This window comes from Quercus robur, chromosome 1 (genome assembly GCF_932294415.1).
Source record: "Quercus robur chromosome 1, dhQueRobu3.1, whole genome shotgun sequence".
Lineage (NCBI taxonomy): Eukaryota > Viridiplantae > Streptophyta > Magnoliopsida > Fagales > Fagaceae > Quercus > Quercus robur.
In genome coordinates this window covers 29,364,307-29,425,254 of record NC_065534.1, presented here as the reverse complement: position 1 = coordinate 29,425,254, position 60,948 = coordinate 29,364,307, and the positions used below count along the sequence as shown (strand labels likewise).

Below are 60,948 nucleotides of genomic sequence, written 5' to 3'. Positions count from 1 at the left end.
TGGTTGCACTTTAACACTGTGACTGTGGTGGTGGCAAAATGAAATGAGCAGTGAAGAAAATGAAATGAGTGTGAGGTGGGTAGGCTTAACAGCTTTGCTCTAACCAAGTTATAGGATAGGGCCCACAAAAAGTTGAAAAATTTGAGTGATGACTAGCTAAGTGAAGTGTGACAAACGAGTGGGTATAAGAAATTTGGATATTTTAAATGATAAGTGACAAGTGGCGAAAATTGAACGAGGAGTGGTGAGTAATGAAAAAAAAAAGAAAAAGAAAAAACCAAACAGCCCCTTAGAATTTCCAACTAAACTTTACCCGTCGGACTTATTACGGTACGGCTGCCTGCTTGGAACTGGGTTGGCCGCTGCTGGAATGTCTCAGACTCTCATTCCACCTTCACTCTCTTCTTCTACTCTATCTGAAAAGTCTAATCTCCTAAACCCACCCTCTCCATTCTTCTCAAACCCCACCTTTCATCACCGGTGGCACTCGCGGAATCGGGTACATATTTTTACATACATAGATAAAAAGAAGTCTTGGAATTTATTTTCTTTTCCTCTTTGGTTTGTGAGAATTGAGAAATTAATTATATTGTGAACTGGGAATTGGGTTTTGGTTTTTCTACCTTTTAGGCATGCTATTGTGGAGGAATTGGTGGGGTTTGGAGCCAGAGTGCACACGCGCTATCGGAATGAGAGTGAGCTTGATGGGTGTCTGAGTGAACGGGATAATTTGGGTTTTGGGGTTACTGGGTCAGTCTGTTACGTGTGAGAGAGAAGAGCTTATGAGCACTGTGTCCACTTTGTTTGATGGGAAGCTCAACATCCTCGTAAGCTTCTTCATTTCCTCATTTTTTACATAAAAAACATTGAATTTTGTGTTTCCCTTATTGGGTTTCAAAATGTTATGTATTGTATCTGTTTATGTTCCCGTTTTGAGTTTTAACATGTTATAATTTAAAGTTTTGAACTGCTTTTCCTGTTTACTGAACTGGAAGACTGGCTTGTTTTTGATCCGTATATAAATATTGTTGGGAGAAACATACGGAAATCGGTAGTGGATTTCACAGATGCAGGATTTTCTACTCTCATGGCAGCCAATTTTGAATCTGTTTTCCATATTTCTCAACTTGCTTATCCACCTCTCAAAGCATCAGGAGTGGGAAGCATTGTATTCACCTCCTCTGTATCGGGTTTTGTTTCACTAAAGTCTATGCCTGTTCAGGGAGCTACCAAAGGTAATTTACCTATCAAATGAATGTATCCATGTTCCTATTAATTTTAAACTCAAGAAGCTTATAGAGAAATTTTGTTTATTTGTGATTCCAGGAGCAATTAATCAACTTACTAAAACTTTGGCTTGTGAGTGGGCAAAAGACAATATAAGAAGAAGCAGGTAACTCCAGATTGTTATGTGACCACTAATCGTGTGCAACATCATGTTTGAATTAAGGCTGTTGCCTTCATTCCTCTATGGAAGTTATCCCCCACCCTCCCACAGCCATCCACCGATTTTTAAATGAGACATTTCCATCTGTTCTCTTCTTTGCTGTGTGTTCTTGCTTTTGATTTTTAAATGAGACATTTCCATATGTTCTCTTCTTTGTTATGTGTTCTTGCTTCTGGTTTGTAAAAGTGGCATTTTAAATTCCATCCAATGTGAACTGGATGAGGACAAGAGGTAAATTTGTAGCGCTCCTGATCTATTCATCTTGCCAATGGGAAAAACAATAAAAAGGATAAAATGCAAAGTTTTCCTTCAATGTGGTTTTGTGAGTTTTAAAGGGTCCTCTAACATCACGTGTTAAAGTGAGCTTGGTTCAGCTTTTTGTAATTGTTATATTTGAAAGAAAAAAAAAGGCTGAACCAAATAGGCACTAACTCTGTATATCCTTCGGGCTTGGGCTTCATTAACAAGAACGGAACCAAAAACTTCTTCTGTGGACCTATAGTCCTAAAATGCAATTGGATGAATTTCAAAATCTAACACTCTCACACACACATATATATACATGTACGTGTAGGTTTATATGTGTTTGCTAAAAAATTTCGTACTTTGCGAAAGATGACTAAACTAATTTTATAGGGAAATTCTTGATTCAATTTGTTAGATTTTTTATACTATATTCCATATAAAAATGAGAATTCATAGTTGATCTCAAAATATATGGACTAAGATTTTGTTTAATTGACCCATGATCAACATCTTAGCTCAGGTTATATTAATAATGATCTTATGTATATGCATATTCCCTCTTATAGTATATGAGCTTTCTAATCATTTAAGACCTATACTCTTCGAGAGAGAGTACAAGATATTTGTATTTATAAATTTAAGAATACAAGATAACCATAACCATGTAGATGAATATACAATAATTTTAGAAAATGCCAAGGAGAGAGGTTTGTGCATCCCACTTACTACAATCCTTTCTTTTCTTTTATTTTTATTTTTAAAATTTTAATTTCGGAAAGCACTAATTGACTATATTTATTTATTTTTCCTTGCATAAAAATAGTTGTAGTCATGCGAATATTCATGGGTTTACAATCATGCCTTGTTGCAGTACCAAAAATATATTCCAACAATGTGTGTCTGAACATCATTTTCTGCTGCTCATGGTAAGCTGAAGCCATTTACAGTTATCCCTCCATCAACACAAATGGTCTGACCGGTTATGTAAGAAGCTGCAGGTAGGCATAGGAATGCCACCAAGGAAGAAACTTCCTTTGGCTCTCCACCACGTCCAAGAGGGGTTTGAGAGATAACAGCCTCCAAAAAATTTGCATTTCTCACCGAAAACTGCAAAAAGAAGAAAATATAAATTGTCATGGTTATCATGATTCATGTTAATTATTATTATTTTAAAATTTTAAGTTGGAACCTAACTTAGATAATGACCTCTTTGAAGGAGCCAAGGTATTATAGAATACTGCAGTAGGTTAAATTCAGTAAATTGTTCACATTTCTTAGCACATGAAAAATGCAAACTTACAATTGTTTGTTTATTGAGAGTGTGCATTGTACAACTCATTTGGGAGGGGAGAAAGGAATGAAATGGAAATGAATGAAAAAAATAATTTTAGAATGTTTTCCCTTTTCTTGTTTATGAGTTTTAATGAAGTCCATTTTCTTGTTTGAGATTTTAGGTGGAAGAGAATGGAATAAATAAGAGAGAACACTCATTCCTCTCTATTCTCTCAAACCTCAAATCTTCATTTCCCTCAAAACTGGGAGAAATTTGAGTAAATAAATTAGATTTAATAAATTTTTTACTAAAATTCTCAAAATACACATATATTTAGTCATTTATTTTAAAATAAGGATCTAATAGTAAGCTTAGCATAAAATAATTCAATTCATTTCCCGCTTTGTTACTCCCAAACAATATTAGTTAAACATGGTTAATTAACAATCTTCACAAGCACTAGCACACTTACACTTTCAGCCAGGGGAGTTTTGATATACCATGGCGCAACAGAGTTACTCCTTATGTTATCCTTTGCCCACTCACATGCCAAATTTTTTGTGAGTTGATTCATCGCTCCTTCAAATGAATATCAGACAAAAGCTGATCGCATTATTTGATGTCACAGCTGAAATTTATAACCCATAAGCTTGCAATAAAAAGTCAATTATAGTACAAAGAAATTAATTACCTTTAGCTGCACCATATATAGTTGCTCCCATATTTACGGCTACTACACCAGCAATCGAAGAAACGAAAACAATGCTTCCTGCTCCCGAAACTTTCAGAAGAGGATAAGCAAGTTGGCTCAAGTGATAAGCTGATTCAAGATTGGTAGACATGAGAAATGAGAAATCTTCAGCTGTGTACTCCAAGTTGGTTTCGCTCTGGCCGTTCCCACATTGTTTATCTAAAACCGGGTGACATTAACTATTAATTGATTGTATTAACTGCAAAAGCACTAATGAAGTGGCTCTGACCAAGTAATATTCCAATGCCATTTAAATTGTTGATCAAGATTGATCTTCAAAAACTGAAGCTGAACATATTTTAGCATAGAAAAGAAGGTAAAAGAAGATTGATCTTCATCAACTTTGGAGTATGCTCTAAAATATATGCCATGCAAACGCAGTGATGTAGAGGAAATAAAGGACTCACAAGGATGTCGAGTTTGCCATTAAACATAGACGAGACTGTGCTCATTAGCTCCTCTCGTTGCGTTCGAGACGCTACATCGCAGACTGAACCAGAGACTCGAAATCCCTTCATCTTCCACTCATGTAAACATTCATTGAGTTGAGCTTCGTTTCGAGAGCATGTATGTACGGTAGCCCCCAGGCCTGCCAATTCCTCAACAACAGCATACCTAGCTAGTCACAACACACAGTAGTAAATAACAACAAATAAAAAGAATAACTGAATAATGTGTATTCTATTGTATTCAGCGATTAAACTATACAAGGATATCATGAGTATTACTAAATCTAGGGTCTACTACAACATAGACATACTAATACGCTAATACTTTACCAAAAAAGAAAAGAGAGAAAGATATATATAGACACACACAATAGTGATAATAAGATAGAACTAAGATAGTGGTGGCTCTAGGATTATTTTTTAGGGGATCAAAAAGAAACATAAATTATACAAAATTTAAAACAAAAGAAAACTTAAATACATCAACATCATAAAAAAAAAAAAAAAAAAAAAAAAAAACCGAAATACATAAAGTTTTACAATTGCTTTCTATGATATTTCATATATTGAAATTGTTAAATGATTTCTTCATTATCAATCATATGAGTTACATTTTTTTAATGTACATAGTTAAGCAATCATTCATCCATTGAACTCTCATTGATCCATTGGATTTATTAATTTTTTCCCATATTTTAAATCAAATTAGTTAGTTTTTTTTTTTTTTTTTTGGTGTGTGTGTGTTTAAAAATGCTAAGATATTGTTAAGATGATTATATTCAAACTTATTTTAACTAGACTTCAAAAAAAAAAAATTCATGATCAAGGTGTTCAAAATTTTATTTTAAGTGGAGCCGCCCCTATGACCACTTGTATATGGATTTGGGTTGATATAACTCTGATAGCAGAATTTCACAAAACAAAAGTTAAAACAGGAGGTTATTTTATTTATTAAGTGTAGATACATGGATTAAACTCTGGATACAAACCTTAAAGAGGGATGAATGCTATTATGTCATTCAATTATTGGCAAAACAGAATGTTATATTTTATGATTATGATATCATGAGTAGAGTTTTAAATGATTATTTTATTTCTGTTAAGAAAATAAATAAATCTTTTTCGGGTTAAAGTCATACCGTAGAGATAAAATATAATCGATAGAAAGATACTTCCTAATAACGGGTTGGATATTTTAGCCAAATAAATAAACAGATTTTACAAAGGGCTACCCCCATCTAACATGGACGAGTAGTAACCATCTTTGATGTAAAAAAATAAATAAATAAACAAGCCGGCTTTAATTAAAGATATAAAACCATTTAAAGAATGGTGAAATAAGTTATATTACAAGGAGAGAGAAGGAGATACTAAGAACACATTTCAGAAGGAAAAAAAAATAAAGGGTTTTAGGCAGAGAAAGAACCCGATTCCTTTGGTTCCACCGGTAACAAGAGCGGTCATTCCTTGAAGGGACCACCTGCTTTCTCTGTTAGCCATTTCTTGTCCTGCCATTTATCTCTCTTTGTTGCTACAATGTTTGCTGTGTAAGTGGTAGTGTTTTGTACTTCTCCGAATGGGTTCTATACTTCTATTTATAGTTGCCGTAGATAAGGCGAAGAAAGTCAATAGATGATAAGGCGGCATTAGGATTGTCTCAACTACTGACATCACACATGACGTCTCTTTGTCCACAGTTATTTTCTTTTTTTTTCAAAGAAGTTCATTTTTACGAATTTTTATCGGGGCAAAGTTTAGAAATTAGTTTTAAAAGAAACTTTTCAAACTCTAGTAAAAAAAAAAAAAAAAAATTAATATAACTATGTATTTTAAAAATTGAACAATTTAATTGCACGTTTTTCATGTTTTTAAAACACATATTAAATTTTATTTAAATCGGATGTTATTTATTATTTATTTGTTATTTGACCCATAAATTTTTTTAAGCATAAGTTAAGATAACAAAAACTTAAAAATTAAAAATTTGATTAATAACCAAATTATTAATCTTTAATATTTTTAAAATTTTATAAACATGAAAGTTATATAGTAAAAAAATGTAATCTAATATTAGATTTATTAAAATTTACATTTAATTAAAAAAAAAAAAGTTTGAAAGTTTGCAGAAAACCTTGTCTTTTGATCCATGGGATCTTTCAAATGAATCATTCAAAATTGGAAATTAAATATTATGAAACATTGGACTTTTCTATCTCTGCTCAATGATGGTAAAGAAGTTGGATTTGGCTTTTACCAGAAAAAAGAAAAGAAATAAAGAAGTTGGGCCTTGGCTTGGGAACTGGACCTTTGTGATGGCACACATGACATGCTGCCATCACAATTCACAACGGTCCATTGCATGCATTTGACCAGTTTTGCCTAGAGTAGTTTAAGGCTGGGTTTGGATTCGGCTGAAATCCACGTTTTGAATTCTGCGTTGAACACTGTTTAGCACTGTTCACAGATTAAAAAAATATTAAAAATGGGTTTCACAGTACTATTCACATATTTAAAAATTATTTTGCTACAGTGTTTTCAGTTTTCAGTTTTCAGTTTCAGCAACAATAAGTTCAATCCAAACAGACCAAGACGCGATTGGGATCTCACATTCTTTCAGGGCTGTGACTTTTATATTTGTTCCATCCACAGCATGAAGGGGCCATGTATCGGAAGAATGCAGAAGACCAAACATATAATCTACAAATTTGAGTAATGCTAAAGGCAAGAATATTTATTTATTTTTTTTTATATATGGTCAATCATAATTGGAGTAACATTACTTTTAATTATTTGATGATTTATTGGATTATTATTTGATTAATTAATTTGCAGTTTCTACGTGCTTACTATTGTAATAGATTAGTGGTGGATTCAGGATTTTAGGTTAGGGAGCAAGATCAGAAGAGAGTAAAATTAATCCGAAAAGTATTAATTGATATTAATAACAAAATAAATAAATAACTATATGCAAATGTAATTGTCATACATAATTAAAATTTGGTTTTGTAAAAAAGACTTGGGTTTGAGATTGAAAAATGCTGGTAAGAAAAGAAAAAAAAATTGTTTTGCGAAATAGAGGTACTATGAGTAGTTTTAGACCATAAATTATTTCTTAACTTTTTTTTACCAAAACTTTGATATAGCAAACTGTGAGTAATTAACAAATACTAACACATAAACTCACAAATATTTTTCAACAATCACACTTTGGCACGCAACAATTGTAACAAAAAGTTGTGAAAAATTTTGTGGTTGTCAACTTTTTTGAGGTGCTATAATGACTAGTGAGTGAAAGTAGGGGTATTTTTTTTTTTTTCAGCAAAATAGTGGAGAAGTAGGTTGTACAAGAGGTTTTATTTTATTATAATACTATTATAAGGTGGGACCCATTATTTATTTTTTAAAGAGTTGCAATGGCCCCGAATGTGAAATGGTTTTTCCTGTGATGAGCTAATACAGCGTACAAGTACAATATGTATGTAAAAAAGCTGATTGTCCTTTGTGTATGCAAGTAAGCCCTTATACTACGTACAATAATATTACTTGAGAATTTTTGGGGCGTTAGAGCATTCCCATCAAACATTCTAAAAAATTTAGCATTTACCATCTCAAAATCCTACTTTATCAATTTTAACATACCACTTTACAATACACCCAATATCAAGCATTTTTTTTTTTTTTTTTACAACTTCATTTAAATAATAATATTTTTATTTTACCACTATGTCTCTCTCTTTCTTTGATGAAACCCACCACTTTCTTCTTAGTCCAAACAAACCTAGTCATAGCCACATCCACAACTAATCACTGCCATCCATCACCACCATAAAAAATAAAAAATAAAAATAAATAAATAAAAACCACCAACCGGTAGCCACCACAATCCCCAACCACCAAAATCACAAACCCAAACCCACAACCTCATCACCACCCAAACCTACATCCTTATACCACCATCAACAAGAAAAACAAAAACAAAAACAACCCAGATGCAAATCCAAACCACCAGTAATGCCAACCACAACTTGCAAATCAAAACCCCACCACTGCAGCCTAGCCTTACCCCAATACCAACAGCCACCACAAAACCCACCACCTAACCACCCACCACAAAACCCACCACCCACCCACCCCGATCTCAACCCCAACCAAAACCCACCACCACCTAACCACCCCGTTCTCAACCCCAACCAAAACCCACCACCCTGATCTCAACCCCAACCACAAAACCCACCAAAATCAGATCACATCCGCCAAAATCAAATCCCAAAATCAGCCACACTTGCTAAACCACTGTCGCCGATACATCGTAGTCGTTGATACACCCACAGTCGCCGATAAACCACAGTCGCTATTACACCCACACTTGCTGATACACCACTAAACCATGAAATCAACCCAGACCCACGAAATCACGAACAAGGACGATCCACCACCACCCACGAAATCAGCTCGTCCTACGGAGAGATGAGAAAGATCAACAGCTACACTAGCTCATAGAGAAAGAAAGGAAAGTAGAGAGTTTGAGACTGAGATTGAGAGCATATGGTGGTCTAAGAGCACTCATAGTAGTGGTGCTAAATAGGTATATTGCTAAAAATATAGCTGTTAATCACAAAAGGAGAGCTGCAGCAGTGGAGGTAAAGCTTCTCAGCTACAGTGCACATCTATTTTAGATGTGCACTGTAGCTCAAAGGCAAAAATATATATAAATATATATATATATATATTTAATTGGTTTCTCTCTCTTTTTATATTAAATTAATCTTTTCTCTCTCCTTCTTTCTTTTCTCTTTCTTTTTTACATTCACTCTGTCTTCTTCACCAAACCAAACCCAGCACTTCTCCCTTTCATTTTTTTTTTTTTTTTTGTTCCTTCCTCCAGCCATTTTTTCTCTATTTTTTCTTTCTACTTCACCTTTCTTCTTCACTGAACCCAACCCTTCTTTTCTCCACCTCCATTTTTTTTATTTCTTTCTTCCTCCAACTCCTCACCACTCCTTAGCCACTGCCCGCCAAGCCGCCAGCGACCCAAGTCCTAAGCCATTATTGACACAAATCCCAAGCCGCCGGTACCTAAGCTTGGTGGTGGTGGTGGTTTTTATTTTTTATTTTTTATTTTTTTAAATAATTTTTTATAATTTTTTTTATTATTAAATCAGAGTTGTGGGTGGTGGTCATTGAGGTGGATTTGTGGTGGTGGTGGTGGTGGGTTGTTGATTGGGTTGTGTTCGTGGGTTGTGTTTGTGGTTTGTGTTCATGGTGGTGGTGGGTTGTCCCAAGCCATTATTGTGGGTGGTTGTTGTTGGCTGTGTCGGTGGTGTAGGTTTTTTTTGTTGGTTGTCCCTGGGTTTTTTTGTTGCTGGATTTGTGGGTTTGTTGAATTTTGGTTGGTTTTTGAGATGATTTTGTTGCAAATTTGATGGATTTAGGTTGTGTTAATGGTGGCTTGTGGACAATGGAGGTGGTTGTGGGTTGTGGGTGGTAGTGGAGGTGGTTGGGGTTTTGGGTTTGCTTATTGTTCTTCAGAATCTTCAAATGATCTTTTTTTTTTTTTTTTTTTTTTTTTTTTTTTCAGTGGGGTGTATTATTTTATCGTAGTAGATATATTATTTTATTGTGATATTTATATTATTTTATTATGTTGAAAGGTAAAATAGATCCACTGCTACAGGATGTTTGTAAAATAAGTAGGTAAAATAAATAAAGTGACTTTTTGTGGTGCCAAATAGCTAAAAAAATAGCTCCACTGCTGTGGATGCTCTAAGAAGGAGAAAGAGAAAGACAGAGAGAGAAAAGGAAAAAAATATTAAAAAACTCTAGCATCTTGGTACAGTAGGGTCTCAAAAATGAGATTCTATTGTAGCTTGGAGTTAATTTTTTTAAGATTTAGAATGTTTGATGTAAGTGGGTTTTTATCATTTGAGGTGTTAAAAATGCTAAAATATAGCATTTAACATTTTTAGCACCTTTGTTGAGAATGCTCTTAAGAGGGCATTTGCCCCCTCTCGCCCATTCCCCCCCCCCCCCCCCCCTCCCCCTTCCCTTTGCCCCTGCAATTGATAATCGAATATATATATATAACTAACATTAAATCATGGTTTTAACTTTTAATTGAAAAAATAATGAATTGAAGGTATTTGTTTATTTCCCAAACATAAAAGAGAAAATTGGTTAGTTTCAAAGATAATGAGAAATTGTGAAATTTCTTATCCTTCCTTGAGCAAAGTATACAAAAAGAATAATGAAATTTTTTACGAAGTTTATTCTCTTTTATTGTTTTGTAAAATCAATATTGTGATATGATATGAACGATGAAAATCAATCAATAAAATATTTGAACGGAAATTCTCTACCAAAAAAAAAGATGCTGGGAAAAAAGTGTGAACATAGCTCATCTCCATTATCTAGTGGGATATAGAAAAAGGCAAATTTAGTAGAACCTACAACCCGGAGAGATAAACAACATTTCCATCACAATGTGTGGGTCAAAGTTGTAAGATTTATATATTGCAAGAAGAATGCTACATTTACCAAATGCATGAGATAATTATTGTTATAATTTGACTGTAGCACTAAATTTTCTTGTCATTGGTTGAGACCTTACAAACCAGTTTGTTTGTTTCGTCCGTTGTACAATAATTTTGCCTCATTGCCTACGGTTATTCTAGGCAATTTGTACCATTAATTAAACCACTCAGAGAAGTGGTAATATTAGTTACAACTTACAGCAAGCATTGTATAAAGAGAGAGAAATGAAAAGGGCAGAACTTAATAACAGAGAATGCACGTGGTCCCTTCAAGGAATGACCACTGTTGTTACTAGTGCAACCAAAGGAATCGGGTTATTTCTCTTCCTAATACTCATCCTTGTTTCTGGTTGTTGGGTTTAGACTCTGTCAAAAACAGTAATTAACCAGTTTTAAGACTAAAATTGATTATTACATCTATTATAAAAGCCATGGTTAATTAAACAATTACCAATATTGCACAAAATAGTAAAAGCAGTAGAAATAATATAACACACAGATATGGTGACTTACGAAAACCTGTGAAATAAATTAGTTACATAGTAAAGGTGAACACATCCACCATCAAATAGAAATTTACAGACTAAATAACCCTATTCTTTGTAAACTTAACTACAATTACCCAACTTAAGTCTAAGATTTACAGATGTCTCTGATATGGATGTGTTTCAAATGTGAACATCTAGTCCATGACTCCAAAACCACCCTTGAACGTTTAGATCTCCAACACCTTTGATGGCTGGTATGAGACAACAACTTCTATAACACTGGATCTTAAGTTCCTTCAAAGAATAACACCGATAGAAGGTACAAGAGTGTTTTGGGTATATAAACCCTAGATACAGAATAGGAGGCACATGAGACACTTCTCTCTCTTTGTTTTTTATGTTCTATAGAGTCTCTTTTATAGTGCAGAATAAATGGCAGGGAATCCTAGTAGCTTGGACGATAGGTGTAAGGTTGAATTTATTCAACCATCTAATTGGCTTTATTCCGTGTCAAATTTGCTTGTAATTCAGCATTTAGTAACCCTGTATTTAGGTGGGTTTGTTGTAAGGGTAGTGAGTGAGATAGAGTGAAGATTGCTCAAGAGTGTGCAAGAAAACAGAGACTCGCGGCTGGGACTCGCGGGTGACTCGCGGCTGCAAGCCGCTAGAAGCAGCACACGTGCCAAGCATGCTGGAAGATGAACAGTCATGCTAGCTGGAGCACTATAGGACAAAACAGGACAACTGGCCATACGGTTAACTCGCGACTGGATCTCGCGACTTAGTCAAGCTGCGAGGTCAAGCCGCGAGCCACCCCTGTTTTGTAAAACCTGACGTTTCACATTCCTCTCCCACTCCAGTATAAATACCCCTTTTACCCACGATTGAAAGAGAGCCTCCAGAGAAAATTTTGAGAGAGAAACCCTAGAAAAAAACAAGATTGATTCATCCACAATCTTCACCTAAGAGACTCTTCAAATTCCTCTACTCTCTTCCTTTCCATTGATACATCCTTGAGAGGTTCTTGGCCAAATCCTTTTCTCACCATACCCATATCTGTGAGAAGGTTTATTTGGTGCTTTGGGAAGCAGTTAGGAAGGAACCAATCTACATTGGTTGATGCTATGGTCTAGTAGCGGAATCCGGTAAGCTAGAAAAGAAAAAGGTTCGGCGCAACCTCGTTGGAGCAAGAAGCTTGGAGGGCTTAGGTACATCGGGTAGATTAGGCTTGGAGGGTCTATTGCTGTTCATGTATCCCAACTACATTTGCTAGTGGATTATTGACCGCTTGGAGGGCGGCGGAGAGGTTTTACGCCGAGGGCTTCAGTTTCCTCTTCGATAACACATCGTGTGTTGTCCTTGTGTTTGCATCTCTCTTCCCTTTATCTTTGCCTTTTATTTTCTGCTATGGATGTGATTTATAATTGGCTTAGATTGATTTCCAATTCTGTTTATAGCTTATGTTAAGTTTTCACACACTAGTTGTTTGACATAAAGCTTGAATTGGTTAAGTTGTAATTTGGGGGTCTAAACGTTCAAAGGTGTTTATACACGTTTTTGAACTTTCAATTGGTATCAGAGCAGGTACACTTGTTGTGGTTTAAATACCTAAGTGTGATCTTTGACCTCTCGTGTTTATTTGCCATGGATTGTGCTTTATTTGCCATGGATTGTGCTTTGTATGCCTCTTTGCATGATTTGGTTGGTGATGAATGTAACATGCCACGTGTTTGTGAAAATGCCTCTATGAGTGTTAATCCTCATAAGTGTGATGACATGTTATTTGAATCTATGAGTGTTGTTGACAAACTCTTGAAGAAAAATGCTAAGAAGTTTCAAAAGAATTTAAGCAAGTTATTTTGTGAAAAAGATGATTTGATTGCTAAGCTCAATGAATCCAACAAATTGGTTGTGAAATATAAAAAACTTGCTGAAGATTCTCTTGAAAAGCTAAAAGAGTTTGAATGTTTGAATATGGACTTGGATGCTAAACTTGTTTTGTCTAACAAACTTGTTGATGAGTTAAAATGTGAAAATGAATCTCTTAAGATGCATGCCAAGTGTTTGATTGCTGAACCCATTGATAAAATGGATGATAATATGTGTTGCAATCATGTTGTGGTACCCGATCTTGTGCCTAATGTGTATTCTACCTCTAAGGACAAATCGGTGTACGTTCCTCCACATAAAAGAAATCAAAATGTGGAGAGAAAGGCTGTTAAGTCAAAGCCTCTGTTTAGGTCTCAACCTAAGGCTTTGGATGGATCTAAGTTTGTTCCAACTTGCCACCATTGTGGTGTGATTGGTCATATAAGACCTCAATGTCATAAGTTGAAGAGGGAACAAAACCATATTGCTAGATCCCTTCCCAAAAGGCCTAGTGGACCTAAACACATTGTGTGTCACCATTGTGGTGCCTTTGGTCATCTAAGACCTCAATGCTCTAAGTTTCATGCTTTTAAAAGAATCAAAAGAAAAGAAAAACTTGAGCTTCTTGGAAGTTGTGCTAAAAAGGATAAACCGGATTTGAGTGATAATAGCATGTTGTTAAAGAAAGTGTTTAATGCTCTTAACTCCTTGTCTATGTGCATCTCCGGTTCTCATTCTTCCAACCCTCGTCTCACTTCTCATGAGACACTCATTCCAAACAATTGTTCTGTTTGGATGAGGAAGGATTCCTATGGTTGAGCTTTTGCTCCTTTGGTCCTTGATCTAATTCTTTCGATCTTTGTAGGACCCTTCATGTATTAGATGCTTCATTGTCATGCATTTGTGCATCATGCATATCTTTATATGCATTGTTTTGTTTTTATTTTGATCTTACTTTTATGTCTTTGGTTTGTGTGTGTAAAAATCCAAAACCACATAAAAAGTAGAAAATCAAAAAGTTTGATCGACGTTGTTGAGTTTTGTCTCAAAACTTGTTTTGCCTTGTACCTTTGTGCTAATGGCTTTGTGCATTTTCGAGCATTGCTTGTTTCTTTGCACTCATATCACTGTGGGAGAATTCTTGAAATCTATGTGATTGTTGTAAATAGATCTTCAAACTTGTCATGAATGATTAGTGAATGGTTATGTTGATCTTGAAACTTGCATAGACTTGTGTCTATATATCTTCCCACTCTTTATTTTTGTTTTTGCTAAGAAGAGCTCACCAAATGTAAATCTCCAAATGAAAAGAGATATTGAGCTGCAAAAGCCTGTCGCACATTCTAGCATTCGACTAGGAAAAAGGGTAAGCGACCTTATATTAAAGAGAATGTTTATTCAAAAAGCCAAAGGCTTGTTCATTAAAGTGAAATATCAAATATCACTCTCACAATGAGAGGTGATTGTCTCAAGAGATCAAAATGATCAAATGTTATGGAGTCAAATATAAAGCTCCAAGATATGTTATCAAGTTTTGTGGGAGGTCATATATATACATATTTCTATAATTGAGATGGATCACTTGATCTAGTGCTAATTGTGTATGCCTTGGTTGAATTGATCATTGAAGCTTCACATTAGACTAAGGACTATCTCATTGTTGATATCCACACACAACACACAAGTTTATGTTTAATAAATGCCATATTCATTTGTGTGATTGTACTTGATGAAATGTGTTTTCACATGCTCAATCTTTGTTAATTCAAGCGCAAAAAGATTTTTGAGTGTTTTAGGTGTTTTTGGAAAGTATTTTGTTAAAAAAAATCTGAAATTTTTCAAGAAACCCAGTTTTGCCCTGTTTTGGCGACTCAGTTGCGGGTAAGTCAAGTCGCGAGACTCAGTCGCGAAAATCGCGTGTTTTGCATATTGAGGGTTATTTTCAAAGTTGTTTTCAAAAAATTTTCATTTTTCCCCTCTTGCATCATTGGCATTATTCGTACCTTCATCTCTTGCCCTTGTTTCTTCTTGACCCTTTGTCTATTCCTGACAAAAAGGGGGAGAGTATACTCTAGAGAGTATACCGGAGTGTTTTGTCATTTCTATATGACTCTTGTACACATCCTTTGGGGGAGAAATTCTATTTCTCATGCACATTTGTAGGGGGAGAGATATTCCATAGGGGAGATGCATATACCAAGGGGGAGAAGGCATTGAGATCATAAGAAAACTTTGTTCTGTTTGTTTTCTTGTTGGCTTTATGGTGCTTTGAGTTATGCTTTGTTGTTCTCATTGCATCATGTTTGTGCTTTGGACATGCATATATCCCTATGCTATTGTGCTTCTTTGAATGCATGTTTAGATGATCATTTGCTTTGCTATGTGATCATTGTAGTCATTTCTATATGACTGTTTTGGTGTATGATCAAGTTGCTCACATGTTTCACATCATGTTTACTTGATCGCAATTTACTTGTTACATTATACTTGTTCTTTTATTACTTGTTTTACCTTGAGGGTCTAATGTGTTTTGTGCAAGTGTTTCAGGTTACAAGTATATATGTTCCAAGTGCATCACAGCTTCTCATCACTTTGAAGGGGAGAACCTTTATGCACTTTTAGCTTATATTGTTTAAGTTTTTATTTAGTAATTTTGTTTGTACCCCTGTGCTTTTGTAAGCTTTTAGGATTAATGTTTTATGCATAGTTTGTAGGCTTTATGGTATGTACCTTGCTTAATGCAGCCTTTATGCTATGTTGAAATCAGTACTTTAATCTAAAATGTTCTGCATTTTGGTTTATGTACTGTCACTCTTGTGCCCTTGTAGGATTGTTCCTAGATGCATATGCCTTGTGTGTTATGCATTGGTTGAGTGTTGAGCATACAAGTGTCTTGCCTTGTGCTTGTTAACTTGTATGTCCTTGTGTTCATTCCAAGTGTAAATGAGCACTATGATCACTACCTTGTGGTGTTCACTTGGTTGATCAAGTCATGGTTTGTTTCTTAACTCCATCTTTGCTTGATCACATATTGTCTGTTTCATATGCATTTATAATTTTCTGCTTACAATGATCATGGTGTATTGTTGTGTTTCAGGAGTATTATGTTCATATGATTCAAGTGCTTCACAGCTTCTAGAGTTAGGTGTGAGTGAGTTTTGTTCAACTGTTCCCAACTCACATGTTAAGTCTAGAGTCTGTTTTAAGGTTTTGTCACGGAATAGCCAAAGGGGGAGATTGTAAGGTTGAATTTATTCAACCATCTAATTGGCTTTATTCCGTGCCAAATTTGCTTGTAATTCAGCATTTAGTAACCCTGTATTTAGGTGGGTTTGTTGTAAGGGTAGTGAGTGAGATAGAGTGAAGATTGCTCAAGAGTGTGCAAGAAAACAGAGACTCGCGGCTGCAAGCCGCCAGAAGCAGCACACGTGCCAAGCATGCTGGAAGATGAACAGTCATGCTAGCTGGAGCACTACAGGACAAAACAGGACAACTGGCCATACGGTTAACTCGCGACTGGATCTCGCGACTTAGTCAAGCTGCGAGGTCAAGCCGCGAGCCACCCCTGTTTTGTAAAACCTGACGTTTCACATTCCTCTCCCACTCCAGTATAAATACCCCTTTTACCCACGATTGAAAGAGAGCCTCCAGAGAGAATTTTGAGAGAGAAACCCTAGAAAAAAACAAGATTGATTCATCCACAATCTTCACCTAAGAGACTCTTCAAATTCCTCTACTCTCTTCCTCTCCATTGATACATCCTTGAGAGGTTCTTGGCCAAATCCTTTTCTCACCATACCCATATTTGTGAGAAGGTTTATTTGGTGCTTTGGGAAGCAGTTAGGAAGGAACCAATCTACATTGGTTGATGCTATGGTCTAGTAGCGGAATCCGGTAAGCTAGAAAAGAAAAAGGTTCGGTGCAACCTTGTTGGAGCAAGAAGCTTGGAGGGCTTAGGTACATCGGGTAGATTAGGCTTGGAGGGTCTATTGCTGTTCATGTATCCCAACTACATTTTCTAGTGGATTATTGACCACTTGGAGGGCGGCGGAGAGGTTTTACGCCGAGGGCTTCGGTTTCCTCTTCGATAACACATCGTGTGTTGTCCTTGTGTTTGCATCTCTCTTCCCTTTATCTTTGCCTTTTATTTTCTGCTATGGATGTGATTTATAATTGGCTTAGATTGATTTCCAATTCTGTTTATAGCTTATGTTAAGTTTCCGCACACTAGTTGTTTGACATAAAGCTTGAATTGGTTAAGTTGTAATTTGGGGGTCTAAACGTTCAAAGGTGTTTATACACGTTTTTGAACTTTCAATAGGCTTGACTTTAAAATCTGTAAACTAATCTGATCTGTGATTTTCAATGGGTAAATGACACCATCCTTGAGCTAGGGGAAGTGTCATTTATACTGCAAATGTTTGAGAAAATGTCATTTCAATAAACCTCAAAGGAAGCATGGTGTCCACCCCCCCCCCCTCTTTTAACTCCAAAAATTATTTTTACTTTTTCGTCATAAAAAAAAAAAAAAAAAAACTCTTTTGGTGGTTGTTCTATAGAAGGAAATCATTTACACACTCTATTGTTGTTATAATCATTCTATGTTAGGAAATATTGTTTTGCAATGAAATATATCATTCTGCTTTTACTTTTGATCTATGAAATTCTGTTAATAATAATTTACTAGTAAATTACAACTATACATGTTGTGATCAGGTATGTTGTTGAGGACTTGGGAGACCTAGGGGCTACCGTGCATACAAGCTCTCGAAATGAGGCCCAGCTTAATGAATCGTTGTAGGGCAACAACTTGTATTGAGTTACTTCTTGAATTTGAGCAATTCATGTGTATGTATGTTACGGATTGCCAAATAGGGAGATTGTTAAGTTTTAAATATTTAGGAATAAATGTTTAGATTCTAATTTTATGTATGTTGGCAAATCAAGTACAAAAACATTTCCCTCTTCAAAAAAGTACAAAAACATTTCTACTTTAAGATATAAGTCTTATAATAGCTTTAGACATTGCTCAAGTTAATTTAAGTCAAGATTCAAAAACAATCAAGCTACAGAAAGATGAATTCAAAAACTACAAGGCTCAACCAATCAAGAAAGGTTCGACTGGTTGAGATGCATTTTTTGTAGATTTTAAATAAAGCCCAAAGGCCCGCAAAACGTTTAGGGTTTATGTCCAACACTACTAGGTATAAAAGGAAAATTGTAATTCCCTTTTCAGAAGTCTTGTGAAGTCTTATGAGTTACTCCTGTGAGATCTGAGAGATTTTGTAACCTTCTAACTCAACAAGCATCTGCAGGAAAGAAGATCCAATCATAAGAACTAGTGGAGATAAGTTGTTGCATACAAGATCAACTACTGCTTATGATCTAAAACTTTGAGTGGAATCTCAAAGTCACAAACGGGGGTGTTTGTGCGCAACACATTCAGATAGAAGACTTCGTGAATTCGAAGTTGCGTGTGGTCGCGTATGTACTACACAAGGTAGCATTAGATTTAGGGGAAAATCTGTTGTAAAACTTTCATTTTGTATAGTGAATTTTTTGCCTTTTGGATTGTTTAGGTTAAATCCTTCCCATGTTTTTTACCTTGAAACTGGACTGTTTCATTGGTTTTCCAGGACCATTATATTGCTTGCCTTATTTACTTTTCTGCACTTAGAGATATAATTGTTTGTGTTTAACCTAGATCTGAATAATAAACCTAAGTAACAACTTGGTTAATTAATTAGGTTAAATAATCTGAGTGTTCAGGGCTCTAAATAAACAAACAATAGGAATAATCAAACTCATGCCACATCTATTAAGAAATTAACACAAAGCACAAAAATAATTTTAAAATATAAAAATAGATAAACACAGATCTAAACTCTAAAAAATTAGAACTAAATGTAATTTTTTATTAAAATTATTTACTTATTTTATAATTTATTATTACTATTTATTTAATAATTTATTTTTAATTATTTTTAAAACTTAGCTTACATATGAATCTTCATCAAGCCCTACATTGCACAAAAATAATACTAGTGTGTGTGTGTATCACTTAGAACCTACCACTTATATATTTGTTCCACCTACATGCAATGCGAAAGGGACATAGAATTAGAATACAAGTGGCCAAACATATAGGTGGAACATCACTTTCAATTCAATCCACCATTAACATCAATTTTATTATATTATGTGATGAGAATGCAAATATGGGCCGTCCAATATCAGAGTTCAGATAAGGCTAGCAAGATCAGTAGCAAGAGCAGGGAAGATGCTAGCAAGATCAGAAGCTATAGCAGTAGTCACAACACAAATCAACCAATATCAAAGCATAGACAAACGACATTGTAACATAATCTCTATACTTCATGTAGCTTAGTGTTAATTAGATGTTCACTTAAGTGATAACATGTGAAAGAGTTTGTTATTCCTGTAGCTAGCACGTGTGATTGGTTGTTAGTTCTATTAGATAGTTATTTTGCTTTCACACCTATACACACTTGTATAAATGTAGTTTCTATAATCACTCTTGCTAATTAATGAGAATACACAGTTTTTCATCCCTTTGATTTTGTGATATGGTATCAGAGAAAATTCCCAAATTCCTGTAGGGTTTTGCATTTTCTTTCAGTTTCAATTTCTCAATTTTCCTGAGAAAATCTCTCTCTGTTCTTGAGAAAAATCTGTTCTTGGGAAATTTCTTGATTTGCCATCTATGGCTTCTGCTATGAATGCAAATGGTTCTATAGATGTTTCTACATCTGTGAATCCATATTCTTCTTCATAAGATTCTCCAATGGATGACCCTCTGTTCTTGTATCACGCAGAAAATTCAAGTCTGGTTCTTGTCACACAGCCTTTGATAGGTGGAGAAAATTATGCAACTTGGGCTTGTGCGGTGAGAAAAGCTTTACTCACCAAGAGTAAATTAGGGTTCATTGATGGCACTTTGACTCTCTCATCACCATTGGTTTCTACTCCTTCGAATGTGCAAGCTTGGATAAGGTGTGACAACATGGTTGGCACATGGCTAACCAATTCAGTTTCACCAAAGCTTCAAGCAAGTATCATTTATGAAGACACTGCCTTGGAAATTTGGAATGACTTGAAGAATCGTTTTGCTCAAACTAATGGACATAGAGTTTTCAATCTTCAAAAGGATATTGTAGAGCTTCATCATGGTAAGATGTCTGTCACTGATTTCTTTACTCAGTTGAAGGTTTTTTGGGATTAATTGCAAAACCTTAGTCCATTTCCTTCATGTACTTGTGGTAAATGTATCTGCAATATTAACAAGAGGCTTACTGATTTGCAAGTAAGAGAGTCTGTGATGAAATTTTTAATGGAATTGAATGATTCTTTCTCCCAAGTTAGATCTCAAGTCTTGTTTATGGATCCTATTCCATCTCTTAGTAAGGTTTACTCCTTGTTAATTCAAGAAGAGACACAAAGATTAGTGCCTAATGCCTCTATTGCTAAGGTTGATTCCACTGTTTTAGCTGCTAAATTGTCCAATGAACATCTTGGTACAAATCTTGGTAATTCTGGTGGCAAGGGGAAAGAGAGACCAACTTGTACCTATTGTGGCAAGACTAGTCATACAGTGGATAAATGTTATAAAAATTATGGATTTCGACCAAAGTTTAAGTTCAAGAACAAGCCCTCTATGGCTCATTAAGTCTCTTCAGATGTCTTGCCTATTGCTTTTTCAATTGCTTCTCTAGTGCATCACCAAAATTCTGCTTTTACTCCTGAACAATGTCAACAACTTCTTGCTTTATTTGGAGCTTCAACTTCATCTCTTGCAGCTTCAACTCCAGTCAAAGATGCTTCAATGGCTAGTATAGCATCATCTTCTGCTTCTGCTAGTGTTCCAATGTCAAGTATTGACTTATCTCATAGTGTTTTCTCTGCACGAGTGGTCAATAGAAGGTCTTATGATAAATGGACTTGGGTGTTGGATACTGGAGCTACTGACCATTTTGTTTGTTCAGTTGATTTGTTGACTTTAATTACTGCTACTATGCAGCCCTTGGTTCAATTGCCTAATGGGGAATCGACCCAAGTTACTCACATTGGCAGTGTTGTTCTTTCTTCTTCACTCACTCTCACTAATGTTCTTTCTGTTCCTTCCTTTAGCTTTAACTTGTTATTTGTTAGTACTCTCACACTATCTCAACCTTATTGTCTTGTTTTCCTCTCCACTTATTGTTTTATCTAGGACCTTTTATCTTGGAAAACAATTGGGGTGGGCAAGGCTGTTGATGGCTTGTACTTGTTACAGTGTGATATTCTCCAACACATTCCTCCTTCTTCATTTGCTGATTGCTTGATCAATCACAAGTTCAATGCTACATTTCTTCCTTTCTCTACAATAACCTCTACAAGTTCTTCATTTTCCTATCTTTGGCATCCCAGACTACGTCATCCTTCAAATCTCAAGCTTAGAGTTTTAGGTCATATGATTCCTTCTTTACAGTCTTCTTGTAATAAGAATTGTCAAGTTTGTCCTATGGCCAAGCTTAAACGATTACCTTTTCCTTTTAATAATAAAATCAGTGCTTGTGCTTTTGATTTGGTTCATATGGATGTTTGGGGTCCTTATTCCATTCCTACTTTAGATGGTTTCAAATATTTCTTGACAATTGTGGATGATGCAACCTGAGCCACTTGGCTATTCTTAATAAAGTCTAAATATGATGTTAGGCTTTTGTTTCAATCCTTTTATACTATGGTTACCACTCAATTTGGTCAAAATATCAATTCTATTAGAACTGATAATGCCAAAGAGTTTGACATGTCTGATTTCCTTAATTCCCATGGTATTATACACCAACATAGCTGTGTTTATACTCCACAACAAAATTCTATTGTGGAGAGGAAACACCAGCACCTTCTTTCCATTGCAAGGGCATTACAGATTCAGTCTCAAGTTCCTCTTCAATTTTGGGTGATTGTGTTTTGACTGCTGCCTGTCTCATTAATAGACTTCCCTCTCCTTTGTTGCTTGATAAAACACCTTTTGAGCTTTTGTTTCATAAGACTCCAGATTACAATCATCTCAAAGTTTTTGGCTGTTTATGCTTTGCTTTTACTATTGCTCAAACTAGGACCAAATTCTCACCAAGGGCTTGGAGATGTATTTTCCTTGGTTATCCTTGTAATGTCAAAGGTTATAAGCTCTTTGATCTTCACACTCATTCTGTTTTTGTCTCAAGGGATGTAGTGTTTCATGAGTCTATTTTTCCTTATTTCTCCTCGTTAAATGGTTCTATTTCTTCCAATCCTTTACCATTGCCTTGTGCTCCTTCTATTCCTTCTTTGCATGATGATCCTCTTTTGTCCAAGCCTACTACTTCTGTTCTTTCTCATGATTCCATCATTCAAGTTCATCATACCCTTGATGATGATTTTCTTGATGAAGTACCAGAAGCACCTCCTGATCCTATTGCAGACCTTATTCCCCTTAGAAGGTTTTCTAGGTCTGTTAAAAGACCCTCTTATTTGTACGAGTTCCATTGCAATCAAGTTGCTTCTATCCAGCCTGTGTCTTCTTCCCAATCAGGTACTTCTCATCCACTTTTTTCTCATGCTTCATATCACCACCTTTCTTCCTCTTATAAAACTTTTTGCTGTGCTATTTCTTCTATTGTTGAACCTTAATTTTATTACCAAGCTATGTCTGATCCCCAATGGCAAGCTGCCGTGACTGCTGAAATAGCAACTCTTGAAGCTAATAATACTTAGACTTTGACACCTTTTCCTGATGGTAAGAAGCCCATTGGTTGCAGGTGGGTTTACAAAATCTAATATAAAGCTGATGGTTCTATTGAGAAGTATAAAGCCAGGTTAGTGGCTAAGGGATTTACTCAAAATAAGGGTATTGATTACTTTGAAACTTTCTCTCCAGCAGCTAAAATGGTTTCTGTCAAGGTTCTTCTTGTTGTGGCTGGCATCAAGGGTTGGTTTCTTAGTCAATTAGATGTCAATAATGCCTTTCTCCATGGTGATTTGGATGAAGAGGTGTATATGGCTCTTCCACAGGGGTTTCACAGCCAGGGGGAGCTTGTTTGTAAGCTCAACAAGTCCCTTTATGGCCTTAAGCAAGCTTCTAGGCAATGGTTTGCCAAGTTTTCAAGCACTTTGATTCAGCTTGGTTTCATTTAGTCCAAAGTTGATTACTCCTTGTTTACCAGAAAGCATGGTGACATTTTCATGGTTCTTTTGGTTTATGTGGATGACGTCTTGATAGCTTGCAATGATAAGACTGAAGAAGACAGATTTAAGGTCATGTTAGATGATAAATTCAAGCTTAAAAATCTGGGTGATTTGAAATATTTCCTTGGCTTGGAGGTTGCTAGATTAGACAAAGGAATTGCCATTTGTCAAAGGAAATACACACTTGAGTTACTCAATGATGCTGGACTGCTTGGATGTAAATGTGCTAAAACACCTATGGAGTACAATCTGAAGCTAAGCAAATTTAGGGAGAGGAGCTCAAGGATCCCAGTCATTACAAAAGGCTTGTGGGCAGGCTCTTGTACTTAACAATTACAAGACCTGATATTACATTTGCTATCCATAAACTCAGTCAGTTTATGTCCAAGCCAAGAAGACCACACCTGGATGCAGCACATAGAATGTTGCAGTATCTGAAGGGTGAACCAAGAAAAGGGCTTATGTTCTCTTCTAGTACAGATTTGCACTTAAAAGGGTTTGCAGATGCAGATTGGGCTGCATGCCCTAACACTAGAAGATCTGTGACAGGTTATAGCATCTTTATTGGTGATTGTTTGGTGTCTTCAAAGTCTAAGAGGCAATCCACAATCTTAAGATCTTCAACAGAAGCTGAGTACAGATCCATGGCAATAGCAACATGTCAGATAGTGTGGATCTTGTATTTTCTCAAGGACATTGGAGTGAATCATGATAGAGAGGCCTTGTTGTTTTGTGACAGTCAAGCTGCACTGCACATTGGCTCCAATCCAGTCTTCCATGAAAGGACAAAGCACATAGAGATAGATTGTCATGTGGTTAGGGATAAAGTCTTGGAGAAGGTGATTAAACTGAATCATGTTAGAACAGATTGTCAATTGGCTAATCTGCTTACTAAGGCTTTGAGTTACAATCAATTTTCAAATCTTACTTGTAAGATGGGATGCTTAATATACATACACCAGCTGCTCTTGAGGGGGAGTATTAGAGTTCAGATGAGGCTAGCATGATTAGTAGCAAGAGCAAGGAAGAGACTAGCAAGATCAGAAGCTATAGCAGTAGTCACAAATCAACCAATATCAGAGCATAGACAAATGACATTGTAATATAATTTCTATATGGCATGTAGCTTAGTGTTAATTAGATGTTCAATTAAGTGGTAACACATGAAAGAGTTTGTTAGTCCTATAGCTAGCAAGTGTGATAGGTTGTTAGTTCTTGTTAGGTTCTAAAGACTTAGGAGCTAATGTATTTAGAACTCTAATATGTATTGTTGGCAAACCATGATCAAAAACAGGTTGTTTAGTCTAGTTTAGACTTGCTCAAAGTTGTGTCTTTTATGTAAAGTTGGATTCAAGCTGATGCAGAATTGATAGTGTGTTTCGACGTGGCTCGATCAATCGAAATTCGGGCAGAATGCTTTTTTCTCAAAATTCCAACTCAGCCCTAGTTCATTAAAATGTTTAGGGTTTTATGTTTTTGCCCTGGGTATAAAAGGAAAACCCTAGCCACGTTTTAGAAGTTGCTCATATTACGGTTTGTGTAAATCTTTTGTGAGATCTGTGAGGAGCTTTCCTTTACACAAGCTTAGGATTATCAAGATGGAGATTTCTTTAAGAGCTTGATGATCATTCAGTTGCTACCATAGAAGCTGAAAAATCCAAGAAAGAAGGAGTCCGTGGTCTCGGAATTTGCATGTGGTCGTGTCAGTAAGTTTTTACTAGGGGTAGCAATAGGATGTTAGCAGTCTAAGTCATATTGTAAAACTTCAATTCTTTCATAGTGGATTTAGGTTTATCTTGAGGATAGCTAGGTTAAATCCTCCCCAGGTTTTTATCGGTTTGGTTTCCTAGGTCATTATATCATTGTGTTATTTATATTTTCGTTGCTATGCATGATATGATTGTTTGGTTGTGATAACCTAGATTTGGAATTTGGACTAAGTAAATAATTTGACTAATTAACTAGGTTAATCCAATTTTGTTTTAAGGGGTCTAAAAACTCTCAAGTAGTATCAGAGATGGTAGCTCTCTTATTGTTGATCTTTTGATCACTGAGTTGATCCTTGACCCCTGTTGTCATGGAACATGGACATTCTCTTGTTATTCCTCCTCACTTTGATGGGAATAATTATGCTTATTGGAAAGTAAGGATGAAAGCATTCCTGAAATCAATTGATGAGAGAGTCTAGAACTCCGTCGAATACGGATGGGAGAAGCCCACTACTCCTGTTAGTGAGTGGCAAACTTCTCAAAAAGAAGTAGCCACGTTCAATAGCAAAGCTATGAATGCTATCTTTAACGCTGCTTCTATGGAGAAATTTAAGAGAATCTCTAATGTTGAGGTTGCTCATACTGCTTGGAATATCCTCCAGACTGTGCATGAAGGCACAAAGACAGTTAAAATCAATAAATTGTAGCAATTAACTTTTAAATTTGAAAGCATTAGGATGTTTGATGATGAATCTTTTGATGAATTCTATACTAAACTTAATGATATTGTTAATTCTGCATATAATTTGGGTGAAATCTATGATCAACCTAAAATTGTTATGAAGATTCTTAGATCCTTGACTAAATATTTTAGACCAAAAGTGATTGCCATCACTGAGAGCAAGGATGTGGACTCCATCCCTGTTGATGAACTTGTAGGATCTCTTCAATCCTATGAGTTGGACCTATCTAAGACTAGCAAATCTAAATCAATGGCTCTTAAGTCAGTTGATGATGTTGATGTTGGTAGATTTGATGATGAGCTCTCTACTACAGAAATTGCTTACCTTACCAAGAACTTTAGGAATTTCCTTATAAACAACAACAGAAGGGCAAGAGATAAGAACACTGCTGAACCTAGAGTCTTTAGGAAGAATGATCCCACTAAGGTTAACAGCATTGATAAACCTAGAGAAAAAGTAGGTCAATCTTCTAATAATTTTATGGGTCCTTAGTGTTTTGGATGTCAAAGGTATGGTCACATGAAATCTGAATGCCTTACTTACATGAAGTCTAAGGGTAAGGCTTTGGTTGTAACCCTTAGTTATGGTGAAGTTTCTGATGATGAGGCTGGTTATGACGAGGATGGAAACTTCATTGCTTTCATTGCTACAGCTATAGTCAATGAAAGTGTATCTGCTGAAGAGAACCCTTCTGATGGGGAACTCTCTGAGGATGCAGATCTTCAAGAAGCCTACAATAAACTTTGCAAAGTTGCTGCAAAGGATGCTATAAATGTTGAATTAGGCTTGAAGAAAATTGTATCTCTTGAGCTTGATAAGAAAAATTTGCTTGTTAAATTGTTTGATGCTACTGAACTTTTGAATAATGTGAAGATTGAGAACATGCTTTTGCTTGATAAAGTTAAGAATTTGGAACATGAGCTTTCTGTTGCTAGATAACAAACTAATAGGCCTGCTAGTTCCAAACTTGATCATATGCTTAGTGTTCAAAAGTCTCCTTCTGAAAAAACTGGGTTAGGTTTTGTAGAAAGCATCAATGTGTCTGCACCCAATTCCACTATCTTTGTTCCTTCATCTTCTTCTGAACCCCCTGTGAGTTAGGTTGTGAGTGAGGTTGTCAAACCCTTAGAAGTTACACCTCCTAGGAAGATTAGGGTTGATCTTAAAGAGTCCAAACCTAAGCAATCTACCCTTTCTAAGGACAAGTCACATGATAAGCCTGCATGGGTTTGTCATTTTTGTGGAAAGTCTGGACACATTCATCCAAACTGTTACAAGCTGCAAGCTACTAAGAGAGTAAACAAACCAAAAGTACCTGTGCCTCAAGCACAAGATCTTATGGTACTCATTGGTGAATTGGTAAAGGCTTTAAACCTTTATTCCAATCCTGGAGTTGGAAATCATTCCCATGTGAATAAGAACTCCAATGCTCGTGGTACATCTAAAAAGTTTTGGATGCAAAAGGCTCAATCTAATTGAGTCCTTCTGACATGGTCCTTGTGCTTCATTGCTATTCTTTGTGACCATTGTTCTTTGGTTTTTGTTTTCTTTGTTTCTACGATTTGCATTGCATAACATTCATGCATTTCATTCTAGGTTGTTTTTGTTTCTTTTTCAAATAAAAAAAAATGAAGAAAAATGGAGCAAATTGTGTTTTGCACTATTTTCTTGGTTTTGAAAACAAGGTTGGTCAATTTATTTTTACATAACATGTTTTTTGTACTTTGTTTAGCTTTGATAAGCTTACTTATTGCACTTTACTAATTGAAGCTTTGTAGTGCATGTTGTGTGAGAAAGATATTTATGGTTTTGATCATTTTGTCTTGATCTTGAAGTCACATGTCTTTGACTGTCGGACTTGAACCTTTTGAGAAATGCATAAATAACCATCTCACCACTGTTCACTAGCCAATCATGAACACCTTAGTGCATATCGTAAGATTTTGTGCTCGAGAAAGTGTAGCACATGCACAAAAAGATCATAAGGTGTTGTAGCCTCGGTTTAAATGCTAAAATTGGTGTATACATTATTGAACTTAAAGCTAAATCAAATAAATGCTAAAATTGGGTTGTACATTATCTCGGCTATTTTAATAAGTTTCTGAACAATTAAAATTTGTGTGTACATTATGAGGCAAAATCAAGAAACTTACATGATTGCAAACTTATGATCTACGAGATGTGGGAGTTATATGATGTAACTCTTTAAGTGATAGTCTCTTTCAAATTCTATGTGATGAATTTTGTAGATTTTGCGGTTGATTGCTATTCACATATCATCTCACATGTATCTCAAGTTTTTGCTAGTTGCACACACTACACAAGTTACTCTTTGCTAAACATTGTACATGTTATTGAGTGTGTTTTTGGTTTGACCAACCAAGTTTGCAAATACCTTAAGTTTTTATGCAAAATAGATTTGATGCTTAAGAATTTATGGAGAATGTTTGAAAATCTTAATTTTGGGAAAACTAGGTTTAAAACTTTTGTTTTTGAAAAACATTTCATCACATACTCATGCATTTTGTTCATCAATTTCAATGCTTTGAGGTGTTCCTAAAATGTGTTTTTGTTTTTTTTTTTCAAAACTGTGTTTTTCTCAAAAATTTTGTGAGTCTCTGTCTGTTTCGATTGATTGAGTTTGTTTTTCAATTAATCAAAATTGGTTCAAAAAATTTAGGTGAGCCTCTGTTTGTTTCGATCGATCGAATCTAAGATTTTGATCAATCGAAAATCATATGATATGTTTTTAAAAACTGATTTTCAATTCAGTCAAACACTTTTTCAAAATTTTTTTTAACTTTTCTCTCTCCATACGACTTGGTCAAGGCTCAATCTCAATTTTTTGTCGTTATAGTCCATTCTTTTTGCAAGGTTTTCCTCTCTCTAAGCCAGAAAGTCCATTATACCCTTCCTTTTACATTTATTTTCATGTTTTCATGCATAAACTCATGCATTTTGTTGGGATTTTTGGAACTTTTCAAATTTGGGGTTTTGATGATTCAAGCCATTTTTTCTAAAATTGATCATTGGGTTTTGTTCCTATAATGTTATAAACATGATCTTTGATGTTTAATTTGATCAATTTGGTGTTTTGTGAGAAATTGAAAATTCTAGGTCTTGTATTTATCCGAATTGGGGATTTTGTTCAATTAGGTCCAAATTGATAAAATTGGCTTGTTGGATTGATGTATTTGATCATTATAAACTGTATTCTATCTTGTGTGATGATCAATTGATCAATTTTTTCAAATTGAACAAGTGGTTCTCTATATTTTTTGGGGTTTTTGTTAGAAACTCTATGCTCAAGCCAATTTTGTGAATTTGAACTTCAAATTGAACTTAATTTCACTGCATTAGAGCATGCATCATGACATTTAACTATTCGTGCATCATATAGTTTTTTTTGTTCTATATTTGTTTTGTGCTAACTTGCAGTCTGCCCTTGGTTTTTCTTCTGTTCTGCTTTGTGTCTTTGTTCTTATCCTAATGCCATGCCTAGGAAGACTAGAGCCCATAGGACACCCTCCACTTCCTCTGAGTCTCCCTCTAGGAGTGAGTTGTTTTGGAATGACAAAAGCAGAGAGGTTTATAAGAAACTGAACTATAAGAGAAAGATTTTTGCTGAACGTTCTGTTGTGTTAGATGAGGTTGATCCTGCCATTAGGGAAAACTTTGAGAGTGGAGTCTGATTGTCTTTGTTGGAGGTAGATCATCCACCCCCGACCGCCCTGATTAGAGAGTTCTTCTTGAATCTCTCTTGCCGCGTCTATGATTCCAACACCCTTGTTAGGAGTTGGATACGAGGTGTTGAGTTCACCATTACCCCTAGGATAGTGGCTGAAGCTCTTGGGGTTCCGGTCGTTATGGAGCCTGTCTATCCTTATGAGGAGTCTCCACCCCTTGATGATGTTATGTCATACATCACTGGGTCTTCTATCCAGTGGGGTTTTGATCCTCGGATCACGTCTGCCGAACTTACTGAGACTACCTATCTTTTCTTTAGGATAGCGTGTCATTCTTTGTGGCCTATTTCTCATCTCCACACCATCCCTCTTGAGCGATGTGTGTTTTTGTACGCCTTTGTTTCTGGTGTGTCCATTAGTTTTCCACATCTGTTTCTTCGTTCTTTGAACGAATTTCATAGGAGTTCTGCCATCGCTCATGCTCTTATTCATCCTATTTTCATTCATAGGATTTTGTTGTTTCTCGGTTTAATTGATTTCCCTGCTAGTGAGCCCGTTCATGTTATAGCCCCCATAGGTGCCACCTTCCCTAGGCAGAGGGCTGCTCATTTAAGAGTTGGCTCTTCACGTCCTAGAAGTGAGTCTTCTGGTGCTGTACCCCCTCATCCCTTTTCTATAAGTGATGCTAAGGCATCTGGTGCTGCTGATGCTGATGTTCCTCCATTGACTACTTCGGATGATTTAGACATTTGACGTACGTTCGATCATGTCTTGACCGTTCAGGCGACTCATGGACAGATTTTGGTGGACGTGCTCAATGAGATCTGTGCCTTGCGAGCAAAGTTGGCACAGTTTTGACGATCCTTACTGCCACCTCCTTTTGATGATGGATTTTGATTGCCCTTTGGCATTCCGTCACAAAAAGGGGGAGTACATTTAGGTTTTGAGACACTTGTAGAGGTTTTTGTTTTCAGGGGGAGAGTTTTTTTTTTTTTTTTGTTGGAGCTTGTGGAGATTAGATTGTATCTAGGTGCTTCACTTTGTATTTACCTTTTTAGTTCTTGAGGTATTTTTGTTAGGCTATTCATGTTAGGGGGAGATATATTTTTTTGTTTTATATGTTTCTTGTTTCACTGCTTATTGATTTATATTTATGAGTTACTCATTGATATATGTCTTTATTTTGTGTTGAGTGAAATCAAGAACTTACTTTGTTTACTTGTATTTTCCATACATACGTTTATGTGTTTTGTTTAGTGTTTCAGGAAATATACAGGTTGATTCGATTGAGCTGTTGTCTACACTTGCAACTGATGGATAGTAGTTAGGATTGGATTTGTTATAATGAGCATTTTTTTGTAAAGGGCTTTTCTTTGTAAACTTTGAGCTTTTAGTTGTATTTTGTCACGGATTGCCAAAGGGGGAGTAGGCTCGATCAATCGAAATTCGGGTAGAATGCGTTTTTCTGCAAAATTCCAACTCAGCCCTAGTTCATTAAAACGTTTAGGGTTTTATGTTTTTGCCCTGAGTATAAAAGGCAAACCCTAGCCACGTTTTAGAAGTTGCTCATATTGCGGTTTGTGTAAATCTCTTGTGAGATCTGTGAGGAGCTTTCCTTTACACAAGCTTAGGATTATCAAGAAGGAGATTTCTTCAAGAGCTTAATGATCATCCAATTGTTGCCATAGAAGCTTAAAGAAACACAAGCGAGTGTGCTTGTACTTGTTGGAGAATCCAAGAAAGAAGGAGTTTGTGGTCTCGGAGCTTGCACGTGGTCGTGTTAGTAAGTTTCTACTAGTGGCAAGCAATAGGATGTTAGCGGTCTAAGTCCTATTGTAAAACTTCGATTCTTTCATAGTGGATTCAGGTTTACCTTGAGAATAGTTAGATTAAATCATTCCCAGGTTTTTACCAGTTTGGTTTCCTGGATCATCATATCATTGTGTTATTTATATTTCCACTGCTATGCAAGATATGATTGTTTGATTGTGATAACCTAGATTTGGAATTTGGACTAAGTAAATAACTTGGCTAATTAACTAGGTTAATCCAATTGTGTTTTAAGGGGTCTAAAAACTCACAGTTCTGTTAGGTAGTTATTTTGCTTTCACACCTGTATACACTTGTATAAATGTAGTTTCTGTAATCACTCTTGCTAATTAATGAGAATACACAGTTTTTCTTCCCTTTGATTTCGTGATATCCAATCCTGATCAAATGATCATGGTGCATTAAACAGACAGTTAATGCACAGCTATTACTAACGGGAACTAGCAGAGATAGGACCATTGACAACCTCATCAAAGACCTAATTAAGAGACCAAATACATTACTAGAGATATAGATATGGCCATTAAGTCCTTCTAACGGCTAGAAAGAGGCAGGTTATATAAACCACACAAGATTAAGAGAAAGCTACACACATACTGAGATACACATTTTTGCTTAATATTATCCTCTCTCTCTCTCTCTCTCTCTCTCTCTCTCTCTCTCTCTCATCCAAGTTGTTAGGACATATGTGGTTCACATGTTAAGAACATATGTCATGATTTTATGTAATTGGCTAATCCTTTGATAAAACGCACTTTACTTGTAATTGGGTAGTTCTAGGATGTGTTCAAATACTTCAAGAAACAGAGTTTCAAGATCAAGTGTTGAAGTCATCAAGTCTATCCAAGAAACAAGCTGAGAAGTGCAAAATCATTATAGCTCGACAGCTGTCTCAATAGCTGCATTTATCGAGGTTTAAGGAAGCTGTTTAGCCCGTGGCTCGACAACTGCTCGACAGCTTCTCGACAGCTTATCTATCGAGATTTAAGAAATTCAGAATTCTGATCTGGTTTCTTAGAATCTGTGATTATGTGTTTAGGTCTTCTTTTCTTCAAACCCTAGTTCATCTCTTTCTATTGAAGAAGTTGCTGTGTATGTGCACCGTAGGGTTTTGTGACCAAGCATCTTCTTGATCTTCATCGTGTGGATGAACTGAAGAACTTTGCAGCCAACAACCTTCTTAGTTGGTGATTGAAGTCGCATACTAGGATCCGTGCAATTGGTTAGTCGCGTACTTGGGAGCCGTGCATCAGAAAGGGGAATTGTCACTACAAAACAAGTCCAATTGGGTATTGGGGTAAGGGTTTAACTGTAGGTTGGTAAGGTACTTGGGATTCCTTTACTTGTAACCACTTGTTGTGATAATAGTGGAGTTTCGGGAGTGGTGACCTGAAAATCACTCGGTAGGGTTTTTGCCGTTAGGTTTTCCCCATTCGTAAACAAATCACCGAGTCTTTTATTTTTCGTTGCATATTTAGTTATTTAGTGATTTGTTTGTGCTACCACTTGCTTTGCATGCTAATTTGATTAATTAATAAACTTGGTTAGCTAATAAATTAATTCATCACAAGGGGTCAATTCGTTTTTGGCCTATCACAAGTATCTAACTTTATTATTGGAGACTCATTGGCTGGCACCATGCCTGTGTTCTTTGAGGGAGGAACATCTCATTATCATTTTGTAGGTCATAATTATGGTTAAGCACCATTCCATCTGGACAATCTTATCACTAACAATCTAGTGCACCATCATTATGCATTATTTATAACAAACAATACTAGTTTTTTTGAGAAAAATTGTAAAATGTATTATGTCGTTAACAAATTTTAGATCCATATTCTATTCTATTTTGGTTGTTTGCACCAAAAGTTGGTCAAGACTCAAGAGGCATGCTTGGTGTTAAAGAACATCACATCACAATCATTCATAAATCTAAGTGAGATTAGGAATCGTTTAAATTTAATTACTTTACTTATAATATATCAACTTATAGATATAACATAAAAAAAATTAATTAAGAAATTTATTTGCTATATTATAGATGTGACACTAAAGTGTGGGCTCACTACCCTAGACACGAGATGTTTCCACTAGGAGTACGTCATAGTCAAGCGAGCTAAAAGGCAAAGGGTTGAGAGTCGTCACTAGGTTTAGATCTAGAAACTAACTTGGGCCCTTTACAAAGGAATATGCACCAAATTCTACATTCAGAATTAGATTTATGATTTGGGAAGGTGTTATACACCCAAACCTACCTAGCCCATGGACCAACATTCATTCATTGTGTTCCATAGCCTAAGTCAATCGAGGAATCCTCTAATGGAAACAAATCATTGTGTCACAACTTCAACTTAATTACCAAGTCAAATTAGTTATCAAATTGAAAAAAAAAATCAAATCTGACCAAATCAAATATCATTAGTGAAAATCCTATTCTGAACATATTGACATCAAGTTATTATGGAAAAGTCAAAGACAGAATCATGGGAAATAATTTATTATTTATAAGCTTAATCCCAGAGGTTCACAATTAACAAAATCACATATCACATGGGAAAACATGATATCAAGCAAGTCTGATCACTAAAACATATATTCTGCCTAATCTAGTTTAGGCTGCATACCGAGGATGAAGTTACATACACGGGTTATCGGCTACGTACCAAGGAAGAAGTTACATACACAAGTTATCGGGCCCGCGTATGCACCCTTGATATTGAGTTTATAGCATATCACATAAACTCAATTACAAAACTATTTGATTGTTTAGACCCCTTAAAACCAGATTAGTTTAATCTAATGAATTAGCCAAGTGTTTACTTAGGTTAATTATGAGATCTAGGTTAAACAGCCAAATATCATATTATGCAGTGCGGAAAAATAAATAAGACAATGATATGATTACCTAGGAAAACCAATGAAACCAACCGTTTTGAGGTAAAAACTTGAAGAGGATTTGACCTAGTTATCCTTAAGGCAAAGAAATCCGTTAGAAAGAATTGAAGTTTACAAAAGATTTAACCATAAACTTGATGCTATCTCCAGTAGAGCTTACTAACATGACCACGTGCAGTTTCAACTCCACAGACTCTTCTCTCTTGGATTTATAGCTAGCACACAGGCTCCCACGCTTATGACTTTGAGATCCCGCATAAAGGTTTCAAATCACAGTCATTGTTGATCTTGTAGTAGCAATTAGATTCCACCAGCACTTAATTGTAAATCTCATTCTGGTAGACATTTATAATGATAGAAGGTTACAGAACTTTTTAGATCTCACAGGAGTAACTCACAAGTCTTCCAAGAGTCTTCAAAACGTAGTTAGGGTTTTCTTTTTATATATAGAAGTGTTGGATTGAAACCCTAAACATTTTCGAGGGCTTGGGCTTGATATAAATTCTGCAAAATTTGATTTACTGCAGTTTTTGGTTGGTCGAATCTAACTTTCAATCGATCAAGCTTCACTGAACTTGAACTCTCCTTTTTGCAGCTTGAATATTCTTGAATCTTGATTTATACAACCTAGAGCAATGTCTAACAACTAATGTAGACATGTTTTTGTTCTCGGTTTGCCAACATACACAAAATAGGAATCTAAACATTTAATCTTAAATCTTTAGAACCTAACAAAAACCTTTTCAACATTCACTTTGATTAACACATCTTTTAATTTATGATTCAAGTTTTTTATTAAAAAAATAATAAAATACTTCAAATTTAAACTAAAAAAATTCAAAAATATTCCAAAACCTGCATAGAATCGGTAATTTACTCAAGAACAACACATAATGATTCAAATGACAACTTCAACAATCAAGAAGGGTTGATTGTGTGAAATTAGTCACGAATTGGAGGTTAACTTGGAAGAGTAGTCCAACTGAGTTGGAATTGTATTTGGATAACGTTAACAGTGAAATTGAGTATATTCCTTGTACTTTGTAATCTCAATTTTTTATAGTGGATTCTTTAAGCTAGTGGTGACCTTCAAACCATCTGTGAGATTTTTCCCGTCATTAACACACACACACACATATAAGGATCGATAACCCCAAAAAGGTGCATTGCTATTAATTGGTATTGAATTTTTTTTTTTTTTTGGGCCAAACCAAAATGGCATCTGGTACGATATTGACTTAAAAAGTTTTTAGTTGGATTGATAATGGATGAAAAAGAGGAGGAAGAGTTGGAAGCCATGATGACCGAATGATTGATACCAAATAAAAATATTAGTAAATTGTCACTCAGGCTCTTGGAACATATATGCTTTGTATTTATAAATTTAAGAATACAAGATAAGAGTTTAGATGGAAATACCACACAATAATTTCAGAAAATGCCAAGGAGAGAAAAGTTTGTGCATCCCACTTAATTACAACATACCCTTCTTTTTTTCTTTTTCTTTTTTTCAATTATGAACACAACTAGTTAACTATATTAATTTATTTCTTTGCTTAACAATAGTTTGTAGCCGTGCATTTATTCATAGGTTTACAAACGTGCCTTGATGTAGTACACCAAAACATCTTCCAATGAGGTGTGTCTTAACATCATTTTCTATTGCTCATGGGAAGCTGAAGCCATTCACAGTAGCCCCTCCATCAACACAAATAGTCTGACCAGTTATGTAAGAAGATACCGGAAGGCAAAGGAATGCCACCAAGGAAGAAACCTCCTTTGGCTCTCCAATACGTCCAAGAGGGGTTTGAGAGATAACAGCCTCCAAAAATTTTTCATTGCATAGATACTACAAAAGAGAATATAATTTTGTTATGGTAATCATGATTCATGAACTTCAAATTTTCTTTTTCTTTTTTTTCCAGTTTTAGGTTGGCATTTAACTCAGATAATGACCTCTCTGAAGGAGCCAAGATATTAGAATGGTAGGGTTAATTTCAGTAACTTGTTCACATTTCTTAGCACATGAAAAAATTCAATCAGTATTTGTACAAATGTTTGTATATTGAGAGTGTGCATTCCAGTAAAGGTGTCTAATGTCTTAATCTCCCGATTAGTCTGAATCCTCCTGTACTGAACATGTACTTAATTGAAGAGTAAATAGCATTAATACTAATTCTGAAAGGTAAAAAATGTCCATCTTGTCTGCAAATGTGAGTATGAATGATTTATTCTTCAACTGAATATAAGCCATAAGGGTGAGTGCTTAATTATGTCCTAATTATTGGAGTATAGCATAGTTAGTGTCAAACCTATAGACTAAGGCGTTTTAGTAAGATGATGTCCAAATACGTAACATCATGACCTCACCCAAAAACTCCAAGTTAATATCTCCCTAAGACATTCAAAAATGACCAGATTTTAACAATCTTCAAGCACAATTGATCACATGCAAGGAAAGAGGAATCTTACCGTATCAGCAAGGGGGGTTTTGATAAACCATGGTGCAACAGAGTTAATCCTAATGTTGTCCTTTGCCCATTCACATGCCAAATTTTTTGCAAGTTGATTCATTGCTCCTTCAAATGAAAATTAGACAAAAGTCGATCGTATCATTTAGGAAAATTATGGTTTTATTTACATTCACTATTCATGTACACTATACATTGTAAACTAAACAAATGTGTACAACATTATATACTTTATATGAATGGTGAATGTAAACATATAATATATTGTTCTATCAGTTAATGTCACACTAAAATTTATAACATAAGCTTACCCAAAAAAAAAAAAAAAAATCAAATAGTACAAAGAAATTACCTTTAGTTGCACTATATATAGATAGTCCAATATTTAAGGAAACTACACCAGCAACTGAAGAAACGAAAACAACGCTTCCTGCTCCCGAAGCTTTCAGAAGAGGATAAGCAAGTTGGCTAAAGTGATAAGCAGATTCAAAATTGGTAGACATTAGAAATGAGAAATCTTCAACTGTGTACTCCGACGTTGGTTTCGATATGTTCGTTCCCACATTGTTAATCTAAAACCAAATAGCATTAACTATAAATTGAATGTTCACTATAAAAGCACAAATGAAGTGGCTCTGGACAAGTAAAATTCCAATGCCATTTAAGTTGTTTCAAGTAACTCAGGGCAGACAGGGTGGTTCTGTGACCATTCTGACTTGAAAGAAAAAAAAATTAATTATTATATATAAATTTTATAATTTTATAACTTTTTTACTCTTAAAAATGATTTGTGACCACCCTAAATAAGCAATTTTATTGGAAGTCAAAGATTTTAATACAGAAAAGAATGTAGGATATATGCTCTAAAATGCCATGCAATGTACAGGAAATAAATTAAGGACTTGAAATTACAAGGATGTTGAGTTTGCCATTAAAGATAGAGGAGACTCTGCTCATTAGCTCCTCTCGTTGGGTTCGAGATACTACATCACTGACTGAACCAGTGACTCCAAATCCCTTCATCTTCCACTCATGTAAACATTCATTGAGTTGGGTCTCATTTCGAGAGCATGTATGTACAGTAGCTCCCAGACTTGCCAATTCCTCGACAATAGCATACCTGGTCAAAAGACGTAGCACTAGTAAGTAATAGTAGATAAAAAACTTAGGGACTAAGAAAAAAACTGAATAATGTGCATTCTATTGTATTTAGGAATTTTTTTTTTTTTTTTTGGCTAAATTATTTAGGGATTAAACGGTACACAAAAGAACATATATCTATCTATATATATCCATCCACAGACAAGTATCAGCAAGGACAACTTTTTTCTCTGTCACTAAGGAGGCGTCGTTGGGGCACCAGTTGACTTCCCTTGGGCTGTATAAGCTGCTGTTCCTGGTAGGAGGATTCTGTGTAACTCAAGCAATTAATTGCTTGGAGATAGTTAGCTGTTAGTTTTTCTTTTGCTGGGGTTTTGGGAAACACGAGAGGCGAGTGCAATAGAAATATGGACACTCTTACAAACATTGGCAGAAAATGTGCTTGAACGCTAGGGAGGGTGAAGAGTTGGGTTTGGACAATAAGTTATCAACTAAGAACTTTACCATGGCAACAAAGTTTCTAACAAGGAGGGCACTAAATATTGAGGCGGTGACTAGAAACTTCAGTCCCCTGTGGAGGTCTATGAAAGGATTTGAGGTTAGGAGAAGTAGTGACCATGTGTTATTGTTTACGTTTGAAAAGAAGGAAGAGGTGGAGAGGATAATGAGCAACGCCCCGTGGAGCTTCGATAAACACCTCGTGGTATTGTAGTGGTATGATAAGGAAGTCCCTCTCAAGCATTTAGAGTTTGATAAGATTCCGATATGGGTTCAGATTCACGATGTTCCATTAAGGTTCATGAATAAAGCAGTAGCTAAAAAACTCTATGTAGTAGTTGGAACGGTTTGGAAAGAGATTGATGAGAGAGAGAAGGATGGGGGGGAATTTTTTGAGGATGAAGGTCACCATTGATATAAATAAACCTCTGTGTAGGGGGAGGTTAATATCTTTGTCTCACAGTGAGCAAAGTTGGGTGTCTTTCAAGTATGAAAGACTACCCAATATTTGCTACTGGTGTGGGTGCCTGAACCATAGGGACAGAGACTGTGATCTATGGATTGAGAGTGAAAGTAATCTCACAAAGGAGAGTCAAGCATATGGGGCATGGATTCGTGCAGCTCTTTTTGTGAAGGGAAGAAATCCTGTGGTGAAGGTATCGGGTTTCTACGCTGCAAAAAAAGCCCAGCAAAAACAGGGGGCTGAAGAGCGTGGGATGAACTCGTCAGTAGAGCAAAACGGTGACCAACTTCCCACGATGGCACACGCAAAAACCAAGGCAACAGCAAGATTCCAGGTGGCATTTAATGGGACATCTGCGGAGTCTGATTCAGTGGATTTGATTGCTGAGCTAGTGAAATCTAGTGACTAAGAATCAGGGGAAAGATTCGAGGAAAGGCTTAAGGAGATTGACATGGTGATGGGCAGATTTGACAAGATTAGGGGCGTGTCTTTAGGGGATAACCTAGAAGAGGAAATTGTGGGAATTAAGGATCAAAAGCCAACCAAGAAAGCTGATGAGTCTACCCAAAAGTTAGCTGATAGGCATGCAGAAAACTTGGATAGGCATGCAAAGAATGTGGCTGGTACAGAGGGCTTTTCACAGTCACTGGTGCATGAGGCAAACTTGGTATGTATCCCTATTACCCACTCTACACTGTGTGATATTTCAAACATTATGGGCTGTAGCAATAATGGTGCTAAGGTGGAAAAGGTAAAACGAACTAGGAAAAAATGCCATGCACGTCCCACTGAAAATATGGCGCCCAGGGGGGTAAAAAATACTAAGAGGTTAGCTTCAAAGGTGGACTGTAGTGAGTTACCATGCAAGAAGAGGCTAGTTTCCATTCTGGTCATGAACTAAATGATTTAATGGTAAAGGCTATGGTGCAGCCCTGCCAACAACAATGAATCTCTTAAGCTAGAACTATTAGGGGATTGGGAACCCTCAGATAGAGTAGGAGCTTGGTGATCTAATTCGAGTTCATTCTTCCTCAGTCATGTTCCTAGTCGAAACATGGCTGAAAAAAGCTAGGCTAACTTAGTTACGTGATAAGCTAAAGTTTGATGGTATGATAGAATTTTCTAGAGAAAGGAGGGGTGGAAGGGTGGGGGGTGGCGGTTTTTTGGAAGAAAGAATGGATTTCTCGGTGGACACATATTCCCCAATTCATATTTATGCTGTCGTTAATAAAGGAAAGGAGGAGGAGTGGCAATTTATGGGTTTTTATGGCGAGGCCGACACAAGTAACCACCATATCTCTTGGGCTACCTTGAGAAGATTAAATTCCAAATATTCCTTATCTTGGTTGTGTGTAGGAGACTTCAACAAAATTACTAGAGCCCATGAGAAATTTGGGGGAAGGCATAGACCAAGTAGGCAAATGGAGGCTTTTAGGGATGTGTTGGATGAGTGTGGTTTTCAAGACTTAGGTTTTAGTGGTAACAAGTTCACTTGGTGCAATGAGCAAGGTGAGGGGCATACGGTGTGGGAGAGACTTGATAGAGCGGTTAGTACAATGGATTGGCTAGCAATGTTCCCGGCTACAAAAGTGGTCCATTTGGAGAGTAGTACATCAGATCATAAACTGATCCCAAAAAGAGTAAACAAGCCATGGAGGTTTTAACAAATGTGGATGAGGGATGAGGGTTGTAGGGAAGCGATTGAGGATGCATGGTCCTTTGATTGCCAAGGCAGCCCAATGAAGAGAGTGGAAGGAAAAGTGGATAGATGTCGTAGGAATTTGAAGTGGTGGAGCAAAGTTGCTTTTGGCAATGTAACTTGATGCCTTAGGGAGAAAAAGGAGCAATTAAGAGTTGCCGAGGAAGCCGCAATAAGGGGTGGAAGCATGGTGCGGGTCCAAAGGTTGAAAAGAGAGATTTCAAGCTCCTAGTAAGCGAAGAACAAATGTGGAAACAGCGATCCCAAGCTCTATGGTTACAAGAGGGGGATAATAACACAAGATACTTTCATAGTAGGGCCTCTCATCAGTTTAGAAGAAATCAAATTGATTCTCTTGAAGATCCAGGTTAATAGGTATGTGCGGATGAGGATGGGATTGCAAATATTTTGGTTTGTTATTACCAAGGACTCTTTACCTCCTCAAACCCGTGCAGGATAGGGGAAGTAGTGGCTGGTATTCCTTGTTCTATTTCGGATGAGATGTACCAATCACTAAATGCTTAGTATACTATGGAAGAGGTGGTCATGGCCCTAAAGCAAATGGAACCTTTGAAGGCGCCGGGTCTGGATGGACTTCCACCTCTCTTTTTCCAACATTATTGGCAATTAATAGGCGATGATGTGACAGACACAGTGCTGAGTTGCCTCGCCTGCATGGTCCTCGGGCTCAAGTCTTTGGGGAAACTAGACACTCTGAAAACAAAGGCTAAGTGCTAGACAGAACCAAGCCCTTGCATGATACTCGGACTCAAGCCTATTGGGAAACTGGACACTCCGAAAATAAAGCCTAGAGGCTAGACAGAACCAAGGCCTTGCATGGTCCTCGGACTCAAGCCTGTGGGGAAACTAGACACTCTGAAAACAAAGGCTAAGTGCTAGACAGAACCAAGGCCTTGCACGGTCCTCGGATTCAAGCCTGTGGGGAAACTAGACACTCTGAAAACAAAGGCTAAGTGCTAGACAGAACCAAGGCCTTGCATGGTCCTCGGACTCAAGTCTATGGGAAAACTAGACACTCTGAAAACAAATGCTAAGTGCTAGACAGAACCAACTCCTTGCATGGTCGTCGGACTCAAGCCTATGGGGAAACTGGACACTCCGAAAATAAAGCCTAGAGGCTAGACAGAACCAAGGCCTTGCATGGTCCTTGGACTCAAGCCTATGGGGAAACTAGACACTCTGAAAACAAAAGCTAAGTGCTAGACAGAACCAAGGCCTTGCATGGTCCTCGGACTCAAGCCTATGGGGAAACTAGACACTCTGAAAATAAAGCCTAGCGGCTAGACAAAACCAATGCCTTGCATGGTCCTCGGACTCAAGCCTGTGGGGAAACTAGACACTCTAAAAACAAAGGTAAGTGCTATACAGAACCAAGCCCTTGCATGATACTCGGACTCAAGCCTATTGGGAAACTGGACACTCCGAAAATAAAGCCTAGAGGCTAGACAGAACCAAGGCCTTGCATGGTCCTTGGATTCAAGCCTATGGGGAAACTAGACACTCTGAAAACAAAGGCTAAGTGCTAGACAAAACCAAGCCCTAGCATGGTCCTCGGACTCAAGCCTATGGGGAAACTGGACACTCCGAAAATAAAGCCTAGAGGCTAGACAGAACCAAGGCCTTGCATGGTCCTTGGACTCAAGCCTATGGGGAAACTAGACACTCTGAAAACAAAAGCTAAGTGCTAGACAGAACCAAGGCCTTGCATGGTCCTCGGACTCAAGCCTATGGGGAAACTAGACACTCTGAAAATAAAGCCTAGCGGCTAGACAAAACCAATGCCTTGCATGGTTCTCGGACTCAAGCCTGTGGGGAAACTAGACACTCTAAAAACAAAGGTAAGTGCTAGACAGAACCAAGCCCTTGCATGATACTCGGACTCAAGCCTATTGGGAAACTGGACACTCCGAAAATAAAGCCTAGAGGCTAGACAGAACCAAGGCCTTGCATGGTCCTTGGACTCAAGCCTGTGGGGAAACTAGACACTCTGAAAACAAAGGCTAAGTGCTAGACAGAACCAAGGCCTTGCATGGTCCTCGGATTCAAGCCTATGGGGAAACTAGACACTCTGAAAACAAAGGCTAAGTGCTAGACAGAACCAAGGCCTTGCATGATCCTCGAACTCAAGCCTATGGGAAACTAGACACTCTGAAAATAAAACCTAGAGGCTAGACAGAACCAAGACCTTGCATGGTCCTCGGACTCAACCCTATGGGGAAACTAGACACTCTGAAAATAAAGCCTAGAGGCTAGACAGAACCAAGACCTTGCATGGTCCTCGGACTCAAGCCTATGGGGAAACTAGACACTCTGAAAATAAAGCCTAGAGGCTAGACAAAACCAAGAGCTTGCATGGTCCTCGAACTCAAGATTATGGGGAAACTAGACACTCTGAAAATAAAGCCTAGAGGCTAGACAGAACCAAGGTCTTGCATGGTCCTCGGACTCAAGCCTATGGGGAAACTAGACATTCTAAAAAAAAGGCTAGGTGCTAGACAGAACCAAGGCCATGCATGGTCCTCGGGTTCAAGTCTTTGGGGAAACTAGACACTCTGAAAACAAATGCTAAGTGCTAGACAGAACCATGCCCTTGCATGGTCCTCAGTCTCAAGCCTATGGGGAAACTGGACACTCTAAAAATAAAGCCTAGAGGCTAGACAGAACCAAGGCCTTCCATGGTCCTTGGACTCAAGCCTATGGGGAAACTGGACACTCTGAAAACAAAAGCTAAGTGCTAGACAGAACCAAGGCCTTGCATGGTCCTCGGACTCAAGCCTATGGGGAAACTAGACACTCTGAAAATAAAGCCTAGCGGCTAGACAAAACCAATGCCTTGCATGGTCCTCGGACTCAAGCCTGTGGGGAAACTAGACACTCTAAAAACAAAGGTAAGTGCTATACAGAACCAAGCCCTTGCATGATACTCGGACTCAAGCCTATTGGGAAACTGGACACTCCGAAAATAAAGCCTAGAGGCTAGACAGAACCAAGGCCTTGCATGGTCCTTGGATTCAAGCCTATGGGGAAACTAGACACTCTGAAAACAAAGGCTAAGTGCTAGACAAAACCAAGCCCTAGCATGGTCCTCGGACTCAAGCCTATGGGGAAACTGGACACTCCGAAAATAAAGCCTAGAGGCTAGACAGAACCAAGGCCTTGCATGGTCCTTGGACTCAAGCCTATGGGGAAACTAGACACTCTGAAAACAAAAGCTAAGTGCTAGACAGAACCAAGGCCTTGCATCGTCCTTGGACTCAAGCCTATGGGGAAACTAGACACTCTGAAAATAAAGCCTAGCGGCTAGACAAAACCAATGCCTTGCATGGTCCTCGGACTCAAGCCTGTGGGGAAACTAGACACTCTAAAAACAAAGTTAAGTGCTAGACAGAACCAAGCCCTTCCATGATACTCGGACTCAAGCCTATTGGGAAACTGGACACTCCGAAAATAAAGCCTAGAGGCTAGACAGAACCAAGGCCTTGCATGGTCCTTGGACTCAAGCCTGTGGGGAAACTAGACACTCTGAAAACAAAGGCTAAGTGCTAGACAGAACCAAGGCCTTGCATGGTCCTCGGATTCAAGCCTATGGGGAAACTAGACACTCTGAAAACAAAGGCTAAGTGCTAGACAGAACCAAGGCCTTGCATGATCCTCGAACTCAAGCCTATGGGAAACTAGACACTCTGAAAATAAAACCTAGAGGCTAGACAGAACCAAGACCTTGCATGGTCCTCGGACTCAACCCTATGGGGAAACTAGACACTCTGAAAATAAAGCCTAGAGGCTAGACAGAACCAAGACCTTGCATGGTCCTCGGACTCAAGCCTATGGGGAAACTAGACACTCTGAAAATAAAGCCTAGAGGCTAGACAGAACCAAGACCTTGCATGGTCCTCGGACTCAAGCCTATGGGGAAACTAGACACTCTGAAAATAAAGCCTAGAGGCTAGACAAAACCAAGAGCTTGCATGGTCCTCGGACTCAAGCCTATGGGGAAACTAGACATTCTAAACAAAAGGCTAGGTGCTAGACAGAACCAAGGCCATGCATGGTCCTCGGGTTCAAGTCTTTGGGGAAACTAGACACTTTGAAAACAAATGCTAAGTGCTAGACAGAACCATGCCCTTGCATGGTCCACAGTCTCAAGCCTATGGGGAAACTGGACACTCTGAAAAGAAAGCCTAGAGGCTAGACAGAACCAAGGCCTTCCATGGTCCTCGGACTCAAGTCTATGGGGAAACTAGACACTCAGAAAATAAAGCCTAGAGGCTAGACAAAACCAAGACCTTGCATGGTCCTCGAACTCAAGCCTATGGGGAAACTAGACACTTTGAAAATAAAGCCTAGAGGCTAGACAGAACCAAGGCCTTGCATGATCCTCGGACTCAAGCCTATGGGGAAACTAGACACTGTAAGAGCCTAAGCCTAAGTGCTAGACAGAGCCAGGGTCTTGCATGGTCCTCGGACTCAAGCCTATGGGGAAAGTAGACCCTCTAAGAGCCTAAGTGCTAGACAAAACCAGGGTATTGCATGGTCCTCGGACTCAATCCTATGGGAAAATTAGACACTATAAGAGCTTAAGCCTAAGTGCTAAACAGAACCAAGGTCTTGAATGGTCCTCTGTCTCAAGCCTATGGGGAAACTAGACACGGTAAGAGCCTAAGACTAAGTGCTAGACAGAACCAGGGTACTGCATAGTCCTCGGGCTCAAGTCTTTGGGGAAACTAGACACTCTGAAAACAAATGCTAAGTGCTCGACAGAACCAAGCCCTTACATGGTCCTCAGACTCAAGCTTATGGGGAAACAGGACACTCTGAAAATAAAGCCTAGAGGCTAGACAGAACCAAGGCCTTGCATGGTCCTCAGACTCAAGTCTATGGGGAAACTAGACACTCTGAAAATGAAGCCTAGAGGCTAGAAAAAACCAAGACCTTGCATGGTCCTCGAACTCAAGCCTATGGGGAAACTAGACACTCTGAAAATAAAGCCTAGAGGCTAGACAGAACCAAGGCCTTGCATGGTCCTCGGACTCAAGCCTATGGGGAAACTAGACCCTCTGAAAATGAAGCCTAGAGGCTAGAAAAAACCAAGACCTTGCATGGTCCTCGAACTCAAGCCTATGGGGAAACTAGACACTCTGAAAATAAAGCCTAGAGGCCAGACAGAACTAAGGTCTTGCATGGTCCTCGGACTCAAGCCTATGGGGAAACTAGACATTCTAAAAAAAAAAGGCTAAGTGCTAGACAGAACCACGGCCTTGCATGGTCCTCGGACTCAAGTCTATGGGAAAACTAGACACTCTGAAAACAAATGCTAAGTGCTAGACAGAACCAAGCCCTTGCATGGTCCTCGGACTCAAGCCTTTGGGGAAACTGGACACTCCGAAAATAAAGCCTAGAGGCTAGACAGAACCAAGGCCTTGCATGGTCCTTGGAGTCAAGCCTATGGGGAAACTAGACACTCTGAAAACAAAAGCTAAGTCCTAGACAGAACCAAGGCCTTGCATGGTCCTCGAACTCAAGCCTATGGGAAACTAGACACTCTGAAAATAAAACCTAGAGGCTAGACAGAACCAAGACCTTGCATGGTCCTCGGACTCAAGCCTCTGGGGAAACTAGACACTCTGAAAATAAAGCCTAGAGGCTAGACAGAACCAAGACCTTGCATGGTCCTCGGACTCAAGCCTATGGGGAAACTAGACACTCTGAAAATAAAGCCTAGAGGCTAGACAAAACCAAGAGCTTGCATGGTCCTCGAACTCAAGCCTATGGGGAAACTAGACACTCTGAAAATAAAGCCTAGAGGCTAGACAGAACCAAGGTCTTGCATGGTCCTCGGACTTAAGCCTATGGGGAAACTAGACATTCTAAGAAAAAGGCTAAGTGCTAGACAGAACCAAGCCCTTGCATGGTCCTCAGTCTCAAGCCTATGGGGAAACTGGACACTCTGAAAATAAAGCCTAGAGGCTAGACAGAACCAAGGCCTTCCATGGTCCTCGGACTCAAGTCTATGGGGAAACTAGACACTCAGAAAATAAAGCCTAGAGGCTAGACAAAACCAAGACCGTGCATGGTCCTCGAACCCAAGCCTATGGGGAAACTAGACACTTTGAAAATAAAGCCTAGAGGCTAGACAGAACCAAGGCCTTGCATGGTCCTCGGACTCAAGCCTATTGGGAAACTAGACCCTCTGAAAATAAAGCTTAGAGGCTAGACAGAACCAAGGTCTTGCATGGTCCTCGAACTTAAGACTATGGAGAAACTAGACATTCTAAAAAAAAAGGCTAAGTGCTAGACAGAACCGAGGCCTTGCATGGTCCTCGGACTCAAGTCTATGGGAAAACAAGACACTCTGAAAACAAATGCTAAGTGCTAGACAGAACCAACTCCTTGCATGGTCCTCAGACTCAAGCTTATGGGGAAACTGGACACTCTGAAAATAAAGCCTAGAGGCTAGACAGAACCAAGGCCTTGCATGGTCCTCGGACTCAAGCCTATGGGGAAACTAGACCCTCTGAAAATAAAGCTTAGAGCTAGACAGAACCAAGGTCTTGCATGGTCCTCGAACTCAAGACTATGGAGAAACTAGACATTCTAAAAAAAAAGGCTAAGTGCTAGACTGAACCGAGGCCTTGCATGGTCCTCGGACTCAAGTCTATGGGAAAATTAGACACTCTGAAAACAAATGCTAAGTGCTAGACAGAACCAAGGCCTTGCATGGTCCTCAGACTCAAGCCTATGGGGAAACTCGACACTCTGAAAATAAAGCCTAGCGGCTAGACAAAACCAATGCCTTGCATGGTCCTCGGACTCAAGCCTGTGGGGAAACTAGACACTCTAAAAACAAAGGTAAGTCCTAGACAGAACCAAGCCCTTGCATGATACTCGGACTCAAGCCTATTGTGAAACTGGACACTCCGAAAATAAAGCCTAGAGGCTAGACAGAACCAAGGCCTTGCATGGTCCTTGGACTCAAGCCTGTGGGGAAACTAGACACTCTGAAAACAAAGGCTAAGTGCTAGACAGAACCAAGGCCTTGCATGGTCCTCGGATTCAAGCCTATGGGGAAACTAGACACTCTGAAAACAAAGGCTAAGTGCTAGACAGAACCAAGGCCTTGCATGATCCTCGAATTCAAGCCTATGGGAAACTAGACACTTTGAAAATAAAACCTAGAGGCTAGACAGAACCAAGACCTTGCATGGTCCTCGGACTCAACCCTATGGGGAAACTAGACACTCTGAAAATAAAGCCTAGAGGCTAGACAGAACCAAGACCTTGCATGGTCCTCGGACTCAAGCCTATGGGGAAACTAGACACTCTGAAAATAAAGCCTAGAGGCTAGACAAAACCAAGAGCTTGCATGGTCCTCGGACTCAAGCCTATGGGGAAACTAGACATTCTAAAAAAAAGGCTAGGTGCTAGACAGAACCAAGGCCATGCATGGTCCTCGGGTTCAAGTCTTTGGGGAAACTAGACACTCTGAAAACAAATGCTAAGTGCTAGACAGAACCATGCCCTTGCATGGTCCTCAGTCTCAAGCCTATGGGGAAACTGGACACTCTGAAAATAAAGCCTAGAGGCTAGACAGAACCAAGGCCTTCCATGGTCCTCGGACTCAAGTCTATGGGGAAACTAGACACTCAGAAAATAAAGCCTAGAGGCTAGACAAAACCAAGACCTTGCATGGTCCTCGAACTGGAGCCTATGGGGAAACTAGACACTTTGAAAATAAAGCCTAGAGGCTAGACAGAACCAAGGCCTTGCATGGTCCTCGGACTCAAGCCTGTGGGGAAACTAGACACTCTAAAAACAAAGGTAAGTGCTAGACAGAACAAAGCCCTTGCATGATACTCGGACTCAAGCCTATTGGGAAACTGGACACTCCGAAAATAAAGCCTAGAGGCTAGACAGAACCAAGGCCTTGCATGGTCCTTGGACTCCAGCCTGTGGGGAAACTAGACACTCTGAAAACAAAGGCTAAGTGCTAGACAGAACCAAGGCCTTGCATGGTCCTCGGATTCAAGCCTATGGGGAAACTAGACACTCTGAAAACAAAGGCTAAGTGCTAGACAGAACCAAGGCCTTGCATGATCCTCGAACTCAAGCCTATGGGAAACTAGACACTCTGAAAATAAAGCCTAGAGGCTAGACAGAACCAAGACCTTGCATGCTCCTCGGACTCAACCCTATGGGGAAACTAGACACTCTGAAAATAAAGCCTAGAGGCTAGACAGAACCAAGACCTTGCATGGTCCTCGGACTCAAGCCTATGGGGAAACTAGACACTCTGAAAATAAAGCCTAGAGGCTAGACAGAACCAAGACCTTGCATGGTCCTCGGACTCAAGCCTATGGGGAAACTAGACACTCTGAAAATAAAGCCTAGAGGCTAGACAAAACCAAGAGCTTGCATGGTCCTTGAACTCAAGATTATGGGGAAACTAGACACTCTGAAAATAAAGCCTAGAGGCTAGACAGAACCAAGGTCTTGCATGGTCCTCGGACTCAAGCCTATGGGGAAACTAGACATTCTAAAAAAAAGGCTAGGTGCTAGACAGAACCAAGGCCATGCATGGTCCTCGGGTTCAAGTCTTTGGGGAAACTAGACACTCTGAAAACAAATGCTAAGTGCTAGACAGAACCATGCCCTTGCATGGTCCTCAGTCTCAAGCCTATGGGAAAACTGGACACTCTGAAAATAAAGCCTAGAGGCTAGACAGAACCAAGGCCTTCCATGGTCCTCGGACTCAAGTCTATGGGGAAACTAGACACTCAGAAAATAAAGCCTAGAGGCTAGACAAAACCAAGACCTTGCATGGTCCTCGAACTGGAGCCTATGGGGAAACTAGACACTTTGAAAATAAAGCCTAGAGGCTAGACAGAACCAAGGCCTTGCATGGTCCTCGGACTCAAGCCTATGGGGAAACTAGACCCTCTGAAAATAAAGCTTAGAGGCTAGACAGAACCAAGGTCTTGCATGGTCCTCGAACTCAAGACTATGGAGAAACTAGACATTCTAAAAAAAAAGGCTAATTGCTAGACAGAACCGAGGCCTTGCATGGTCCTCGGACTCAAGTCTATGGGAAAATTAGACACTCTGAAAACAAATGCTAAGTGCTAGACAGTTCCAACTCCTTGCATGGTCCTCAGACTCAAGCCTATGGGGAAACTGGACACTCTGAAAATAAAGCCTAGAGGCTAGACAGAACCAAGGCCTTCCATGGTCCTCGGACTCAAGTCTATAGGGAAACTAGACACTCAGAAAATAAAGCCTAGAGGCTAGACAAAACCAAGACCTTGCATGGTCCTCGAACTCAAGCCTATGGGGAAACTAGACACTTTGAAAATAAAGCCTAGAGGCTAGACAGAACCAAGGCCTTGCATGATCCTCGGACTCAAGCCTATGGGGAAACTAGACACTGTAAGAGCCTAAGCCTAAGTGCTAGACAGAGCCAGGGTCTTGCATGGTCCTCGGACTCAAGCCTATGGGGAAAGTAGACCCTCTAAGAGCCTAAGTGCTAGAGAAAACCAGGGTATTGCATGGTCCTCGGACTCAATCCTATGGGAAAATTAGACACTATAAGAGCTTAAGCCTAAGTGCTAAACAGAACCAAGGTCTTGAATGGTCCTCTGTCTCAAGCCTATGGAGAAAGTAGACACGGTAAGAGCCTAAGACTAAGTGCTAGACAGAACCAGGGTACTGCATAGTCCTCGGACTCAAGCCTGTGGGGAAATTAGACACTATAAGGGCCTAAGTGCTAGACAGAACCAAGGCCTTGCATGTTCCTCGGGCTCAAGTCTTTGGGGAAATTAGACACTCTGAAAAAAAAAGCTAAGTGCTAGACAGAACCAAGCCCTTGCATGGTCCTCGGACTCAAGCCTTTGGGGAAACTGGACACTCCGAAAATAAAGCCTAGAGGCTAGACAGAACCAAGGCCTTGCATGGTCCTTGGACTCAAGCCTATGGGGAAACTAGACACTCTGAAAACAAAAGCTAAGTCCTAGACAGAACCAAGGCCTTGCATGGTCCTCGAACTCAAGCCTATGGGAAACTAGACACTCTGAAAATAAAACCTAGAGGCTAGACAGAACCAAGACCTTGCATGTTCCTCGGACTCAAGCCTCTGGGGAAACTAGACACTCTGAAAATAAAGCCTAGAGGCTAGACAGAACCAAGACCTTGCATGGTCCTCGGACTCAAGCCTATGGGGAAACTAGACACTCTGAAAATAAAGCCTAGAGGCTAGACAAAACCAAGAGCTTGCATGGTCCTTGAACTCAAGATTATGGGGAAACTAGACACTCTGAAAATAAAGCCTAGAGGCTAGACAGAACCAAGGTCTTGGATGGTCCTCGGACTCAAGCCTATGGGGAAACTAGACATTCTAAAAAAAAGGCTAGGTGCAAGACAGAACCAAGGCCATGCATGGTCCTCGGGTTCAAGTCTTTGGGGAAACTAGACACTCTGAAAACAAATGCTAAGTGCTAGACAGAACCATGCCCTTGCATGGTCCTCAGTCTCAAGCCTATGGGGAAACTGGACACTCTGAAAATAAAGCCTAGAGGCTAGACAGAACCAAGGCCTTCCATGGTCCTCGGACTCAAGTCTATGGGGAAACTAGACACTCAGAAAATAAAGCCTAGAGGCTAGACAAAACTAAGACCTTGCATGGTCCTCGAACTGGAGCCTATGGGGAAACTAGACACTTTGAAAATAAAGCCTAGAGGCTAGACAGAACCAAGGCCTTGCATGGTCCTCGGACTCAAGCCTATGGGGAAACTAGACCCTCTGAAAATAAAGCTTAGAGGCTAGACAGAACCAAGGTCTTGCATGGTCCTCGAACTCAAGACTATGGAGAAACTAGACATTCTAAAAAAAAAGGCTATGTGCTAGACAGAACCGAGGCCTTGCATGGTCCTCGGACTCAAGTCTATGGGAAAATTAGACACTCTGAAAACAAATGCTAAGTGCTAGACAGAACCAACTCCTTGCATGGTCCTCAGACTCAAGCCTATGGGGAAACTGGACACTCTGAAAATAAAGCCTAGAGGCTAGACAGAACCAAGGCCTTCCATGGTCCTCGGACTCAAGTCTATAGGGAAACTAGACACTCAGAAAATAAAGCCTAGAGGCTAGACAAAACCAAGACCTTGCATGGTCCTCGAACTCAAGCCTATGGGGAAACTAGACACTTTGAAAATAAAGCCTAGAGGCTAGACAGAACCAAGGCCTTGCATGATCCTCGGACTCAAGTCTATGGGGAAACTAGACACTCTGAAAATGAAGCCTAGAGGCTAGAAAAAACCAAGACCTTGCATGGTCCTCGAACTCAAGCCTATGGGGAAACTAGACACTCTGAAAATAAAGCCTAGAGGCTAGACAGAACCAAGGCCTTGCATGGTCCTCGGACTCAAGCCTATGGGGAAACTAGACACTCTGAAAATAAAGCCTAGAGGCCAGACAGAACTAAGGTCTTGCATGGTCCTCGGACTCAAGCCTATGGGGAAACTAGACATTCTAAAAAAAAAAGGCTAAGTGCTAGACAGAACCACGGCCTTGCATGGTCCTCGGACTCAAGTCCATGGGAAAACTAGACACTCTGAAAACAAATGCTAAGTGCTAGACAGAACCAAGCCCTTGCATGGTCCTCGAACTCAAGCCTATGGGAAACTAGACACTCTGAAAATAAAACCTAGAGGCTAGACAGAACCAAGACCTTGCATGGTCCTCGGACTCAAGCCTCTGGGGAAACTAGACACTCTGAAAATAAAGCCTAGAGGCTAGACAGAACCAAGACCTTGCATGGTCCTCGGACTCAAGCCTATGGGGAAACTAGACACTCTGAAAATAAAGCCTAGAGGCTAGACAAAACCAAGAGCTTGCATGGTCCTTGAACTCAAGATTATGGGGAAACTAGACACTCTGAAAATAAAGCCTAGAGGCTAGACAGAACCAAGGTCTTGGATGGTCCTCGGACTCAAGCCTATGGGGAAACTAGACATTCTAAAAAAAAGGCTAGGTGCTAGACAGAACCAAGGCCATGCATGGTCCTCGGGTTCAAGTCTTTGGGGAAACTAGACACTCTGAAAACAAATGCTAAGTGCTAGACAGAACCATGCCCTTGCATGGTCCTCAGTCTCAAGCCTATGGGGAAACTGGACACTCTGAAAATAAAGCCTAGAGGCTAGACAGAACCAAGGCCTTCCATGGTCCTCGGACTCAAGTCTATGGGGAAACTAGACACTCAGAAAATAAAGCCTAGAGGCTAGACAAAACTAAGACCTTGCATGGTCCTCGAACTGGAGCCTATGGGGAAACTAGACACTTTGAAAATAAAGCCTAGAGGCTAGACAGAACCAAGGCCTTGCATGGTCCTCGGACTCAAGCCTATGGGGAAACTAGACCCTCTGAAAATAAAGCTTAGAGGCTAGACAGAACCAAGGTCTTGCATGGTCCTCGAACTCAAGACTATGGAGAAACTAGACATTCTAAAAAAAAAGGCTATGTGCTAGACAGAACCGAGGCCTTGCATGGTCCTCGGACTCAAGTCTATGGGAAAATTAGACACTCTGAAAACAAATGCTAAGTGCTAGACAGAACCATGCCCTTGCATGGTCCTCAGTCTCAAGCCTATGGGGAAACTGGACACTCTGAAAATAAAGCCTAGAGGCTAGACAGAACCAAGGCCTTCCATGGTCCTCGGACTCAAGTCTATGGGGAAACTAGACACTCAGAAAATAAAGCCTAGAGGCTAGACAAAACTAAGACCTTGCATGGTCCTCGAACTGGAGCCTATGGGGAAACTAGACACTTTGAAAATAAAGCCTAGAGGCTAGACAGAACCAAGGCCTTGCATGGTCCTCGGACTCAAGCCTATGGGGAAACTAGACCCTCTGAAAATAAAGCTTAGAGGCTAGACAGAACCAAGGTCTTGCATGGTCCTCGAACTCAAGACTATGGAGAAACTAGACATTCTAAAAAAAAAGGCTATGTGCTAGACAGAACCGAGGCCTTGCATGGTCCTCGGACTCAAGTCTATGGGAAAATTAGACACTCTGAAAACAAATGCTAAGTGCTAGACAGAACCAACTCCTTGCATGGTCCTCAGACTCAAGCCTATGGGGAAACTGGACACTCTGAAAATAAAGCCTAGAGGCTAGACAGAACCAAGGCCTTCCATGGTCCTCGGACTCAAGTCTATAGGGAAACTAGACACTCAGAAAATAAAGCCTAGAGGCTAGACAAAACCAAGACCTTGCATGGTCCTCGAACTCAAGCCTATGGGGAAACTAGACACTCTGAAAATAAAGCCTAGAGGCTAGACAGAACCAAGGCCTTGCATGATCCTCGGACTCAAGTCTATGGGGAAACTAGACACTCTGAAAATGAAGCCTAGAGGCTAGAAAAAACCAAGACCTTGCATGGTCCTCGAACTCAAGCCTATGGGGAAACTAGACACTCTGAAAATAAAGCCTAGAGGCTAGACAGAACCAAGGCCTTGCATGGTCCTCGGACTCAAGCCTATGGGGAAACTAGACCCTCTGAAAATAAAGCCTAGAGGCCAGACAGAACTAAGGTCTTGCATGGTCCTCGGACTCAAGCCTATGGGGAAACTAGACATTCTAAAAAAAAAAGGCTAAGTGCTAGACAGAACCACGGCCTTGCATGGTCCTCGGACTCAAGTCCATGGGAAAACTAGACACTCTGAAAACAAATGCTAAGTGCTAGACAGAACCAAGCCCTTGCATGGTCCTCGAACTCAAGCCTATGGGAAACTAGACACTCTGAAAATAAAACCTAGAGGCTAGACAGAACCAAGACCTTGCATGGTCCTCGGACTCAAGCCTCTGGGGAAACTAGACACTCTGAAAATAAAGCCTAGAGGCTAGACAGAACCAAGACCTTGCATGGTCCTCGGACTCAAGCCTATGGGGAAACTAGACACTCTGAAAATAAAGCCTAGAGGCTAGACAAAACCAAGAGCTTGCATGGTCCTTGAACTCAAGATTATGGGGAAACTAGACACTCTGAAAATAAAGCCTAGAGGCTAGACAGAACCAAGGTCTTGGATGGTCCTCGGACTCAAGCCTATGGGGAAACTAGACATTCTAAAAAAAAGGCTAGGTGCTAGACAGAACCAAGGCCATGCATGGTCCTCGGACTCAAGTCTATGGGAAAATTAGACACTCTGAAAACAAATGCTAAGTGCTAGACAGAACCAACTCCTTGCATGGTCCTCAGACTCAAGCCTATGGGGAAACTGGACACTCTGAAAATAAAGCCTAGAGGCTAGACAGAACCAAGGCCTTCCATGGTCCTCGGACTCAAGTCTATAGGGAAACTAGACACTCAGAAAATAAAGCCTAGAGGCTAGACAAAACCAAGACCTTGCATGGTCCTCGAACTCAAGCCTATGGGGAAACTAGACACTTTGAAAATAAAGCCTAGAGGCTAGACAGAACCAAGGCCTTGCATGATCCTCGGACTCAAGTCTATGGGGAAACTAGACACTCTGAAAATGAAGCCTAGAGGCTAGAAAAAACCAAGACCTTGCATGGTCCTCGAACTCAAGCCTATGGGGAAACTAGACACTCTGAAAATAAAGCCTAGAGGCTAGACAGAACCAAGGCCTTGCATGGTCCTCGGACTCAAGCCTATGGGGAAACTAGACCCTCTGAAAATAAAGCCTAGAGGCCAGACAGAACTAAGGTCTTGCATGGTCCTCGGACTCAAGCCTATGGGGAAACTACACATTCTAAAAAAAAAAGGCTAAGTGCTAGACAGAACCACGGCCTTGCATGGTCCTCGGACTCAAGTCTATGGGAAAACTAGACACTCTGAAAACAAATGCTAAGTGCTAGACAGAACCAAGCCCTTGCATGGTCCTCGGACTCAAGCCTTTGGGGAAACTGGACACTCCGAAAATAAAGCCTAGAGGCTAGACAGAACCAAGGCCTTGCATGGTCCTTGGACTCAAGCCTATGGGGAAACTAGACACTCTGAAAACAAAAGCTAAGTCCTAGACAGAACCAAGGCCTTGCATGGTCCTCGAACTCAAGCCTATGGGAAACTAGACACTCTGAAAATAAAACCTAGAGGCTAGACAGAACCAAGACCTTGCATGGTCCTCGGACTCAAGCCTCTGGGGAAACTAGACACTCTGAAAATAAAGCCTAGAGGCTAGACAGAACCAAGACCTTGCATGGTCCTCGGACTCAAGCCTATGGGGAAACTAGACACTCTGAAAATAAAGCCTAGAGGCTAGACAAAACCAAGAGCTTGCATGGTCCTCGAACTCAAGCCTATGGGGAAACTAGACACTCTGAAAATAAAGCCTAGAGGCTAGACAGAACCAAGGTCTTGCATGGTCCTCGGACTTAAGCCTATGGGGAAACTAGACATTCTAAAAAAAAGGCTAAGTGCTAGACAGAACCAATCCCTTGCATGGTCCTCAGTCTCAAGCCTATGGGGAAACTGGACACTCTGAAAATAAAGCCTAGAGGCTAGACAGAACCAAGGCCTTCCATGGTCCTCGGACTCAAGTCTATGGGGAAACTAGACACTCAGAAAATAAAGCCTAGAGGCTAGACAAAACCAAGACCTTGCATGGTCCTCGAACTGGAGCCTATGGGGAAACTAGACACTTTGAAAATAAAGCCTAGAGGCTAGACAGAACCAAGGCCTTGCATGGTCCTCGGACTCAAGCCTATGGGGAAACTAGACCCTCTGAAAATAAAGCTTAGAGGCTAGACAGAACCAAGGTCTTGCATGGTCCTCGAACTCAAGACTATGGAGAAACTAGACATTCTAAAAAAAAAGGCTAAGCGCTAGACAGAACCGAGGCCTTGCATGGTCCTCGGACTCAAGTCTATGGGAAAATTAGACACTCTGAAAACAAATGCTAAGTGCTAGACAGAACCAACTCCTTGCATGGTCCTCAGACTCAAGCCTATGGGGAAACTGGACACTCTGAAAATAAAGCCTAGAGGCTAGACAGAACCAAGGCCTTCCATGGTCCTCGGACTCAAGTCTATAGGGAAACTAGACACTCAGAAAATAAAGCCTAGAGGCTAGACAAAACCAAGACCTTGCATGGTCCTCGAACTCAAGCCTATGGGGAAACTAGACACTTTGAAAATAAAGCCTAGAGGCTAGACAGAACCAAGGCCTTGCATGATCCTCGGACTCAAGTCTATGGGGAAACTAGACACTCTGAAAATGAAGCCTAGAGGCTAGAAAAAACCAAGACCTTGCATGGTCCTCGAACTCAAGCCTATGGGGAAACTAGACACTCTGAAAATAAAGCCTAGAGGCTAGACAGAACCAAGGCCTTGCATGGTCCTCGGACTCAAGCCTATGGGGAAACTAGACCCTCTGAAAATAAAGCCTAGAGGCCAGACAGAACTAAGGTCTTGCATGGTCCTCGGACTCAAGCCTATGGGGAAACTAGACATTCTAAAAAAAAAAGGCTAAGTGCTAGACAGAACCACGGCCTTGCATGGTCCTCGGACTCAAGTCTATGGGAAAACTAGACACTCTGAAAACAAATGCTAAGTGCTAGACAGAACCAAGCCCTTGCATGGTCCTCGAACTCAAGCCTATGGGAAACTAGACACTCTGAAAATAAAACCTAGAGGCTAGACAGAACCAAGACCTTGCATGGTCCTCGGACTCAAGCCTCTGGGGAAACTAGACACTCTGAAAATAAAGCCTAGAGGCTAGACAGAACCAAGACCTTGCATGGTCCTCGGACTCAAGCCTATGGGGAAACTAGACACTCTGAAAATAAAGCCTAGAGGCTAGACAAAACCAAGAGCTTGCATGGTCCTTGAACTCAAGATTATGGGGAAACTAGACACTCTGAAAATAAAGCCTAGAGGCTAGACAGAACCAAGGTCTTGGATGGTCCTCGGACTCAAGCCTATGGGGAAACTAGACATTCTAAAAAAAAGGCTAGGTGCTAGACAGAACCAAGGCCATGCATGGTCCTCGGGTTCAAGTCTTTGGGGAAACTAGACACTCTGAAAACAAATGCTAAGTGCTAGACAGAACCATGCCCTTGCATGGTCCTCAGTCTCAAGCCTATGGGGAAACTGGACACTCTGAAAATAAAGCCTAGAGGCTAGACAGAACCAAGGCCTTCCATGGTCCTCGGACTCAAGTCTATGGGGAAACTAGACACTCAGAAAATAAAGCCTAGAGGCTAGACAAAACCAAGACCTTGCATGGTCCTCGAACTGGAGCCTATGGGGAAACTAGACACTTTGAAAATAAAGCCTAGAGGCTAGACAGAACCAAGGCCTTGCATGGTCCTCGGACTCAAGCCTATGGGGAAACTAGACCCTCTGAAAATAAAGCTTAGAGGCTAGACAGAACCAAGGTCTTGCATGGTCCTCGAACTCAAGACTATGGAGAAACTAGACATTCTAAAAAAAAAGGCTAAGTGCTAGACAGAACCGAGGCCTTGCATGGTCCTCGGACTCAAGTCTATGGGAAAATTAGACACTCTGAAAACAAATGCTAAGTGCTAGACAGAACCAACTCCTTGCATGGTCCTCAGACTCAAGCCTATGGGGAAACTGGACACTCTGAAAATAAAGCCTAGAGGCTAGACAGAACCAAGGCCTTCCATGGTCCTCGGACTCAAGTCTATAGGGAAACCAGACACTCAGAAAATAAAGCCTAGAGGCTAGACAAAACCAAGACCTTGCATGGTCCTCGAACTCAAGCCTATGGGGAAACTAGACACTTTGAAAATAAAGCCTAGAGGCTAGACAGAACCAAGGCCTTGCATGATCCTCGGACTCAAGTCTATGGGGAAACTAGACACTCTGAAAATGAAGCCTAGAGGCTAGAAAAAACCAAGACCTTGCATGGTCCTCGAACTCAAGCCTATGGGGAAACTAGACACTCTGAAAATAAAGCCTAGAGGCTAGACAGAACCAAGGCCTTGCATGGTCCTCGGACTCAAGCCTATGGGGAAACTAGACCCTCTGAAAATAAAGCCTAGAGGCCAGACAGAACTAAGGTCTTGCATGGTCCTCGGACTCAAGCCTATGGGGAAACTACACATTCTAAAAAAAAAAGGCTAAGTGCTAGACAGAACCACGGCCTTGCATGGTCCTCGGACTCAAGTCTATGGGAAAACTAGACACTCTGAAAACAAATGCTAAGTGCTAGACAGAACCAAGCCCTTGCATGGTCCTCGGACTCAAGCCTTTGGGGAAACTGGACACTCCGAAAATAAAGCCTAGAGGCTAGACAGAACCAAGGCCTTGCATGGTCCTTGGACTCAAGCCTATGGGGAAACTAGACACTCTGAAAACAAAAGCTAAGTCCTAGACAGAACCAAGGCCTTGCATGGTCCTCGAACTCAAGCCTATGGGAAACTAGACACTCTGAAAATAAAACCTAGAGGCTAGACAGAACCAAGACCTTGCATGGTCCTCGGACTCAAGCCTCTGGGGAAACTAGACACTCTGAAAATAAAGCCTAGAGGCTAGACAGAACCAAGACCTTGCATGGTCCTCGGACTCAAGCCCATGGGGAAACTAGACACTCTGAAAATAAAGCCTAGAGGCTAGACAAAACCAAGAGCTTGCATGGTCCTCGAACTCAAGCCTATGGGGAAACTAGACACTCTGAAAATGAAGCCTAGAGGCTAGACAGAACCAAGGTCTTGCATGGTCCTCGGACTTAAGCCTATGGGGAAACTAGACATTCTAAAAAAAAGGCTAAGTGCTAGACAGAACCAAGCCCTTGCATGGTCCTCAGTCTCAAGCCTATGGGGAAACTGGACACTCTGAAAATAAAGCCTAGAGGCTAGACAGAACCAAGGCCTTCCATGGTCCTCGGACTCAAGTCTATGGGGAAACTAGACACTCAGAAAATAAAGCCTAGAGGCTAGACAAAACCAAGACCGTGCATGGTCCTCGAACCCAAGCCTATGGGGAAACTAGACACTTTGAAAATAAAGCCTAGAGGCTAGACAGAACCAAGGCCTTGCATGGTCCTCGGACTCAAGCCTATGGGGAAACTAGACCCTCTGAAAATAAAGCTTAGAGGCTAGACAGAACCAAGGTCTTGCATGGTCCTCGGACTCAAGTCTATGGGAAAATTAGACACTATGAAAACAAATGCTAAGTGCTAGACAGAACCAACTCCTTGCATGGTCCTCAGACTCAAGCCTATGGGGAAACTGGACACTCTGAAAATAAAGCCTAGAGGCTAGACAGAACCAAGGCCTTCCATGGTCCTCGGGCTCAAGTCTATGGGGAAACTAGACACTCAGAAAATAAAGCGTAGAGGCTAGACAAAACCAAGACCTTGCATGGTCCTCGAACTCAAGCCTATGGGGAAACTAGACACTTTGAAAATAAAGCCTAGAGGCTAGACAGAACCAAGGCCTTGCATGATCCTCGGACTCAAGCCTATGGGGAAACTAGACACTGTAAGAGCCTAAGCCTAAGTGCTAGACAAAGCCAGGGTCTTGCATGGTCCTCGGACTCAAGCCTATGGGGAAAGTAGACCCTCTAAGAGCCTAAGTGCTAGACAAAACCAGGGTATTGCATGGTCCTCGGACTCAATCCTATGGGAAAATTAGACACTATAAGAGCTTTAGCCTAGGTGCTAAACAGAACCAAGGTCTTGAATGGTCCTCTGTCTCAAGCCTATGGGGAAACTAGACACGGTAAGAGCCTAAGACTAAGTGCTAGACAGAACCAGGGTACTGCATAGTCCTCGGACTCAAGCCTGAGGGGAAATTAGACACTATAAGAGCCTAAGTGCTAGACAGAACCAAGGCCTTGCATGTTCCTCGGGCTCAAGTCTTTGGGGAAACTAGACACTCTGAAAACAAATGCTAAGTGCTCGACAGAACCAAGCCCTTACATGGTCCTCAGTCTCAAGCTTATGGGGAAACAGGACACTCTGAAAATAAAGCCTAGAGGCTAGACAGAACCAAGGCCTTGCATGGTCCTCAGACTCAAGTCTATGGGGAAACTAGACACTCTGAAAATGAAGCCTAGAGGCTAAAAAAACCAAGACCTTGCATGGTCCTCGAACTCAAGCCTATGGGGAAACTAGACACTCTGAAAATAAAGCCTAGAGGCTAGACAGAACCAAGGCCTTGCATGGTCCTCGGACTCAAGCCTATGGGGAAACTAGACCCTCTGAAAATAAAGCCTAGAGGTCAGACAGAACTAAGGTCTTGCATGGTCCTCGGACTCAAGCCTATGGGGAAACTAGACATTCTAAAAAAAAAAGGCTAAGTGCTAGACAGAACCACGGCCTTGCATGGTCCTCGGACTCAAGTCTATGGGAAAACTAGACACTCTGAAAACAAATGCTAAGTGCTAGACAGAACCAAGCCCTTGCATGGTCCTCGGACTCAAGCCTTTGGGGAAACTGGACACTCCGAAAATAAAGCCTAGAGGCTAGACAGAACCAAGGCCTTGCATGGTCCTTGGACTCAAGCCTATGGGGAAACTAGACACTCTGAAAACAAAAGCTAAGTCCTAGACAGAACCAAGGCCTTGCATGGTCCTCGA

The 60,948-nt window shown here is 39.7% G+C and overlaps 2 protein-coding genes, 1 long non-coding RNA gene and 1 pseudogene across 4 annotated transcripts; 2 read left to right on the top strand and 2 right to left on the bottom strand.

Annotated features, from left to right (window-relative positions):
• Positions 1–304: 304 nt before the first annotated feature.
• LOC126728740 (tropinone reductase homolog At2g29260, chloroplastic-like) lies at positions 305–3,101 on the top strand. 2 transcript variants are annotated; one of them, XM_050434527.1, is made up of 5 exons: positions 305–499; positions 631–827; positions 1,036–1,235; positions 1,327–1,393; positions 2,565–3,101. In XM_050434527.1, the coding sequence occupies exons 2-5, from the start codon at positions 808–810 to the stop codon at positions 2,626–2,628; spliced, it is 351 nt and encodes a 116-aa protein (XP_050290484.1). In that variant the 5' UTR covers positions 305–499; positions 631–807; the 3' UTR covers positions 2,629–3,101. The 2 variants fall into 2 exon arrangements, with proteins under 2 accessions (XP_050290484.1, XP_050290488.1); XM_050434531.1 differs by having other exon boundaries at positions 305–827.
• Positions 2,615–5,716, bottom strand: LOC126728694 (tropinone reductase homolog At1g07440-like; annotated as a pseudogene).
• Positions 5,717–12,285: 6,569 nt separating this feature from the next.
• On the top strand, positions 12,286–17,278 carry LOC126728688 (uncharacterized). Its single transcript, XR_007656420.1, has 2 exons — positions 12,286–12,392; positions 17,011–17,278. It is a non-coding gene; the product is annotated as an uncharacterized LOC126728688 (long non-coding RNA).
• An 18,217-nt stretch (positions 17,279–35,495) lies between these two features.
• Positions 35,496–38,334, bottom strand: LOC126697194 (tropinone reductase homolog At5g06060-like). The gene is made up of 5 exons (XM_050394116.1): positions 38,278–38,334; positions 37,527–37,814; positions 36,967–37,186; positions 36,616–36,722; positions 35,496–35,992 (listed from the first exon to the last, which is right to left on the bottom strand). Exons 1-5 carry the CDS (start codon positions 38,332–38,334, stop codon positions 35,810–35,812), a joined length of 855 nt encoding a protein of 284 aa, XP_050250073.1. The 3' UTR covers positions 35,496–35,809.
• Between the last annotated feature and the right edge of the window lie 22,614 nt (positions 38,335–60,948).

Coding starts and splice junctions, on each gene's coding strand:
- LOC126728740 (XM_050434527.1), top strand. CDS start 808: ATGGGAAGCTCAACATCCTC. Junction 1,236..1,326: donor TGTTCAGGGAGCTACCAAAG/GTAATTTACCTA, acceptor TTGTGATTCCAG/GAGCAATTAATCAACTTACT. Junction 1,394..2,564: donor GACAATATAAGAAGAAGCAG/GTAACTCCAGAT, acceptor GCCTTGTTGCAG/TACCAAAAATATATTCCAAC.
- LOC126697194 (XM_050394116.1), bottom strand. CDS start 38,334: ATGGTCACTACTTCTCCTAACCTCAAATCCTTTCATAGACCTCCACAG. Junction 37,815..38,277: donor GACCTCCACAGGGGACTGAA/GTTTCTAGTCAC, acceptor TAAATACAATAG/AATGCACATTATTCAGTTTT. Junction 35,993..36,615: donor AAACCCCCCTTGCTGATACG/GTAAGATTCCTC, acceptor TCTCTTTTGTAG/TATCTATGCAATGAAAAATT.